This window comes from Aethalodelphis obliquidens, unplaced genomic scaffold, assembly GCF_003676395.1.
Source record: "Aethalodelphis obliquidens isolate GAN/ISIS:26980383/991018 unplaced genomic scaffold, ASM367639v1 scaffold4, whole genome shotgun sequence".
NCBI classification, from domain to species: domain Eukaryota; kingdom Metazoa; phylum Chordata; class Mammalia; order Artiodactyla; family Delphinidae; genus Aethalodelphis; species Aethalodelphis obliquidens.
Window position 1 is genome coordinate 33,942,514 of NW_020837948.1, and position 72,089 is coordinate 34,014,602.

The window sequence follows — 72,089 nt, forward strand, 5'->3', positions numbered from 1 at the left end:
TGTCCATAAAAGCAGCAGAGTGACCATTCCTCCTTGTTATCCAGGCAGATTCTGTTCAAAGCCAAAAAGATTAGAACAGCGCAAATGGTAGAAAATAGCTTTTTTTCTCTGAAAAATACAAGAGCAGTTTAAAGTGAATAGAAATTAGTGGATCAGTGAACTGGAAGGAAACGTTATTGCCTCTGAAATAGCCTTGCTCCCACTCAACTTAGCATAACAATATTCGGTTTGCTATTATGCAGCACGACTTCCAGCCTGCTTCCCAGCCCAAACCAGGAAGAGTTCCCCTCTCTACCGTTAGATTGGTGGGAATTAAATACACAATGTGACCAAACATAGTTAAACCTTTTAGAGAGGACATTTTTTTAATCCAAGCAATTATTTCTGCTATTAACAGGTGTAAAATGTCTTCTAACAAGAAAGTGCAAAACAGCAAATATGCTTAGGAAATATGCAGCACAAGTTGCATATAAATAAGACATTCTAGGAGTCTATCTGCTTCAATTTTATAAAGCAGATGTCTGCTGTCCTAAGCAAACAGTTCAAGTTGTTTCCAAAATATGGAGGCAAAAAGAAATAGAGGTACCATTTACACACTCATTAGTAAGAGAGGAAATGCATCTGCTTTGGAAAATTGCTGCTCACTAAAAAGCAAGTTTCCCTAGCAACGGGTACATCACAAAACTCTTAGACCACTTCTAAGCTATGAGAGAAATTATAGGAAAATATATAAAAAGATTTTTATCAAATATATTTTATCTTTTCCATGGGAACATTTCCCCTAAATTTAGAACTACCTAGGGAACTTAAAACTTGCCATGCATTAAAAAAAAAAAAAAAAAAGATGTATCTAGAATCACCCCTCCTTTGTTAAGGGCAAATCTAAGGGCAAAGAGAAGGAAAGCCATTCTATATCATCAGATAAGAGAGAAAGAAAGAGAGAGAGAGAGAGAGAGAGAAGTAAGAACAGGGAAATGGATAGGGAGAAGATTCACTACCAATGGCACCATCTCAGTATGGGGTAAGTTTGGTTTGGTGACCTCTGACTCCATTCTTTTCTTTGTCATTAGCCAAAGGATTGTTACAATCAAAGAATTTCTAATTGGATGATAACAGAGTTGATAGGTAGAGGCTTTAATCCCATAATTCTGTTTATAGTTACTTCATTTCACTTCCTCCCCCAACCTTACCCACAGCTGCCAGAGGTGACAGCAACACAGGAGGTGGGCATCTCTTTTGTCATTCCTCCATTTAAAGCGTTCATTACTCAAAAAGGCATTTAGAATTCTCTCAAAGTTCATAAAAATCCAATAGGGAATATCTTAATTTTTCCAGAAAAAAAAAAAAGCTGTAAGTCTTTTTGCCATGAGTATTGAACTGTGTCTAAAAATAAAGTGGAACATCTAAATTTGTCAGCATTTCTGGGTTGTTCTGATACGTATGTGCTGTTTTAACTGAAATATTACTTGGGAACATAGCATATTTATTTTCTCTCAGTGAATTGTTCCCTTGTGATACCATATTTGAATGTATTTAATTGCTGATACCTGTTTTAACACCATTAACAACAGCTTGTTTGAAATGTCTTTTAATTGTACCAAGTAACTGTTAATACAGCTTATCTCTTTCTAAAGAATCATTTTCAGTCCTGGATATGATGGAGCTAAAATAGTAGGAGCAGTTTTCAACTCACCACTTTCACGGTACTCTGAGATAGAAACAAAGAAACAAAGAAACAAGTACATAGATGTAAATTCAAATGCACCATCCTACGAAAACCAAGAGGGTAGCAACAGAGAAAAAAATGGAGTTGAGATCTTCGCAGTACCTATTCTGTGCCAAGCGTTGTACCTACATTCTCACTTTGGTCCTCACATCAACACCCTAAGGTATTATTGAAGGCATGCTTCAGATGAGGGTTTTGAAACTCAGAGATGAAGTAATTTGGGCACTATCACATATGAGTAATAGGAGAACTGAGATTCAAATCCAAGTTTGCCTAAAACCAAAGCTTGTGCTCTTTCTGCCCCTCTAGTAGGAGGAGTTGTATTGGTCAGCTGTTCATTTTTTTCACTTGGAGTTCTCCTCGGCAGGGGTCACAGATTGTTGAGGTTTTGTTCTCTTCAGACAAAACAGTTTTATCTAGAAATGTGAATTAACAGCCAAATTTAAAGCAAGAAGATCTCATATAAAGATTTGGGGCTTCTCCTTAAAAATAAAAGCATCAAAAGATACAACAGCGTCAGGAATCCCTCATGGCAACTGACAACTAGAGCTGAGGAATGGCTGTGCTCTTTCTTCAGGGTTGTCTCCAGGACACCCCAGCCTGTCACACAGTTAAGTGCCTGGCTCCGATGAGCATCTGAGTTTGCCATCTCTGGATGAATGGTATCAAGTAGAGTCACCTAACATTCACTGAACATTATCTACAAGCAAGGCCAGTGCCTTACAACTTGGAAACAAGTGCAGGGGGTAATGGCTGGGAGCTGTAAGACAGAATGAAGGAAATGGGACTGAAGTGAATTCATTGAGACTTGGTCATATTCTAACCAAGGGAGAGAATGGGTCAAGATGTTTGAAAAGTAGTCATAAAAAAATTAAAAACCTGTCCTCAGCTGAGTAATGATCTTCCATGAATTTAACTAAGATGATTAAGAAGAACAGGGATCCAAGAATCCAAAAGCTAGAATTCTCATCTTCATTCAGTTACCAACTCACTTTTCAATCTGTAAGTAGCCCTAAGCCTAGATTGGCTTCAGGTCCCATATCTGTGCATGGAGATAACTGGACTATTATGTGAGCAGGAGCTATGTAGATAAATAAAGGAATAAAGGAAGACAGTGGTGGGGGACTCGGTCTAACCATAGGACACTAAAGTAAAGGGCAGCTGCTGTTCTACTCCAGACCATTGTCTCCTAGGAGAATCTGGGCTTAGGGTTGTCAGATCATCCCACTTTGCCAGAGTAGCCAGAAATACGTGTGAGTCTGTATGTCTTTGTTTTAAGTTGAAATGTCTGACTTTTAAAAATATTATTGACTAATTCAAAATTTTAAAAACACCACGTAAGCCAACCCTGGACAGTGAAGCAAAATATCTCTGGACTACACTGGCCCTCAGGCCCTCAGTTTTCTGCCATTCTATTTAGCATCAGGATTCTGTGATTTAAGTACTGAGGAGATATGATCATCTTTGAGAAGAAGAGAGGGATGTAGATGGGTATATTTTCAGTGGAAAAGCTCAAAAAGATTAGCATTCGCTAAATGGCCCATTTTGCCATCCTCCTCTGAATTTCGCATTTCGTGAACATGAAGCAAGACACGTGGGCAGATGCACTGTGTGAGCATCACTCAACGGAGGCTGTGTGAGGAGAAGCTGCTGGAGAGGAGAAAAGGGAGCAGAAGGTGGAATTACTCTCCAGGGAAGGATGAGAATTACACCCATTTTGAGGAAAGCCAAAAAAGGAAGTAGGTAAGAACATTTTAAAAACATGTACTATGTGCTCGGTGCTTCTGATATCTCATTTAGCCCCTAAATCTTTTAAGGTAGATGCTGGTATTACCCATCATTATAGCGACAACAATGTACTGTGCGTTTTTCATGTACCAAGCACAGTACAAAGTGACTTAATTTATGTCTTGTCTCACCAGTGCTGTGAGAGAGATTCTTTTATGGCCAATATACAGATGAGAAAATTAAGACAAGAGAGACTCAGCAATTTGGCCCCAAATCCTCAAGTAATTAATTAGCAGTGTTGAGGTAGGAGATAGATGGGCCCCTGGGCTGGACAGCTGGAGTCTGTCAAGTGGAGTAAAACTGAAGCTGTGTTCTCACCCAGACACTCCAAGACAAAGCTAGTGGCAGAAGCTGAGCTCTGCTCAAGTAAAGAGATAAGACGACCACTCCTGAGGTCAAGGAAAACTTGCCTGTCTGCCCATGCGCAGGAAGGCTCCCTGGGGGTCAAAAAGGGAGAGGGCGCCACCCCATAATAAGTGTGGACATGCACCCACAGGCCTCTGCGGTGGGATCCATCTTAGCAAAAATTTGCGCAAGCGTGTTGGGGAGGATCCTAGAACAGGCCACATGTGGGAAAAAAGAAACAAACAATTGGCCAAAGTAAACAAAGACCCGGAAGGACCGTCCTATGTAAGTGATTTAAATCACCTCTTTCCTGCGCTCCTCATTCAGGACGCCCACACTCCTCTCCGGGTGTGTGTCTCTGCCTAGCTTCAGTCTTAAACTGTTTCTCTGTGTGCTCTCCCATACATTGTGCTGTGTCTTTAATAATAATCTTTGTACCTGTTTTTACAGTTTTTGCCTCCTTGAAACATTCTTGCTTTCAAATGGGGGAAAGAGCCAGGGCCACTTTGCTTCTAGCCTCCAGCCCCTGGTGGTCTAGTGACTAGGATTCCTGCTTTTTATCCAGGCTACCCAGGTTCAATTCCTGGGCAGGGAACTAAGATCTCTCTTCAGGACCACTCACAGCTGTCTCTCTGAGATCAGTGGGATTCAAACTGAGGTCTCTGTCTACACAGCACTCACTCATCACACTTTTCTTCTCTAAAAAGTCAGGGGACTGTTTCAAGATCCCATTACCAGAAAGCAAGAGTACAGTGGAGATTCCATCACGACTTGGAGTCCTCAGAGCCTCTGGTTTCTTGTCCTACTTTCTACCCCCCAGTAGCACCTTGCCAGACTACCTATCCCCAGGGGATGATGCACTTGAAAACTGTCCCCCTGAATTTTTCTTGAATTCACAAACTTCTATCCTTTAGTTTTCAGTTATCCTTCTATGCTTTATGTTTCTGAAACATAGTGTACATAATCCCTGGCTCACTCAGAGAGTGAAAGCAACACTGGGCTAAGATAATTAGATAATGTTTAATCATCATTATTTTTCCTACCCCAATGAGGCAAAAATATTGGAGAGTGTGAATGACACAGTACTTAATTTTAAAAACCAAACCAATGTCGAACATCTGAAAAAACGTGCTAGTGCATTGAATATATTTTCTATTCAATCTGCCACTTGCTTCCAGTGTGAGAAAAATATTAGACATTATTTCTGAATACATACAAATGCAAAAACAAGCTAGGTATAGAAATTGTTTTGATCTAGGTAGATCACACACCAACACAAACACCAACGAGCACATACTATGTGCCAGGCACTATTCTAGGCACTTTACTTGTATTATCTCATTTCATCCTCACCACAGCCCAACTTTCCAGATGCACACTCTGAGGTACAAAAAGGCTAAACAACATGCTCAAAATGACACAGTTAGTTAAGAGGTGGATCCAGCTTTTAAGCTCAGGCATGTGCCCCCAACACCTTAACAGCCTCTCAAAATTGTCAAGTGACAGAAAGCATGGTCTAATTTGGCCAGGTACATCATGATTCCAAGAGGGTGCTTGGAATTGCACATTTAATAAAGTGTTAAGTAAATGGATACACTCACAAACCAAGATAGGTACTTACTTATATGAGGCAGAATCACACAGTGTCTGCTTAATAAATGTCTGATGAATGAATATTGTATCTTTTAAAATTAATTAATTTATTTATTCAACAAATGTTTATGTGGTGCACCAGGCTCTGTTCTAGGCAATGGAGATATAGCACTGAGCAAAAGAGACGAATCCCTACCTTCATGGAGTTTACATTCTGATAGAAATAGAAAATAAACAGAATAAGTTAGATATTTAATATGTTAGATATACAAAAAAACTGAGAGAAAAAAATAAAGCAAAGAAAGTGTACTGGGACAGTTGGAAGCAGTTTTGCAGTTTTAGATATCCCTGATATCTAAAAGGGAGGGTATCCCTGATATAAAGGGTCAGTGCTTTTATTTTTTTATTTTTTAATTGAACTATAGTTGATTTACAATGTTGTGTTAGTTTCTGGTATACAGTGGAGTGATTCAGATATATATACATATTCTTTTTCATATTCTTTTCCATTATGGTTTACTAGAGGATATTGAATATAGTTCCCTGTGCTATACAGTAGGACCTTGTTGTTTATTTTATATATAGTATTTAATAGTTTGGATCTGCTAATCCCAAACTCCTAATTTATCCCTCCCCAACCCCCTTTCCCCTTTGGTAGCCATAAGTCTCTTTTCCACGTCTGTGAGGCTGTTTCTGTTTTGTAAAAAAGTTCATTTGTATCATATTTTAGATTCCACATATAAGTATTATCATATGGTATTTGTCTTTCTCTTTCCGACTTACTTCACTTGGTATGATAATCTCTAGGTCCATCCACGTTACTGCAAATAGCATTAATTAATTCTTTTTTACAGCTGAGTAGTATTCCATTGTATATATACATATATATATATATATATATATATATATATATACACCACATCTTCTTTATCCATTCATCTGTCAGTGGACATTTAGGTTGCTTCCATATACTGGCTATCGTAAATAATGTTGCTATGATCATCGGTGTGCATGTACGCTTTCAAATTAGTGTTTTCTCCAGATATATGCCCAGGAGTGGGATTGCTGGATAATACGGTAACTCTATTTTTAGTTTTTTAAGGAATATCCATACTTTTTTCCATAGTGGCTGCAACAATTTACATTCCCACCAACAGTGTGGAAGGGTTCCTTTTTCTTCACACCCTCTCCAGCACTTGTTATTTGTAGACATTTTTTGTTGTTGTTGAGGGAAACTTTATTTATTTATTTATTTTTAACATCTTTATTGGAGTATGATTGCTTTATGATGGTGGGTTAGTTTCTGCTGTAAAGAAAAGTGAATCAGCTATACCTATACATATATCCCCATATCTCCTCCCTCTTGCATCTCCCTCCCAGCCTCCCTATCCCACCCCTCTAGGTGGTCACAAAGCACCGAGCTGATCTCGCTGTGCTATGTGGCTGCTTCACACTATGTATTTTACATTTGATAGTGTATATATGTCCATGCCACTCTCTCACTTCGTCCCAGCTTACCCTTCCCCCTCCCCATTTCCTCAAGTCCATTCTCTACGTCTGCATCTTTATTCCTGTCCTGCCCGTAGATTCTTCATGACCATTTTTGTGTTTGTTTTTTTAGATTCCATATATATGTGTTAGCATACGGTATTTGTTTTTCTCTTTCTGACTTACTTCACTCTGTATGACAGACTCTAGGTCCATCTACCCCACTACAGATAACTCAATTTCGTTTCTTTTTATGGCTGAGTAATATTCCATTGTATGTATGTGCCACATCTTCTTTATCCATTCATCTGTCAATGGACACTTAGGTTGCTTCCATGTCCTGGCTATTGTAAATAGAGCTGCAGTGAACATTGTGGTGCATGACTATTTTTGAATTATGGTTTTCTCAGGGTATATGCCCAGTAGTGGGATTGCTGGGGCATATGGTAGTTCTATTTTTAGTTTTTTAAGGAACCTCCATACTGTTCTCCATAGTGGCTGTAACAATTTACATTCCCACCAACAGTGCAAGAGGGTTCCCTTCTCTCCACACCCTCTCCAGCAATAATTGTTTGTAGATTTTTTTTTTTTTTTTTTTTTTTTTTGCGGTACACGGGCCTCTCACTGTTGTGGCCTCTCCCGTTGCGGAGCACAGCCTCCAGACGCGCAGGCTCAGCGGCCATGGCTCACGGGCCCAGCCGCTCCGCGGCATGTGGGATCTTCCCAGACTGGGGCACGAACCTGTGTCCACTGCATCGGCAGGCGAACTCTCAACCACTGCGCCACCAGGGAAGCCCTGTTTGTAGATTTTTTGATGATGGTCATTCTGACCGGTGTTAGGTGATACCTCATGGTAGTTTTGACTTGCATTTCTCTAATAATTAGTGATGTTGAGCATCTTTTCATGGGCCTCTTGGCCATCTGTATGTCTTCTTTGGAGAAATGTCTATTTAGGTCTTCTACCCATTTTTAACTGTTTTTTTTTTTTTGTTATTGTTATTGAGTTGTATGAGCTGTATATTTTGGAAATTAATCCCTCGTCTGTAGCATAATTTGCAAATATTTTCTCTCAGTCCATAGGTTGTCTTTTCGTTTTGCTTATGGTTTCCTTTGCTGTGCAAAAGCTTGTAAGTTTGATTAGGTCCCAGTTGTTTACTTTTGCTTTTATTTCTATTGCCTTGGGAGACTAAGAGTCAGTGCTTTTAAAATACTGACCATGGGGCTTCCCTGGTGGTGTAGTGGTTGAGAGTCTGCCTGTCAATGCAGGGGACACGGGTTCGTGCCCCGGTCCGGGAAGATCCCACATGCCGCGGAGCAACTAGGCCCATGAGCCATGGCCACTGAGCCTGCGCGTCCGGAGCCTGTGCTCCGCAACGGGAGAGGCCACAACAGTGAGAGGCCCGCGTACAGCAAAAAAAAAAAAAAAAATACTGACCTTGGTAAATATTTTTAAGCTTACTATTAAACATTTAAATTTTTAGTTCCCCTATGTGTGTGGTAAATTCAGCCTAATAACATATTCGATTAATAATGTTGGGTATTTTTTATGTTATGTATAAGAGATGTGATTTTTCTAGACTCTTCCAGAATAAATTGTAGAAAATTATAAAGCATGACAGAAAAATAGGATAACTTACAAATTACTAAAGACAGGTCCAGATCATTATGTTTTGCTTATTTATATCTATGTCTGATATATCAAAACTGGATGTATCTCCAAATCAACTCTAAATAAATAAGTAAAATGCCATCTGGAGCCTTCTTGAAAATAATCCACTCTTGCACATCCCTGCTGTCCTAGTGCGACCCCTATGTAGTCTGAGTAGCATATGAGGGAGAGACTGTGTGCCATGGTCTGTAACCCACACACAACCCTCCCTAGTGTCAGCAAAGCAAATCAGGACGCAAAGTGCTTATGACCACCAAGCAGATAAAGCAGTTTTGATTTTTTTCATCTCTCTCTCTCTCTCAAATGTGAAGACTCACTAATGAAAAAACATCTAGTACTAAATTGAAATAATTTCACAATATCAAGGCCTTTGAAAGTGGATATTATGGAACTTGGGGTTAAAACTGAGGCTGTGATTATCACTCAAGACAAAATCATCTGTAGCTAATTCTATATGAATGATGAGAAAAAGCCCTATGCACCTTCTCAGGGTTCACCAGCCTTATCAGTACTTAGTACTGCGAAACTGCCCATTGGGCTTGGCAAACATGTTTAAAGGGGTTTTCTTTTTCCATTTTTATTATCATTTTATTTGTCCAGAGAAACTTTTATCAAGCTTTCAGTCTGTGAATTTGTCTTCATTTCTTCATTGCTTTCTACAATATGTGTCCACTTCAAAATAAATAAATATTTGAAATTATTTTGTTTTTTAAAACCTACTAAGCATTAATGGTTTCTCCCTTTGTCATACATTTCAGTTATCTTTGTGATTTTAAGTTCATTTTCACACACAATATATGGTTGTATTCTAATAACTGAAATGTGCAATTTAGATATTTAAAAATATATCCCAAACTTAATTATCTGACCAGTAAGCCTTCTAAATCCATTTGAATAAAGATTGTATATTTACCATTTAGGAAATCTACAAAATTCTCAATTTATTATTAGGCACATGGAGAACTACCCAAATGCATTAGAAGTGAGACCATTCAAGTACTTAGCCCTCACCACTTCAGCTCTACTCAAGATATTTCAGTCCAGTTTCTAATAGCTAAATGTCACAGTTCCATGCCAAACACATCAAGGACTTTCCTGGCACCAGTGTGCCTACTTTAGAATGAGCGATATTTCAGAGTCATCAGAATTTATCATCCACTAAATTCAACTTAATAAGGCTGCATCATCCTCAGTGTTTCAGCTTCATGCACAATTTATTATCATTTCATATGAAAAGCTAAAAGCTCAGAACACACATATACTATCTTATTCCTAAAAAGAAAGCCCTTTTCTTGAGCAGTTTTAGACACTGGATAGCAATTCAGACTGTAATTGAGTGTCTTCTCAGATCATCTGACAGAGTTCACATTGAAAAAGAGATTAAAGACAAAATGTCAGGGTATTCCAATTGTGAGGAAATCCCTGCATTCTCCTTCAGCCTTCAGCCCTTCAGCACTGACAAGATGAGAAGCCTCAAACAAGGACTCCCAGGGACTTTCTGAAAGCAGACACAGTCTCTAGCTGTCCTCAGGAGCTCCTTGTATACCTCGGAGCAAGGGAAGACATGATCACCTTATGTGATTTCAAACTGAGTCTGGAAATGCACCTAATCTGCATGTGTGTCTTTTCTTAACTTTTTTTTATTACTTTCTTCTGTTTTACAAGAAGGAAAAACAACAGACACCACACACAAAAATTGAGAAATTCTTTATTTAAAGAAATAAAGTAGTGTGTATCTCTTATTCCCATATTCCTGATTTTTCCCTCCCCTATTCCCTCTCCCCTTTGGTAACCATAAGTTTGTTTTCTACGTCTGTGAGTCTGTTTTTGTTTTGTATATAGATACATAAATAGATAAGTAACAAGGATTTACTGGATAGCACAGGGAATTATACCCAATATCTTGTAATAACCTATAATGGAATATATTCTGCAAAAAACAATGAATAACTATGTTACATACCTGAAACTAACACAATATTATAAATCAACTATACTCCAATAAAAAAGAAAAGAGAAAAGAAAAGAAAGAAGTAAACTATAAGTAGGGACTGTCAAAAAACCTATATTGGAAACATTAACAAGGATGTAACATCTTTTGTTGGCCTCTAGGTAAAATGGCACATCCAAGGTTATTTTAAATTCAGGATAATGGCTACCTTGAGACTTCATAGGAAGGTGCTAGTTAGATGTAGGTAATTCAGATACAAAACTCCTATACTTAAAAAACAGGAACTTTGGGACTTCCCTGGTGGTGCAGTGGTTAAGAATCCGCCTGCCAATGCAGGGGGCGTGGGTTCGATCCCTGGTTGGGGAACTAAGATCCCACATGCCATGGCGCAACTATGCCCATGCACCACAACTCCTGAGTCTGCACTCTAGAGCCCATGAGCCACAAATACTGAGCCCGTGTGCCACAACTACTGAAGTCCACATGCCTCTCTGCAACGAGAAGTCATTGCAATGAGAAGCCCACGCACCACAATTAAGAGTAGCCCCCTGCTGACTCGCCGCAACTAGAGGAAGCCTGTGCGCAGCAACAAAGACCCAACGCAGCCAGAAATAAAAAATAAATAAATAAATTTATTTAAATAAATAAATAATTAATTAATTTAAAAAATTTAAAACAGGAACTTTAAGGATGGGGGAGGGGAGCTGAATCTTCTCCATACTGACCTAATTCATTAGGTCGGTCACTTGTTACCAACTAGATATGCAGGTTGTGTGCTCATCTTAAAAAAGGGCTATGTTTCCATTGGAAAAGCAACCACAAGAGTGTCATTTTCCCGACAGTACCAGTGTACAAACAGGTATCTATAGCGGGCAAGGCAGCGGGCGCCACAGCACACCAGAGGTTTCCAGCAGTGCTGACACGCTATCGCGGTACTCTCCCTAGTCTTACACATTGAACAATAACTCAAACCCATCACAAGATCACTTGTCATTCCTCCTCGGTTAAATGGGTCTTTATTTTTAGAGAACAATGGGAATTAAAGGAAACTGGAGGCCTTACATCACAGAACTATAAATAGTTGCTGTTAAATGCAGCCTCATGTTTTTGTTTTTCAGTTTTAAAATGAAGTTGATATTTGAGAGGGGTTATTCATCTGCTGAACAGTTTATGATGCCCCGGTGATGTCATCTTATCTAGGTGATTAAAGACCTATTTAGTTTTTCAATCAGACAAATCACTAGCTCTCAACAGGAATTTTAATCAGAAGGATTGCTTGCTGTGCTGAGACTGTCCCCAGCGAACACAATGTTACTGACCTTTCCTCCACAGGAAATTTAAATTTGCATCATTTGGCTGGTTAGGATTTCTGCCATTTCCCTGTGGATCAAGATTGGAGATGAACTTTCAGGTTCAGTCATACATTAAAAACACAAACGTAAGCTGTGGAAAGCCAGAAGCAGAATGATGTCTTTCCCCTGATGCAAAGGTCACTGCTGTTTTTTTCTCATTCATTCCAGCTGACCACAGGCTTCTACACTTACTGCCCCCATTTAGGGAACTCAAATTGGAAAACAGCCATACTTATAGGCCCTCAGCATGTTCACTGCATTAAGATTATCTACTACATTTAACTTTGCTCTCTCATTTGTATGTTAAAGGAAAAATTATTTTCCTTGTGACAAACTAGACCTAACAGGACATTTTTTTAAAGTTTGTAAATGAGGTTATATTTATTAGAATAATTCTGTTTTGGTCTAGAAAGTTCCTGCCTTGTACCACCAAGGGAAAAAAGAAAAAAGTCCCAGGTAAACATTCCCTGGAGAAAATTGCTACTCTCAAAATAAGCAATTTCAGGGCGCAAACTCATAAATCTGCTGTGACATCAAGTTTCTAAGTAAAACTTGTTCAGGGAATCACACAGGAAACACATCCCCGACCCCAACAAGAGTCAATAAGAAGTAACTTAGGAAAGCTAGTTACCATGATCTCCAGTTTTAAATTTGCAATTGTTTTTGTATTTCCAAAAGTGAATTCATAGATTTATATAATTACAAAACACTGCAATCTCTTAGGATCCTATACAACATTCACTTAATGATTTAGGACTAAGAGAGAAAAGGTTAAAAAGTCTTACCCTAGAATTATACTAAAAATGAAGCCGATTTAATAACCAAAAAAAGGACTCAGGACTAAAGCTTTATTATACCTTACTTAAAAGTAATGTTGTTTGAAACCAAGATAAGCCTACATTTATTTCTACCTCAACACTTAGCCTCTAAATAAATTTTCAATTTAATCTGTTTAGCCACACTATGATAACTGATTCCAAGAGAACATGCATTTAATTATCACTACATATCAGAAAACATTAAGAAAATATTTAAGAAGTGTAACCCATCATAACTAACCCATTAGTCTAAGCTTGCAAGCAATTTAGAAATGCCTTTTAAAAGTTTATCTAGGGCTTCCCTGGTGGCGCAGTGGTTGAGAGTCCGCCTGCCAATGCAGGGGACATGGGTTCGTTCCCCGGTCCAGGAAGATCCCACATGCCGCGGAGTGGCTGGGCCCGTGAGCCATGGCCGCTGAGCCTGCGCGTCCGGAGCCTGTGCTCCGCAATGGGAGAGGCCACAACAGTGACAGGCCTGCGTACCGCAAAAAAAAAAAGTTTATCTATAAATTATGTAATTCCATTAATTTTGCAATCTGTATAAAAGATGCTTTGTGGTTTAGTCATGGAAGGGCAGGGTTTTTTTGTTTGTCCTTAAAGAAATTTAAATTAGTGGGCTAGAGACTGTTTCATCTTAATAAACAGGTTTGATTATGCATTGTTTTTACGAATTGCCTTCACCATTAAAATGAAGCATACAAATGATAAAAAAATCATTTCAGCAATCAGCTACGAGCAAATGCACAACTGCTTGACACTCTTCCTGGGAACTTGATTCAGATTTGACATCAGCCATAACACTTCTATTGCACAATATCAAATATAAAAGACATCTTGATAGGATAACTTCTTCATAACAGAAGAAAATGCCCCAAACTGTTCCTTTTAAATTTATTTTATTTATTTATTTTTGGCTGTGTTGGGTCTTCGTTGCTGCGCGCGGGCTTTCTCTAGTTGTGGCAATTGGGGGCTACTCTTTGTTGCGGTGCGAGGACTTCTCATTGCAGTGGCTTCTCTTGTTGCAAAGCATGGGCTCTAGGCGCGCAGGCTTCAGTAGTGGTGGCTCGTGGGCTCTACAGCGCAAGCTCAGTAGTTGTGGTGCATGGGCTTAGCTGCTCAGAGGCATGTGAGATATCTTCCCGGACAAGGGCTGGAACCCGGGTGCCCTGCATTGGCAGGCGGGTTCTTAACCACTGCGCCACCAGGGAAGCCACCCCAAACTGTTTTTAAACTGAGTTTTCATGGTCTGTGACATGCCATGGCATTACTTTAATTATAAAAAAAAAGAAAATCAATAAAAGTCAATAAAAATGAATGACGCAAACATCCTTAATTACATTCCAAAGGCGAATAGATGTCTTTTTTTTTTATCATAAGTTGGAAAAAAAATGAGTAACTATTGCACCATACACTGTGCTAAGTGATTACCTGGCTTACATCCTGCACAATAAATTTTTAAAAACTGAGTCCCAAAGATAGCTCAAGGTCATAGAGCTTCAAGTGTGAGAGCCAGGGTTCAAGCCCAGAATACAAATCCAAGTTCTGTCTGATTTCAAGGCCCACGTTCTTTCCATTGCATATTCTGCTGTTTGGTTTCAGATTGACCTGGCTCCTTACAGTTGTACAGCTTTCAATGCGATGACCAACTTTAACAGCACTGTATAGATGAACTGCATGCAGAACAAAGATAACTGCTTCCCCAAATTCACCTTGCTCTTTCCCGGGAGGTTTCCTCGGACCGCCCTACCCTGGGAATTCTGGGTAGGACACTCTGGTCCCTCTCTAAGCGATTACAAGAAGTGCCCAAGCTAAACAGTGCATGCAAAGAGATTTTAAAGTCATTCCATCATAATTATCCTAATCAACAAAAACCAACTACAGCTCATTCAAACTTCAGAGAAGAAAAGCTTGAGTGAGAGTTAAATAAATTGAAGTGTAAGGTCAGGCTTTTATAAGGCGTTCCAGATTCTATCACCTTGCTCTAATTCTTGCATATTTCAGCAGTCACGTTTTTTGTGACTTCACAGAAATAACAAGACATTTTAAAACTCCCAGGATAGTTACAAAGTACTGTTAACATACACTGTTCATCCACATATAGCCCAGGGCACTGAGAACATTGGGATAAACTTGGAAGTCTGCAATTGAAAAGTTATTTTTAAATATAAACCAGGTGATAATTAAAAAACGGGGGGAAGGTGAGTGTAACTGAACCAACTTAGATTTTTTTCTCAGTTTCCATACTGTTTGCATTGCTCCTTTCATTTCTGACACTATCAATGTCATAAGGGTTTGAACAAATCTAGCGCAATTATTCGGAAACCCTCACATATAGGCTGACTTGAACATCCTAAGGCCTTATATTCACATACTTCTTCAAACATTGAGTGAAATTATTTACTTGCAAAGATTCTTTATCTCTTTTTAGAAAAATAATTTCAAAGTTTCTTGACTAGTACATCAATAATAGCATATGACTATTATCAAGTTGTCAAACCGATGATAAAACTATCATGACAACCCAACTCCATGATACCGTTATATGTACACAAAGCAAAGAGAATGGAATATTTAACTAAAAGAAAATTCATATTCTGAACATTAACTGTTATCCTTAAGAGCCACCTACTACCTAATTTGGTTCCAAGTCAAGGCATTGTGTGTACACAGTAGATTCTCAATATATAACTTACATAAACCTAAACACTCAATCTAGGAAATGGTCAGAGGAAATAAATATACTAACCCTGTAACAGTGACTGACTTCAAAACAAAACACTGATAGAATGAGTATGAGGCATGGCAAGTATGAGGCAAATACTGAGAAGGGGCAACAAGACTTCCCAGGTACACTGAAGGCAGACTGTGGATGGGAAGTTATTCATTAAACAGCCCACATAAAGAGGCGTGTTAGCACAAAGTTTTCATGGAAGAACCAACTACACAGAGGGTTGTTATAAACTCTGACTGTGTGTCTAAATTTGTATGAATGGAATACTAAAAGCCTTTAGGTACAAAATGTTTTGAGAATCTCTGTAATTTCTAAAAGGTCCAATCACACACTCAACAGAGCCCTCCTCCACCCCCATTTTCCATTGCTTCAGCTGTTTTTTATTAAAACTAGCAGCTACAGAGGAATAGTGAATGCAGATTTAAGCTAAACAGGCTATTTTGCCTTTTCCATTTGCAACCAAATAAAATTTTATTTTTAAATTTTTTGCCAGTTTGTCCATTTTTCAGATATATCACCAAGCCTCAAAGGTAAAATTGATATCATTTTGAGTCTTTGCCACAGAATGAAGAATTCTACAGTTGTGCATTAAAAGACAAATTTGCTTTTACGTCAGAAAGTATGAAAAAGTAAGCTGCACCAGTCATAAGAGATTTTTGGGAAAAAGATCCAAAGATGGCTAAGATACTTCTATACGAAAAATTAAGACAAGCTGAAGTCTCAACAATCCTCGTCAAAGTCAGTTTGCACAGTGGCTAGATGACAAATAAGGGCATTGTTAGTAACTCAGGAAAACTCCAGCAGAAATAACTGAAAATTTCCCCTCTGGGTTCTCAGCTTACCGTAGGCAAACTAAAACAACCCTAAAAACAGAAATACACCCTAGAAACAGGAACAGGCATTGGGATGACAGCCAAACAAGTCTAATGGAGAGATGTAAATATGCAGGTTATGGTACACGCAAACATTTTCCCCGTTATAAGGAGAGTAAAGAAACAATGAAAATGGATCTCCTTTCTTATTAAGTAAAAGTAACACGTATGCTTTACAGGAAGTTAACTGGGCTGTAGCTAACTGTAGCAAAGTTAACTGTAGCAAATACAGTAGTCCCGCTTATCCGCAGCATACGTTTCAAGATCACCAGTGGATGCCTGAAAACTTCGATAGTACCGGATCCTATATGTACTATATTTTTTCCTATACATACATACATACCTATGATAAAGTTTAATTTACAAACTAGGCATAAAAAGAGATTACCAATAACAACTAATAATAAAACAGAACAATTATAACAATATACGTAACAAAAGTTATGTGAATGGGGTCTCCCTCTCAAAATATCTTATTGTACAAATTTAATGCCTTTCCATCTTAACTAAGCACTTATCACGCAACTGTGACCATAACTTTTGCAGTGTGAGGTGTGACAGCAAAACCAGCAAGTTTCTTTCTCCTTCTTACAATTTCACGAATAGAAGATTCATTCTTGCTGTAGACCTTAGCAACCTGAGCATATGATTTTTTTTCTTTATTGAGAACTTTCACCTTTTCACTTAAAGGAAGCACTTTATGGCCTCTCTTTGGTATATCTGAATTGCCAGCACTGCTACTTTTCCACTTTGGGACCATTATGAAGTAAAATAAATTACCTGAACACAGTGATACGTCCACAGTCGATCCAGTAACCAAGATGGCGGCTGAGCGACTAACGGGTACGTCAGATCTAGACAGCATGAGATTTCATCACGCTACTCAGAATAGCTGTGCAATCTTAAACATTTGAATTATTTCTGGAATTTTCCATTTAATATTTTTGGATCTCATATAACCTCACACCAGTAAGAATGGCCATCATCAAAAAGTCTACAAACAATAAATGATGGAGAGGGTGTGGAGAAAAGGGAACCCTCTTGCACTGTTGGTGGGAATGTAAATTGTTACAGCCACTATGGAGAACAGTATGGAGGTTCCTTAAAAAACTAAAAATAGAACTACCATATGATGCAGCAATCCCACTACTGGGCATATACCCTAAGAAAACCATAATTCAAAAGGACACATGTACCCCAATGTTCATTGCAGCACTATTTACAATAGCCAGGACATGGAAGCAACCTAAATGTCCATTGACAGATGAATGGATAAAGAAGATGTAGCACATATAAACAATGGAATATTACTTGGCCATAAAAAGGAACGACATTGGGTCATTGGTAGAGATGTGGATGGACCTAGAGTCTGTCATACAGAGTGAAATAAGCCAGAAAGAGAAAAACAAATATCATATATTAACACATATGTGTGGAATCTAGAAAAATGGTACAGATGAACCTATTTGTAAAGCAGGAACAGAGGCATAGACATAAAGAATGGACATGAGGACACGGTGGGGAGGGGAGGGTGGGATGAACTTGGGAGACTAGGTTTGAGATAAATACACTACCATGTGTAAAACAGATAGCTAGTGGGAACCTGCTGTATAGCACAGGGAACTCAGCTCAGTGCTCTGTGACGACCTAGATGGGTGGGATAGGGAGGGTGGGAGGGAGATGCAAGAGGGAGGGGATATGGGGATATATGTATACATATAGCTGATTCACTTCATTGTACAGCAGAAACTAACACAATATCGTAAAGCAATTTTACTCCAATAAAAATAATTATAAAAATAGTATTTTCGGACCTCAGTTGACCTCGGGTAACTGAAAATGCGGGAAGGGAAACCGTGGCTGAGGGGGTGACGACTGTAGTTGTTTCTGGGGTACGTTACACTGTACAGTTTGATGAGAGCAGGACGGTGGTAAAGATGGAGAGAATAGTGTAGGTTACCTGGAGGAAGCGCTATGGACCACACCTAACTCCGTGCCTTGAGCTGGAGCAGCCTGGGCGTAGAGAGGGTGGGGGTCAACTCTGGTTCTTAGAAGTTGCAGCAGCAACAGGGGAAAGAGGGCAAGGAGTTGGAGAGGGAGATGAGTGGGAGGAAGAAGTCACCTTCTAGACACTTTCTGTCATTGTTGCCAAAGTTCCTGACAACAAAATGTATCAGAACACAGTCTCTGACTCTACTCTTTTTTTTTTTTTCAGGATAGGATAGGACACTAATCATATGAGTAATTTAGCTGTCAGCAGAAGAGAAATCGACCACTGGGGAGACATATTCTGTAAGGGTGTCACACGCCAAAGAATGAGATTAGGAATTCTGCCAATCTTCTTTAAAAAAAGCTCTTCAAATTATCAGAGATGGCTGCCTGAAAGAACTGTGGGATGAGAAGTCAAAAGTTCTGCAGGGCAAAGCAGTATCATGCTCTTAAAAGACATGACTAAACAGCCATCACCAAGAACATGATCTCACTCGAGGCACTAATAATGGATTCTGAAAGTAGGATGTTCAGCGAATATTTCACCACATGGTTCGGAAGTCCCTAACCAAAAATATAACATGTGCACAAGAAAAGGTTCACAAACTTCAGAAACCTATCAAGACAAGTGGGTTCTCTTCTACTATCTTTTCTTTCCCAAACTGTATCAAGACCTCAAATTAGGAACTAGAAAGCAAATCCAAGAAATTGAGGAACTTACTGCACTGGATAGAAAATTACTAGCAAAAAAATGTAGAATAAGAATCAAAATAAAACTGTCCACAAATATTTTTAAATGGTTCTTATTTTTTAATCTTCCTAAATCTCAAGGCCATGTTCAAACATTTAATAAGATAAAATTCTAAGAAAATATTTTGACCTCAACAAGAAGAATTTTCAGGATATAATGGATGTGGCTATTCAGCGATTTTCAAACTCATGGTCATGAGTTAAAAAAAAAAGTTTAAAAAAAACTGAGTTGATATTTCCAATATAATGTATACTTATTCATCTATTTCATGCATTTACTATTATACAAACTATTACTATTATATGGCAAACTACATACATGAGGTATACAACAAATAAAAAGGTTTTAAGGATAAAATTTTAAATATTTTAAAAGCAGTCTAATATTTTCTTCCCTCACCCAGGTGGATCATGTTTGCACTGCTTGGGATGTTCACAGTTCAGAAAACACAAATTTACTTTATTAATTGCATGTGAGGGGCAACATATATTCACCCATAACTTACACTCACACACACGTTTGAGATTTTGCAATATTTTATCCAAAAACCTTGAATTTAAATGTAGTGCTTTTATATCACTATATAGAACCTTTTTAAAGCAGTTATGGGGTGAATGAAGATACGGCAAATCAGGGTTTCAAAGACATTTTATTACTGCCGATGGCTGCACTTTACTCAGCAACTACTATGTGACAGGCATTTTATATTACATGTATTATATCTAATTCTCACTATATTCTCAACTATAAAGTAAAAATTATTCTTCCTATTTTATTTAAAAAAATGAAATTAAGGTTCATGATCAACCACATCCTGCAAATAAGTGGTAGAGCCAGGGTGGGTATCTTTAAAACCACAAAATCAAGATGATCACAATTACAGGACATTATGTGAAGGGCCAAGCATTTTAACTGTTTAGTATTTTCTTTGTTTACAGCTGGCTCCTTAAAGCAAAGAGAGGGGAACTGAGAAATAAGCTGTTAACTATTAAAAATTCTTTAGGTTAAAAAAAATAACCGCTCCCAGACATTTCCACCTACTTCTCTTCCCCTCTCCTTCAGCAAACAGTACTTTTAAGTCCTAGAAAGACACGTGCAGGAGAGATTTCTGGGAGTGGTTACAGCAGGTACGTTTCTACTGATGCAGTTGCCCAAAACCTTAGAGCTGTGAGTATTGTTTCCCAAAACAACATCCTTTAATCTTAAAAGACAATTTTTTTAAATTTGTTTTTATTTATTTATTTTTGGCCACGCAGCTTGTGGGATCTTAGTTCCTTGATCAGGGATTGAGCCTGCACCCTCAACAATGAAAGTGCAGAGTCCTAACCACTGGGCTGACAGGGAATTCCCTTAAAAGAGAATTTATTAAGGATAAGTTCTGGAGCTTGCAGAGCAGGGCATTCATTCTGTTTTGCACTGAAGAATAAGAGCAGGAGAGAGAAAGCCAGCTAGATTCCCTACCCACTCTTCTTACCAGGCTGATTGTGCAGTAGGAGCATCTTGGACTTCCACTCAGGACACAGAGTTTCCAGCTATGTTCCCAAACAGGGCCTGAAACTGGCTACTTGGTACCAAAATGCTTATTCCTCGTCCAGGCACAGATGCAGCTAATATCTATGAAGCCTCCGGGCTGCCAAAGTCAAAAAAAGATGAGAGGGTCCATGAGCCTGGAGAAGCTACTTTACAGTAAAAAATTGGTTGAATTAGGAGAAATGCTAACCGTAAAATGTTGTTTGCCAGTTTAAGAACCATGACTGGAAATTTCACTGCTAAGTTCTTCACCAGAAAACATGGGTTAAACTACAGTTGTGATTCAGCATGATTTCCTTTGCTGGAGATTTTTAAAAAGATATATGACTGCTGTCCATTCAGCCATTCTCTTCTGCCTGGGAAGTCCTCACCTCTCCTACCCACCTGGCAGATTTCTCTTCACTCTCCACACCCAAGCATGGCTTCCCTAGTGAAGCTTTCCCCACACGTAAGCTAGAATTAGGAACTTTCTCATCTGTGTGCTCAAAAAAATCTTAAATCTGTATTTAATTAGAACCACTCATTTTAAAATGCAACTATTTGTTCTTGACTATGGTTTCTGTGTTTACTCACCTTGTATTCCCATCACTTATTACTGTGCCTGGCACATAATACATCACAACAAATATTTGGTGGATGAAGAAATAAAGGTTGAATCATGAATCTGAAGGAGCACTAATTCCTACAGATAAGTTATAATAGATTCGTCTCAATCGTTCTATTTCAAACAAGGATTTGTTTGCTTTTATACACCTTATATAAAATCCATCATAGTTCTTTGAACATTCTCTTTGTAGCCTTATAAGATCACTATATCTGGTTGTCAATATACAAAGGAACCTTCTCTCATTACTAGTCACACCACAAGTCTAGCCTAACACAAATGAGATAGCTCTTACAACTTTTCTATTCACAAATTAGGAACCATTATCATCTGCAGCATTTCCTATAATTTCTAAACAGAGTAACCCGGCCCAGTGGGGAAAGTCATGTTTTCAATTGTTTATTCTCTGGCATCTCTAGTCAAAAGGTTCCTCAAAAAAAAAGGAAAATTTTAAAGAAAATCTGAAGGAAAAATTCACAATCCCACCTATTTACTTTGAAGGCTTGATCTAGCAAGCATTTAAGAAATGAATTTCTGGTGAAAAAAAAAGTAGTTAGGCAATGTTATACCAAATGTAATGTGTGCTCTTGCCCTTAAAAAAAGAGTCAGTCTGTCACGTTTAGAGAATATCTTTCTGAACGATGAGTGGATTACCTTATGTGGCCTGCCAGAAAACAGTATTCACTCCTATAAATACCTAATCCCTTAAACATTTCCCCCATAACTGCATCAATTTCTCATTAGATGAGCATGTCACTAAACATATATGTGAAACATCAGAATAACAAAACTCAAACTTTATAAACATTAGAAAGTAAAATACAGAAATCTACCAAAAATGCAGGGTTCCAGGTGGTCATTTCAAAAACAATCTGTATTAGGAAACTTCGTGAGCAAAACACTTACCATATAGTAGTTTCATTTCTTACACAAACTACATCAAGAATACACATTTTTAAATGTACTTCAGACCCTAAATAATTAAAGCAAACCTCTCAGTCACCGCCCCCCCCCCCAACGCCAGGATAAAGGGCCATGCAAGAGAAAACAAATCACTAAAATATCCATTTATTCTCTCATAGGTCTCACCTCCCCTGTCCCCAACTCCAATATTTCAGTTCTTTAACTACCCCACCACCTTAACTCTTCTCTTCTAGAAAGTGGGTCAGTCCATCTTAGCAGGCCACCTAGAAGAAAGGTGGAGGTAACCACTGAACATTACTGGCATGCCCTGACCCTTCTCAGATTCAATTATTTTAAGATTTTGCCTTCCCCATATTTTTCATCTCCCCAAACTTCCCCATCAAGTCACTTTTTTTCACTTTCTACACAGACAGCAATGTTAAGTGAGCACATTCAGTATATAGGCCAAGCTACTGACAGAAAAATGAATAAGTTCCTTCTCAGATTTCAGTCCCGTAGGATTTAAGCTCCTCTCTTAAATTAATATTTATTCTACAAAACACTCACTTGGCATACATCTTATGCTACCTTGCCCTACCTCTCCCAATAACAGGCATGTCCTTGAAGGTGAAATCCATCTTAATCCCTTTTGTCCCCAGAATGCCTGCATATTCTCAGTAGGCACCTTCTGAATTCTCCTCTGTTCTCTGGTTAGAAGACTGGGCCCAGAATGGCCTCCTCAAAAAACGTTCAGACCATTTTTAAATTCACACTATAACCCACTGCAGAGGGTGTGGTGGGCAAACAGGTTTTATCTTCACTGTAATGTTGATCAACTCACTAGCAGCTGCCTAAAGTGCTGGGTTAAGAAAGATAATAAGGTCACATATGGACTCAGAGAGAGAATGTACACTGATACTAATAATGGATTAGTGATGTCTGCCACATGCACAGGTAGGGAGCATGGTGGTATGCATGCTCAGTATTTGCCACCTCCACTCTAAACCCTGAGCCAAAATCTGAATTTCATTAAGTTCAAGAACTTCTTACTGCTTAAGTTCCTTTCCCTAACTGAAGCATTAGACCAGGCACAGAGGGTTCAAGGTCTTCCAAATATATATTTCCACATATAAGCCTTTTACGTAAAAGTTTGGTGAAGAATACTCTTCCCGGTGAATTAGACTTAAAGGTCAACATCATGGACCCAGTGTTCCCCTCCCTCTTTGCACCGGCACACAGTAAGAACCCTTTCTCGAGAGCTTTCGGTAGCAACTTTTAAAGTGCCGTTAAACTTTTCCACAAAAGCAAAAGCATCGAAGCTCTTTATTCCAGAAGCAACCCCAGCCAGGATCACTTAAGGATTCCACTGTCTGTGCAGCAACTCTTTCATTCCAGTAGATGTTGCGTTCTTCTGTTTAAAGAGTTCCCTTTTCTCATCCTGTGTTCTCCGATAAATCTGTACATCAAAGACAACCCCAAGATCGGGGTGACAACATGTAGGAGATCTGGTTTCAGATCTTTCCTCTGAAATAATTTAACAAAACCTACACAAAGTCATTTTACCGTGGCAAGAATACAAATTCAACATTTTCCCCCCAACTAAAGAAGTGACCTGTGAGCCCAGCAAACTCAAAATAACGTATCAAACCCATTCTTATTTTGATTTCTTTCTAGTAGTGTTCTCATCAGCCAGAAAAATCCTGAATTTTTTTCTAATGTAATGTATCACAAGAACCATTTCATAATTCTAAAGCACACTGCAAAGTAGAATGTGCATCCTTAAGGGCTGACAACCTCCACTTCTAGCTTTATAATCATATTTATTATATTTCCAAGGCAATCTTCCTCATCAATTTCCGCTACCCTAATCCAATTCCATTGTGTAAAAAGGCAATTCTACTTAATACTTGCTGTCCTCTCTGCATTATAGTGACGTACATCCTTGCTCTCTCTCCACTCCAACTCTTCTAGAGCATTTACGCCATTTATGCTTGACAGACTTGTCTTCTCCCTTCCATGACTGAGAACAAACCACTTAGGCCACAGTCATTTCAAAGTTCCCTTAAAAAAATTTTAACGGCTATAATGGAATAAAAGCCCTTCCAAGACAAAAGTATGTAAGAATGAGAAAATTAGTAAACATAGGTTGCTTTTCCCAAGATCTCAAGTAATATTTTCTTCAGTGAAAGGCCGATTTGCCTTTAAAAGTTCACTTAGAATCTTCTAAAAGCTCCCACACCTCAAATATTGAAATCATTTAAATAAACATCTCAGGGAAGGAAAAGACACAGCGAGCCACACTTGGGCATTAAAGGGCACAAGGGGCGATGGAGAGGACTCAATGGGTCTCAACAGTAGCCTAGCTGAGCCAGAGGCAGGAAGACATGGGGATCTGAACAGGTTTACATTTTAATCCATCGCCATAGAGTCTTTTCTTCCCTGACTGCCGATGCTGGGAGCCCTGGAACCAGAAGTACGAATGCAGCAAAAGTCGAGGAGCAAAAGAAGCTCACCTGAGACTGAGGCAAGGACTGAACTCTACTGCTACTTTAATGCAGCAGCTGAGCCTAAGAATTAAAGAATTAAGAATTAAGAATTAAAGAATTAAAGTTATATGATACTGCAATGTATTTTAAGATAATATCAGCAGGTATATGACGGCCAAATGTATGCCCTGTTTAGCACAGAATATCAAATTGAATGAAAATGGAGGGGAAAAGAATTTAAAAATAGAAACCATATTAAAAGGCTAAAGAAAATGTGATTTTTTTCCCCCCAGCTTAGAGATCCTCCCTAACCTTTCTTCTTGATAGGATACCACTACCTACTACTGGAGCATAAGCACCAAGTGTAGGGAAAGCAAGACTGAGCTAGTGAAGGGGCTCTGCCAACACATTCTGAAAACCACTGACCCTGAGTTTCGAAACTTTCTTTCTAGGAAACCAAACTTTAAATTATATATATTTACTAATCACATAATAGAAAATATATCTCAAACTTTTAACCCCCCCCTCACTTTTGCTGCAGAGTTTCACACCTGTCTTTAAAAACAAAATGGAATAGCTACATATTTTTATTTAGCTTAAGAAATTATGTAGGCGCATGGGCAGAGACAGATCTCAGTCACACAGTTGTGTGACTCAACACATACCATTGCCATGAATACATCCTTCACCTTGAAATGTGAACGAGCACCAAATGCAAAATTATTATTTTATTTTCTTTAACAAAAATGGAATCTAAAAATAACTGCTTCGGTGAATCCTTGAACAGTAACTGGCCTGTTGATGATGGACCTCGTTAAAGCACAACACAACAATGTGTGTTTATATCACCCTTTTATTTCATAGTTAGAAATAATACAGTTCCACAGGGTAAGTCATCAATAAATAATGGTGTTTAATCATTAAACGTAAAAATCCCAACTCTTTGGCATCTGACAGGATTCTATTTCTTGTCAAACTAATGACTGTATAGATATAGTTAATCTTAGTGATCATTCGTCAATACAATATGTTACAAAGGTGCAATTTACTTTAAAATGTAAAATAGCTGAAAATTTCCAGCCCACCAAGAAATCTGATCAACTCAGTAAGATATGGGCCAACTTCCCTGAAGCTCTTTCACATGATTTGCCTCAGTGGAAGTACAATCAACGTTGATTAAGAGTTCCTAGGGTTTCCTAATACTTATTCTGCTCTAAATAGTTTGTCATTCATTCTGGCCAAAGAAAAGTCACATCTGCACCAGGAATGACCCACTCATTTAATTAAAAGGTGTTCTTATTTAATAAGCAAGATTGCTAACACCTTAGAAACTCACAGCCCCCAAAATAAAATTTAAAATAAGGAGGTCTATGCTGCCAGAAATGCCAATTCAGTAATAAATTGCACCTTCAAGAGTCAAAAAAGAAAAAAAGAAATAGAAACTTTTACAAAAGGTACATTACATACATTTTTTTTTTTCAAAATATGTTCAAGAATAGTTGAGCTGTATTTGTTACTAAAGCCAGGGCATTATTTCTTTAGCAACAAATTAAACCAGTGCAATTGACATAAATTGTTAAGTAATCCAGGATTAACCCATTAAAACTGTAGAAGCACTTTAGGCTCCTGCACTAATCCTAGAAAGTGGAATTTCAATGAGTGCCTGTGCTGCACAGAACTAAAACTGAAATGACCCGATGCCATGCTGAATGGTATCACTTCATACTTAGTTTAAGCATTTGAGAGTAGAAATCATGAGTTCCTCTATGAGAGTTCCATTCACTTACAGAACATTCAGATGCAATCAGTATTATGCCTATAATCCACAATTTAAAGAATCCTTTCCATTTTAAACTTCCAGATGAATTTTAAATTAGAAAATAAGCACTAAGGAAACTTTTTCAACTTATGAAAACTTCATATTTGAAACTTTCCTGTAAAGTTTCCCCCCACCCATTGTAAAATAAATACTTTGTATCCCAAATTTAATTTTATTAAGACACACTTTAATAACGCTATAAAGAAATATTTTACAGCCATAGAGATCAATAACTTTCCATGCGGAAATAAAAAATTCACTGCTCAATAATATTATTGAAGCAAGTGAAGAAAGATTATTCTCTTGTCAATTTGAAATGTTAATTTTTTTCAGTGCAAAACCAGTTATAAAATATTTAAACTCAATATTTAAAAATAAAACGTGGTCCAATTTAGCAATCTTCAAGTTCTAAATTTCATAAAACAAATCATTACATATATTTTATAGTAAAGTACAGAGATTAAAGAAGTACTTGAGTACTTAAGATATAAATTTCTAATGAATCATACCAAGTCAGCAACAACCAAGCAGATAACATTTCCAATTTGAGTATCAGAATTTTAAAGACGATATTACTGTACCAAAGCCTTTTTTTCCCAGCTAAAAAGCGATACAAACTAATGGTCAACATTCTGTTTTCCTTGCAGTTGCGTGCTCTAGAATGATTTCACCTCAAGTACCTGTGATTTCATTCCTGTATTCAAAATTTGATCCAATTTTTATGTTCCAGGAACACTTAGCTGATTTAACCATCTATAATGTAAAGAGTCCTGTACAGAGTACAACAGTGGAATTTTCTAGCCAAGTGTAGGCTGACCTAAACTGGTTTACATCCTCTGCAAGTCACTCATGTATTATTCCTAGCAAACACACGGTCCCCTCTGAGGGTCAGGTGTTGAAGCTGGTACTGTAGCACTTCTGTGTCAGCTGGCTCCTTGATGTTCATTTTATCTAGATTGAGGTAGTCCAGAGATTTGGAGTGAGCCCTCTTACCTTTAAGAAGACAGAGAGGCAGAGGCCCATGGAGGGCCTTATAAGGTTCATAAGGTAAAGATTTAGTGCACTTGTCTCCTGAGCTGGGCATCCGCCTTCGCCTCCTGCCATTGACAGCTGGAATCTCGTACGGCTGGTAGTACCTACTTCTGGTTTTATACAAACGAGAGGAACGGGCAAGTCCTGCATCCAGCTGTTTGGAGCGCAAGGAAGGCACAGCTTCTCCCTTACTCTCTTCACCTCCTGTGCACTTCTGGGCTAACTTCAGGAGTTCCTCACCAGTCGTGAAGCCAACCAAATAGTTAGAGTCCATGTGGAGGATCTGGTAGCCTGACACAGTCCGGCGCATCGGCGAGCACGGAGTGCTGGAACAGCGGGGCTTCTCCACCTCTGCCTTTCCCGGGGAGCTCACCTCGGCCACGGGCAAGGGCAGGGTGGTCAGGGTACTTCTGGACTCTCCATTAACATCTACTTCCATTTTAGGCACCAGTCTGCACACTCCTAAAAGCAGACAGACTCAGATTAGAAGAGTGTAACGATCAGAGCCTCGGGCCAAGCTGGGTGGTTTGAGAAGGCTCAGGGAGCAAGAAGTAACACCGGCCGGAAAAACAACCAATGTACATCTGACAGATTTTTATCTATGTCTATTAAATGTTCCACAGCAAGCATGAAATGACTACTACTTCTCTGCCTTCAAGAACTCAAAGGCAGGTTAAATTAAAGTCTGAAGGACTACTGAAAGGTTCATATGGAGAAGCGTTAACAGAAAACAACAGCAATACTTCTCTAAATGCAGTGCTCCTTTCAATCACACAAAGTTTATTCCTTGATGCGATTATTAAGCAAATCCAATACAGAGCTCAACATAATGAAGCAAATAAAAATAATCATACACAATTTCACAAGAATCCACAAAACATTTCCAACATAAAAATTAACTTTAAAATTAACTCTTCAGCACAGCAAAGGAAACCATAAACAAGACCAAAAGACAACACTCAGAATGGGAGAAAATATTTGCAAATGAAGCAACTGACAAAGGATTAATCTCCAAAATTTATAAGCAGCTCATGCAGCTCAATAACAAAAAAACAAACAACCCAATCCAAAAATGGGCAGAAGACCTAAATAGACATTTTTTCAAAGAAGATATAGAGACTGCCAACAAACACATGAAAGAATGCTCAACTTCATTAATCATTAGAGAAATGCAAATCAAAACTACAATGAGATATCATGTCACACCGATCAGAATGGCCATCATCAAAAAATCTAGAAACAATAAATGCTGGAGAGGGTGTGGAGAAAAGGCAACCCTCTTGCACTGTTGGTGGGAATGTAAATTGATACAGCCACTGTGGAGAACAGTATGGAGGTTCCTTAGAAAACTACAAATAGAACTACCATATGACCCAGCAATCCCACTACTGGGCATATACCCTGAGAAAACCATAATTCAAAAAGAGTCATGTACCAAAATGTTCATTGCAGCTCTATTTACAATAGCCAGGAGATGGAAACAACCTAAGTGTCCATTGACAGATGAATGGATAAAGAAGATGTGGCACATATATACAATGGAATATTACTCAGCCATAAAAAGAAACGAAATTGAGCTATTTGTAATGAGGTGGATAGACCTAGAGTCTGTCATACAGAGTGAAGTAAGTCAGAAAGAGAAAGACAAATACCCTATGCTAACACATATATATGGAATTTAAGAAAAAAAAAATGTCATGAAGAGCCTAGGGGTAAGACAGGAATAAAGACACAGACCTACTAGAGAATGGACTTGAGGATATGGGGAGCGGGAAGGGTAAGCTGTGACAAAGCGACAGAGAGGCATGGACATATACACACTATCAAACGAAAGGTAGATAGCTAGTGGGAAGCTGCCACATAGCACAGGGAGATTAGCTCCGTGCTTTGTGACCGCCTGGAGGGGTGGGATAGGGAGGGTGGGAGAGAGGGAGACGCAAGAGGGAAGAGATATGGGAACATATGTATATGTATAACTGATTCACTCTGTTATAAAGCAGAAGCTGACAGACCATTGTAAAGCAATAAAACTCCAATAAAGATGTAAAAAAAAATTTTTTAATTAAAAAAAAAATTAACTCTTCAACTGTGTTTAAGGGGCATACAATAAAAGATAAAAGCTGATCAATTTCTCCAAAGAATCCAATTTAGACCTAAAAAAATTTTTAAGGTATGGAGGAGTCTTAAGGGAAGGTTCCCACAAACCTTGTAAATGTTCTTTATTCCATATCTCCAATCAATTATTTAAAGAAAACCATTTTGTAGTTTAAAAGTTAATCCTAAATCCAGTAAATCAGGCCATTTTTAATATTAAACATATATAAAAATCAAATGTTATTTGACTATTTAATCCTAAAATGTACCACAGATTTAACAGTTATTTTATTCTGCAACACCTAAGACACTGCACTTTTGAATAGTCTGGTAAATGGCAGAACAATTCACAACGAATACTAATATTATTCATCACAATGATCACATTACATATTTGGAAAACCCCAGCAACCAGAAGTACCACAGACAATGGCCAGGTTCCTAGGAACTTGCAGATGGAATTTTGGAAAATAAAATCCAAGGGAAACTGAGTGACAATGTCACTTCTGATAAACTTTACCTCTACTTGATCTTCAATTAGAAGTAGGTAGCACAGCTTTAAATGTCTCAGATCACTAATTAAAACGATGTCAACTAATAACATGTCCAAAAATGTGATTTTAAGATTAAATATTTACTGAATTAGGCTATTATATTAAATAACTCTCACGAATCCCTTTGTAAAACAAATAACCTTTTCCTAATTGAATCATTTTCTAAAATTTGGGTATTCATTCAAAATCTAAGCAATCAGAAAGCTAAAAAAAAAAGTCCCAACCTTATTCCTTCATTTGCATGCTGTATTTTCTTTTCCTTCATTAGAAAATAAATAAACCAAGACTATGAAGAAGTTACCAGATGCCATCCTGTCCTCACTATGGTCCACACATCTCTAGTACAACTGAAAACTAATATCAAGAATGATTCCTGAGGGCTTCCCTGGTGGCGCAGTGGTTGAGCGTCCGCCTGCCAATGCAGGGGATGTGGGTTCGTGCCCCGGTCCGGGAGGATCCCACATGCCACGGAGCGGCTGGGCCCGTGAGCCATGGCCGCTGAGCCTGCGCGCCCGGAGCCTGTGCTCCGCAACGGGAGAGGCCACAACAGTGAGAGGCCCGTGTACCGCAAAAAAAAAAAAAAAAAAGAATGATTCCTGAGATAAAGTAAATGTCAAAGGGATCCATATAGTTTTGCTTATTACTTACTTTTTACTCTAAATCTTAGACTATTTCCAATTTTAATTTAACCAAAATACCTTCATCCCTCAACACTTCTAGCTTTAAATTAATTGGTTTTATTCTATTTTATTAATGTAAAAATAAATTTATATTTAATTGTATAATTTATTTCTCTGTTGAGAGGATGGGAATAGGAGGTGACTACCATGCATACGTTGATATGCATGCAAAAAACCTGAAGATTTCTCATCTAATAAACTTTAGAGGGCCATATGAAACCTCATCAGATTTTATGCTGAACAAACAAATGTTTACTCTAAGCCAAATGACAAATTAATCCTTCCTTTCCCACTAATTCTGCAGTCCAGAAAGAGCACAAGAGGACAGATCCAAGGCCTCCAACATACCTAACCTGACAGGCAGCTACAGGCGGGAAGTGTTTCTCTGATACTTCATTCTGAAAGAGAAGGAGAGGAGGGTCAGTGAAACCTAAATAATCAGGGCTGTGGAGGAGATGGGGACCACCCAAGGGGAGTTACCTAGGTGGTGACACTCAAGCCATCAGTCCACATTAAGTGACAAACCAGTCTAGGTTTCTTCCAAATCTGGCAGTCCATGACAGTCCATGGATTTCCACCAGTCACCTTACTGCATTCCCTGGTATATTATAAACTTCCTAAAATTCATGAATTCACACTTCACCCATTCTGAATTGGGTGATAATTCAAAAAGAGGCTAAGCTGGAAGTCATCTTATTTGCCCCTTAGTATAAAAATTGCTAAGCGAGCTAACAGCGTGCAAAGTCACAGGAAAGAAGAGTGGGCACAGGCTTCTCTGGTCAATGCAATCATCAAAAGTTTGCTCCCTCACTAAGTCAATCCTGCTCCATCAAGGCAGGCCAAGAGGAATACTTAGAAGCTCTAGGGGTTGAGGATAATGAATGGCAGGATACAAAGGTTTGAGAGAAAAAGAAATTATATACCAGCTTAAAAATAAGTACCTAGAAAATTAGAAAAGTGAAGAAAGTGAGTGAGACAATGTATAAAGGTCAAGATTTGGTGTGACAAGAAAAAGACACTTCTGTTAGATGAGTAACTATGACTGGTTAAGTTTCCAGCAGCCAAAACACCATAAAAAATATCACCTGGCTTGGGCAAAACTATCCAACAGGCTCTTCAGACATCTAACCTGATAGACAATGATTTAACCTAGATTGTTCAGCAGAAAATGTAGTTTAAGAACTCTGGAAATGTCAACCAAGCAGCCTACCATACTTTAAGAAAACTTACCATATGTAAGACACCTACTACACTTTACTAATGTAAACAACACACTCCCTGTAGAAAACACTACTTAACCAGAAAGTTAAAGAAATAAGCATTTCTAATATCCTCTAACAAAAATATTTAACCTAGGAACTAAGTAAGGATCAATGCTCTATGTAACACTTCTGAATGAGAGTCCTGCTGTACTGGAACATGAAAAAGCTCATTTTAGATATTACACACATAACAGCTGCTACCTGCTGAACCTCTGATGAGTAATTCTAAGGGCTGGAAAACTGCAGTTTTTAGTTATAAAACATCAGTACTCCTGTTCCAAACGATTGCATATTCTCAAAACTAACAGTTCTTTGAGGTGCTTTCATGGTCTCTGTAGCATACTGTCCTATATACAAGAACATCTTCAGATCTTGACACTCATGTAGGAATATGAATGGTGCAAACAGGACTCAGCAAATTGCACAGATTTAAAAAAATGATCCTTTTTACTTATATTTTGCCTTTCTAAAGAACATCTACTGTGTGGCACTAAGAAAGCTATGTGGAAGCTGGCTGATTGGCAAGTAAATATTTTATTTTTAGCTGGGTAGAGTGCTGACTAAGCAGCATAACCTTCCACTCCTCAATGTGACCGAAAACAAAACTTTTTATGCTATTAAATTGCCGAAAATTTCCTGAGTAGATTTAAATATTGGAGCAAGATCCTGAGAGCAGTTACACAATCAACGTTTACTTATCTTTTTAATGGGCAGCAGTAGTGTAGGTACTGTCCCATCTGAAGAGGGGGAAGTACTCTCTAAAAAAATGGGGGTGACGTGAAAGACAATAAAGACCGAAAGGTCTCAAAGTCAGCATATATGAATGTCCAATAATTTTCACTGCAAAATTTCTTATTAAAGGCATTCATCAGGGAACTCGGCTATCGTGACTACATTGGATGTAGCCTGTGTTAGCAGTATATTCTTTGTATTTTACCATGAAAACTCTGCTTATGGGTTTGTTATTTTTAACAACATTCATGACTAAGCATTTTGTTTTATATTCTAAAATAAAACTTGTATCAAAAAAACATACTGCCAAGATAAACAATTACAAAGCACTCTCTGTAAATATTGCAGGTATATATGCAACAGGCACCACGCCCACTGCATCCTTAAGAATAAATGTGAACCGAGAAATCAAGGCCCACTGCTAACTTCTGCACCACAGAGCACTACAAATTGGAGACCAACAACAGAGACCCTTACTGTTTCCATTAATGCCTTTCATATGCAGTTTAAAGCAAAAATAAAAACTGGAAACAGAAAATATGATACCAGAAGCAGCAATATTCTGTGGAATAGAGTCTAGAACAGAAAATGCAACAAGCATAAAAAAGTCAACTTGTAGTTGAACACTGCTTTTATAACTGAGTTTCATAAACAAGTACCAGAAACAACTGTAATTTTTTTAAATGACACCTAAGGGTCTTCAATATCAAATTCCCTCACAATCCAATCAGCAACAGTGGCACTCAAGTATATTTATACAGCATACGGAAGACCTGGCAATGTTCACAGGCACCACTCTGTTTCTTTGAAATATATGAGGACTCAAAACTAGACAACGCTAAACAAGGAAACACTTCAATATTTACCAGGAAAATGTACACAGTGTACATTTTTAAAACATTGGGTACAGCATGCAATTGTGAAGTTTAGCTGAAACTAAAGCAAAAAGTCCAAACCACAACACACATGTAGGGGAACCTGATGCATCAAGACCAGCACGTTCAAAAGAATGTGACCATGGAATCTACTCAGCTCTGAACACCCTCCAAGAGGCCAAACTTCCTATACATTTGGCACCAGGAGCAACATTTTGAAAATATAACCTAGATGCCTCAGCTCCTTAGACCAGCTCTGAAAATAGCTGATAAGTTTCACAACTACTATACAAAGAATTATTTTGAGAAGTACTGCATTCTGGGAGTGTTTTTTTTTTAATCAGGCTTATCAAAAAAAGTCACCCTCAGTAATCAAAAAACTGCTCCAGTATGCTTGAACTGTTTTTAGCAACACATAGCAACAAAATTTAAGACAAAACAGATGTAATGTAACTGTCTAAATATACAGAACAAAAATATCATGTGAACAAAATCTTTTTCAAGAGGTACCTGAAACGAACCATTCAGAACAGAGTCATTCCTTGGGAAATGGAGTCCTTCCTAAGCATGACCATTATCAGTCCAGTGATATCTAGATCTATCTAGTTTTAGTGCCAGAGTCATCTAGGAGTTCACTTTCCCGGAACATCCAATTACAGAGAAGAGGACATGTAAGCCGTGAAGGCAAGGGCCTACCCAGGGCCAGGTGTGCAGTTCCAGGTCTCCTGGCTTCAAGTCCAGTTCTCCTTCAATGTCATCATGCTGTGCCTCTAGCACATGGTTCCCAAAGCTGTCTACACACTGACACATCCAAGGAGCTTCAATAAATACTGATGTCTGTGCTCTATCCCAGATCTGTGATTTAAATCATCTGGGGCGTAGCCTGGGCTCTGACATGTTTAAAACATACCGCAAGTGCTTCTAATATGCAGACATGTTTGGGAACTCGTCTTATAGACATAGAACTTAACAGATAGAAGAATTTCACTCCTGTAAGTTCCTGCCTTCTTTTCCTTAATCAGTAATTATAGTCACATTAGTGAGTATCGTTTTTGGCTGCTTCCAACTGCTAACAACCTATCCCTAAGGCCTTCTAATTTACTGTTTCTAATCCACTGCTGTGCTTAAAAAACATCTGCTAATCAAACTTGTTAAAACTGGATATAAAATATAAATAAATTTATGCACTGAATGAGAATTGGGCTTCTTCATCTGCACATACTTTGGTATAGTTACAGTTATTTTAGCTTCTTAGAAGCCTCTGTCAGGTACAGCCACTTTGGATCACAGTTGGGCAATTTCTTATAAAGTTAAATAAATGCTTATTAAACAACCCCACCCACCTTACCTGTAGGTATTTACCTAAGAAACATGAAAATATATGTTCACACAAAGACCTGAACATGAATGTTTATGACAGTTTCATTCATAACCACAAAAAAACCTGGAAACAATCCAAACATCCACCAACAGGGTAACGGACAAAGAGACTGTGGTTCATGAATAAAATGGAATACCACTCAGCAATGAAAAGGAACAAACCAGGATTACACTAAGTGAAAGAAGCAGACAGAAAATGTTATATACTCTGTGATTCCATTTATATGACATTCTGGAAAAGGTAAAACTGCTGGGACAGAAATCAATCGATGGCTGCCAAGGGCTGAGGCTGGGAGGAGAGGGCATACAACAAAGGAGCACAAGGGAATTTTGTGGGGGGGATGAAAATATTCTATACATTGACACTACACAAATGGCTACATTTGTCAAAAGTCATCAAACTATACACCTTAAAAGGGTGAATTTTACTGTATATAAATTATACTTCAATAAACCTGACTTTAAAAATAAGCCTGTCGGGCTTCCCTGGTGGCGAAGTGGTTGAGAGTCCACCTGCCGATGCAGGGGACACGGGTTCATGCCCCGGTCCGGGAAGATCCCACATGCCGCGTAGCGGCTGGGCCCGTGAGTCATGGCCACTGAGCCTGCGCGTCCGGAGCCTGTGCTCCGCAACGGGAGAGGCCACAACAGTGAGAGGCCCACGTACCCCCCCAAAAAATAAAATAAAATAAATAAGCCTGTCACACCAAGTTTTTGATGCTCCTCCAAATTTTAAAATTCTTTAAAATCCTTCTGTGGACTTCCTTGGCAGTCCAGTGGTTAAGACTCCATGCTTCCAATGCAGGGAGCACGGGTTCAATCCCTGGTCAGGGAACTACGATCCCACATACCATGCAGAGTGGCCAAAAAAAAAAATCCTTCTTATACTGTTTAATCCCAGAATCCAAAGGAATCTAACGGTTGTCCAGTCTGTTTGAACACCTTCAATGACAGGTAACTCACCACCTCTCAAGTTGGTTCATTTCCCCTTTTGCAGCTCTGCTAGAATGTCTTTTCATTTACATATATAAGTACATCTATAACTATGCATATGTACATATGTACACATATATGTATGCTATATGGAGAGAGAGATACACACACATTTCTGTAGCTTCTACTCATTGTTCCTTGTTTTGTGCTTTACTTCAATTGAATGAGTTAATGACCCAGCCACATCATTTCTTATTTAATAGCCTCTAAAAGTACTTTGTACCTATAGTTCTCAAACTTCTTGCTCTTTTCCTCAAAACTGAAAACTTTAGTTATGCTTCCATTCTTCAGTGTCTTAAATTACATTCCATAAATTTGACAGGTTATATCTATTAAATGAAACAACATTTTGTTTGTTTGTTTGTTTTTCCCCCCATCATTCTTTTGAATCATTCTACTGCTGACTTCTAATTTGGAGATTACTATGAAACGGCTTTTTCAAAAGATTATAACCACTCTACGTGGTCCAAAGCCAGGACCTACAAAGATATTGAGCAAGTAGAATAACATACCAAAGCATGAACTCACACTAATATAAATTTTTAAATGCTAAAAAGGTCATTATTAAATTTTTTCCCCTTCAAAGACTTGGAGCCACATGGACAACTGTGTCAGCCAGGTACACAGACACACTGAAAAAAGACAACAACAGCATTGCCTATTTTTAACAGTTTAAATTCATGGTGTGATAAAAGGAATGTCACACTTGCTGTAAACTGAGAAACGACTAAGTGAAAATGATATTCCTTTCAGTTACCTGTTTGCCATTCTATATGTATAATACACAACCAATCCTTCTGCAAATTACTTCACCAATTTTTGGAGATTAACATTTTTACTAAAATTTCCCTGAAATTAGAGCAACTATCTCTTTACTATATTTCAAAATATTATTCCATAAGACCTCCTTTATCTTACAAGAATAAAAAAAGGAAAATCTACTCAAAAAGTCAAACATTTCAATTATAATAATGTTAGCATTCAGTAATAATAATTTCAGTTCTCACTATTAAAAATTTCATAATTATACTATATATATTTATAATAATATACTGACATTTCATATTCATCTGGTTTATATAGTACTTAAATCACATTATAGTATTATGTTCATACAACTGGTTAACAAACAGAAAAAGCAAAATATAACTCACCAGCCTAAATCCCAGAAGATGTCACTGTACAATTTCCAATGAGTCCCAAGGGAACACAGGCATAATAATTTTTCTGCTCTACTCCAGATACTAAACATGAAATATAAAAATAAACCTTTAATTTAACAAGTAACACAACTTATAAAGCAGTTATGTCAATTCTAACTGCAAAGCATGATGAAGCAGGAGATACTAACACCAGGTACAGGTTACATAGGATACAATATTAATTAATTAAAGTAATTTTGAGTTTGTTCAGCTAAATGCAACCTCAAACATTTTATCATGCTTGTTTCTCTGTGTTCTGTTGCTTAACCTCTACCTGGAGACTAATAGTAGCCACCAGGGCTAAATGAAGAGCCAAGAAAACTTAGGGGTTTAAATGTTGGTTCCACCATCCAAATCCTATTCATGTGTTCAAAAGATTCGCAGTATCCTATGGAAAATATAATGCTGAGACTGGGGTCAAAGGAAAAGGTCCTAGACCTTTCCTTGCTAAGAACTCTGCCTCTTGACCTGGCATAAGTAGCAATTTTTAAAATGAGGACAATTCCATCCTTCCTCCCTCATAAAGTTGTTATGTGGATCAAATGAGAAGTAGGTGAACGTTGTTTTGCATGCTGCAAACCCCTTTACGAATGTGTGATGTTATTATTATGCAATTAATTTTTGATGTCTACTCTTTTTAGCCATAAAATAGCAACAATCCTCCCTAAGACTGCTCTGAGGCAAATGATTGAAAGGCTCATGGAAAAACATTTTTTTAAAAAAGAACAACTCAAAAACACTTCTTTATAGTTATTACATTGCTTACGGTTTCTAACATCTCTTCTGTGCCTTTCACCTCTTACTTGGGGACAAATGTATAAGAAAATCTATCTTTATCTTGTACCTCCCCAATTAACTGGGTTAATTTCTTAAGACCAAGAAAACTCAAAGTTTCTTCCACCTGTAAAGGTTTCTTTGGTTGGTGGGTTTTCTGTTGTGCTTAACTTGTTGGGGGCAGATGGTGGCTCAAATGAGTTGAATAGATTCATTTTACCTATGTAAGTGCACAAAGCCTGAAGTGGCAACAGTTCAACTCATTCCCAAAAAGATTTGTTATTCATTATTTTTCTAACCAGCACATAAGAGTTTTATCCAAAGGAAATGGATTATTACTGAATTAATAAAGGTACATGCTTCCTCCACTTGGGACCCTGGAAGGAGCTAACACACCCAGAACTATCATTCTTAGAAACCAACATGATTATCGACCTTTGAAACTTCTTTAGATTTAGTTTCGACACCTTTCCTTTCATTTTTTGTCACAAACTATTTTCAAATTGGGTAACCAAGAAACCTAGATAATTAAGTCTGTTCCACCAATGAAGCCTCTGGTTTTAACATAAAATGAATTACAGTGTAACAAAAATTGTTACCTAACAATAATTTTTATTTAACATAATTTACCCCCAAAGAATCTCCCCAATCCTAATGTTATAAAGTTCAAATTGATTTCTTATTCAAGTAAATGGATTTTTAATGGGGAAGGGAAATTTTTAAAACCTTTTTTTTTTTAGTTTTAGCACCTTCTACAAGCCAAAACCTATATGCAATTTATAACATTTAATCTTAACAACTATATAGTCCCATCAGGAAAATATTACCCCGTTTTAAAGTATTTAATCAAGTAATACTATTTGAAAGTCAGAGCAAAACTCCAAACCCCAATTTGTCTGTTTCCAAAGCCCACTGACATCACTTTACACACACATGGCTCTGTTTAGTGATAAGCCCAGGTGTGTAGCTTTTTACACAATAATCATGTTCCTGAAAAATGTATATTAATTTTTGTAAGTGGGATCCTATCTTAAATGTATGGAGGGTTATTTTATTTAAAAGCTCTATTGCCCCATTTGTGAAACAGCTGGAGGAAGGTAGTTTTAATTACTAACTCTAGGGTTATTTCCAGCGTGAAAAATGTCGAAATTCTAAGGCACATACAGGAGAGTCTTATACAAAACCATTCTAAATCATAGACCCTTTCTCCTCAGACCTTATAAGATTTTTTTAAATCAAAAATTCTAAGCCAGGAAAAAATGTATCAGCCAATATTTGCTAGTTATATGGTTGGATGCCAGATACAGAAAGGTATCTCCACTTGATTTTTCAGGGCTACATCTATCGCAAAGTGAGATAGATTTCATTTAGACTTTTAGAAATCTAGACTGAAAACCCAGAAAAAGGAACATTAGAAAAAATTTAAAAAACTGTTTGATTTTAAATAAATAGTTTTATAAAGCAGTCTAAAATCTCAAACTATCATATAATTTGCACCATGTTTCTGGTGATATGTCCTTCTTTTCAAGCTTTTAAATGCATTGGAAAAATATCTTTTCCAATATTTTTTCAATACTAAAAGGAAAATCAACCTAAAACTTCATTCTGGATTTGAAAGCAGAGGAGCTTTAAAGTAATTATCCAACTCTTGCACTAGAGCTGATGTGGAAGTCTAGGAAATGGTTGTAATTTCATAGTAAACAAAGTGTGGTAACTAATTATCCCTATTATGCCAGTGCCAAGCCAAAAACAGAAATACAAACAGAGTCCAAAGGAGCAACACAGGGTGAAACCAAGGTGTAGGAACTCTGTTCCATTTTTTACTCATTTATGAGTCAGCTTACTGTTTGGTGTGTAATTGCACGTTATCCATGCACAGGTGCTAAGAGGATGATGATGATAAGGATGGTGAAAAAGAGAAAAAATTTTAAAATAAAAGGAACGAGGTCAGAAACTAGTATAAGAATATAGCTTCTTTAAGAGACTTCCTATAAAGGAACGTAGTAAAAATTATAATAAGGATTTTATTCTCATCTCCCATTAGAAAGAACTAAAAGACTGTAATTCAAAAGTCCCCAAAATATATACCCTCCAAATAACACTTTTAGGATACTGTAAAATCTATAAATATCTAGCACTTGCAATTGATTTTGGCCAATGTTTTGAACATGAAGCTTTGGCAAAGTATCAATGGATCTTCTCTCAAAAACAGCCAAAGGGAAAAGAGCTCATGTGAAATTCTTACAAGATGGACTAAATACTGCATAAAAAACAAAAGGAAGTAAAACTAACACAACAATGTAAAGCAACTATACTCCAATAAAAATTAATTAAAAACAAAAAGCAAAAAAAACAAAGGGAAGTAAACAGAGCAAAGGCTAGAGTACATAATGCTTCCAGCTATAAGCAGCTGAAACAAGCAGAAAAGTCCTGTGACATAATCCTGTAAGCAATGAAAATAGGAAAAATTAAGCCTGGTCAAGAGCTACCCATAGGCCTCTGGACAGGGAAGCCATGGGTGACTAAGCAAAAGACACCCAACATCTGACTGCAAATGAAGTTTCTACAAACAGAAAAGTCTGCAAACATTAACTAGCAAGTGTGTCAAATTTTCTCAGGCAAGGTGACAGATACCATCACAGGAAAATAAAGAAGAATGTCCTTCAAAAGTCGGGTGATCATATGTCTCAGTTTAGAGCCAGTGAGTGCCCTGGCATAATTATTTACAGCACCCCCTTTATCTCTCAAACCTGTCCCAGTTTGCTAATTGTATTATCATCCTACTCAAAAGTAATATGTAACAATGGAAAGGCAATGAATTTAAAAAGAAAGAAAGAAAGACCCTTCTGCTTGCATAGTGGCTTTCTTTACAGTTCTGAGTAGTACTTCTTTGGGTGTATCCACTCAGTCATTCAATTATTCATTTACTCATTCAACAATATTTCTTGGGTCTTACTGTGTCCCAGCATTGTACAGGTACTGGTGCAAATATAAAAAGTGAAGCCTGAGACCAGACAAGAGGGGAAGACAGACAGACATGGAAATACATAAATCTAACACATATAACAGTAAACTTGAATGGCACTGGGAACCTAACGGGAGTGATTTTCCCCCAAATATAGAAGCTCCATATGGAAATTTTCAAGCCCACACAAAATCCCTACACACAAAAAAGCCACAAATCTCTGGCTTCATCATAGATCCATTAACAAAATAGCAATATGAAAAATATTAACAAAATATCACTTCCAAAAATCATAAGGTTATAAATATGAAGGCAAGCATATAGCCCTCAAGAATTTTGGTAAATAAATCTCACAAATCATTAAAGGTTATATTACAAAAAGAAAGATAAACTTCAGGCAAAGAAAATTGGTAGAGAAGTTACAGGTTCTAATTCTAGTTCCCAAAACAGGAAGGAAAAAAAAAAAAATGGAAGCAGGTAGTTTCCTCAGAGTGGCTATTTGAGGAGAGACACATAGTGGAAAAGGACTTGGCAAAAAATAGCAATTTTTAAAAGTTCCATTCAGACTAATGAAAATATTTTGCTACCAACAGTTTCAGAGATTACTCTAATAATAAAAAAAAAAAAGAGGACTAAAACATCTCTCAAGGGCTTCCCTGGTGGCACAGTGTTTGAGAGTCCATCTGCCGAGGCTGGGGACACGGGTTCGTGCCCCGGTCTGGGAAGATCCCACATGCCGCGGAGTGGCTGGGCCCGTGGGCCATGGCCGCTGAGCCTGCGCGTCCGGAGCCTGTGCCTTGCGACGGGAGAGGCCACAACAGTGACAGGCCCGCGTACCGCAAAAAAAAAAAAAACCCAAAAAAACAAAAAAAAACTCTCAAGTAAGAGAACACTGAGCAGAAATAAAATGGTTTAACTGCCAAAGTACAACATTCACAATGAAAGTAAAATGCTTAGCTATACTTATGTGCTCGTATTAAAGGTTACTTTAAAATCATCTTACTTTTCCACTTGCAACTCATAAAAACTAAATCTTCAATAATTTTTAAGAAGAGTTAAGTAGGGTGTGACTTTTCTGAAACCATCCTTGACCTTACAAACAAATCATTAACCACACCAACCTGGAAAGACAACCCATAATTGGTTCAGAAGAAAAAAATGTGTTTCTCTTTCTAATATCAGTTCTTTTAATAGTAAATTCCTTAAAGGGCAGCATTCATTTTCTTTCTACTTCTACTAGTAGAAATTAAAGAAATTACCAGTGGCTTATCATTATGTGAAATCATCCTTCTACTTTTAGAAAAAAATTCAGTTTCACTACAAATATGACTGACAGTAACTGGAACTGCACGTCTACATGCAGTCTTTACAAGAAATTTGCCCTTTAGGAAACATAACTGAAATGGGGCAGGTGTACACAGTGGAATCGGCTAACGTTCCAGATGAAAGCTTAAAACCAAGAACTTATTTTGATACGCTGGTGACGAAATCAGAGCTCTCCCCCAGAGGATATAAATCAGCAAAAAAAAAAAAGATTTAATCCTGTATATAAGGTTTTATTACTCCCACCACACTAAATACTTTTAAGGGTTAATGTGCCCACTAGCTCTCCAAAGTATACAAAATTATACAGAGAAAGTAAACAAAGTCACTGACCATTATGTAAGGTCAATAAATACCCTCTGTCTTATACCCTGGAAGAGATACTACTAAACAGTCTAATTTACAATTAAATAGCCTAAAATGTTGACAGAAGCATATTCTAAACACCAGTTCTTATCAAATCAAGAGGTTTCCGGGATCATTAATCCTTATATTTCATGCTGGTCATTTTATTAAGTTTATAATGCATACACAGTTACATAATAAAAACATTGAGAAATCTGTGAAACATTCATTAAGTATAATTGTGTAAGCGTAAATCATGGTCTTGAATTAAGAAAGTACCAAAAGCTTCACAATAATAACCAATACTGTATTTTGAAATGACTGGGAAAATAAACTTTGGGAAGAGGTCATTTCTATCTCCTTAGTGTCTAATCTGCTCTACAGGGTTAAAAAAAAATAAATAAAGCAACTTACTAGTGAATTGTAGCGTGGCTTATCTGAGAAAAACAATGTAAAATGAAGAGTCTAGAAACGTCGGAAATGTTGTGCAAGAGCTGTTCTTTTGGCTAGGAGTAGCGAGCACGCTATAAAATGCTACTGCCTCCATTCTTCCTCTTTCCTCGAATGATTAAAAAGTTCCCAGTCCCAGTGTTAACCTGTGCGCCACAGCCATACACACTCAGCATCTTGGCTCGACACAGATCAGTAACCAACCCGAGTGCAAACTGGCGTGGCTGGAGAAGCAGAGACACCCTAAGGATGTGGAACATTTACAAGGAGAAAGGGACAGGGCCATCATTCCCTTCGTGTTCCCATCTCCTTTCTGGCAGAGATTTGCAGATTCCACCACTAGAGTTTGGCAGCTTCACAATGGGGCCGCCTTCTCAAGGTCTGACTGCCGCCCGCCCGGAAACCCCTTTCCTCCGCTTCCCACCTGGCCCAAAGTTCACCCGCGACAGGTGGGGCGAGGGCGGCGATGCCCAAGGACATCTGCCGCTTTCGCTTCTGGCCAGCACCCGGCCCGAATCCACACGCGCGCCCCCGGCCACGGCCGGTCTGCCCGCCCCCGCCAAACCGGCAGACGCGCAGCGGGCGCTGGCTGCGGGTTCCCGGACGGCCTCGCCCCCCAGACTGCTGCGCGGACGAGGAGGGCAGGCGAGATAAGGCTGCCACGGATTGCCCCGAGGTGCTATCTGGCCCGGGCAGTCGCACCCGGCGCGCAGCCCGGGCAGGCAGCCAGAGGCGCAGCAGGCCCGGGAAGGACCTACTTCTCAATGGGGCCCCCAGGCCCGCTGCCCCGCGATGAGGCCACGGCGGCGGATGAGCCAGCGTGCGCGCCAACGCGCGCCGACTTCCGCACCGCCGCACCGCGGGAGACGCGCAATGGGTCGTCGAGTCCCGCACCTCCCCGGCGAGCGCACGCCGCGCGCACACGGGGGCGCACGCCCCTGCACCCTCACTCACACGCGCTTCACACTCACGGCGTCTCCGACCCCACCCTGGGCCAAGAAACTGCGGGCTCCCGGCACCCCGCCAGGGCCCCACCCAGTCCACCAGACTCTACCCCCCTGCTCGGGCGCCGGGGGACCAGACCGCCGAGGCCAAGGGCCGCTGAGGCCGCCCGCCGTCCATCCCGGAGGCCCGCCCAGTCAGGGTTCCTCAGCACCGCGCGGGCACCGCGCGCCCGGCCCCGAGACGAGGCAGGGAGGAAGGGGCGGCGCCACGACTGGGGCTGGCACCGAGGATCGATGACTGGGGCAACCCCCCTAACCCACGCACCCACCCACCCATCATCATCACCACCACCACCACCACCTTTTCTGCAGCACAAAAGGTTGCAGAAGGAACCGCCGTCCCCGTGCAACCTACCAGTGGCCCACAGCTCCGCCGCCTCCGCCGTGCTTGGGGTCGCGGAGACTGAGACAAGGGCTCGGGAGGCGCAGGGCTGCGGCGTCGAGATCCGGGCTGAGGCCGCCAGCCGAGCCAGCCGGGTACCCTCTCCGCTCCCACCGCTCTCGGCGCCAGCTACGGCCCGGCGTAGTCCCCGCCTCCTTCTCCTCCTCCTCCGCCGCCGCCGCCGCCGCACGCCTTCCCGCCCTCCTCCCTCTGGCTGCAGAGGCGCAGCCCGTCAGCGCTGAGCCCGCCTCCTGCGCCCAGCTCACACACCCTGAGGAAGGGCGGACCCGAGAGAGAAAGGCGCTCGGGAGCTGGAAGAAGGGGGCTGGGGAGAGGCGGGGGAGCTGCCGGCTGCGGTGGTTGAGGGGGAGGGGGAGGAGGAGTCGTAACCCCCCCTGCCCAGTCCAAACCCGCGCCCGACAATTCAAGTGCTCCCACTCCAGGCCTGGCAACACTCAAGTTGCCCCAGTTATGTGTTGTGGCGATGTTTGTCATTGGTGAGTCTCCGCGTTAAGGACGCAGCACTGAGCTGAAGTAGAGAAGACTAGAAGCCCATGAAATTACAAATTATAGGGTCAATCTTAGAAAAATGCTAAATATCTAGTGAATGTGGGGAGGAGGGTAGAATTCAGATTCTGATTTGATTAGCCCCTTTTTGAATCCTCAGACTTGATCTTTTCCATTCTTGTAAGAAATTCTTTCCTTTGATCATTCTTTCCTTTTCTCGATTTATGTACGTCTCTGCCAAACCGGTTATCAAACTCAGAGATAAGAATAATTGCGGACATTTATTTAGCCCTCACTGTGGGCCAGGCCTTTTTACATGCATTTTCTAATTTACACTCCTCAACAATTCTGTAAGAGAGTGACCAATTATGATTCGCGTTTTAAAGATGCAGAAAATTTAAGTAATTTCCTCGAGGTCACACACACGGAGTTAGTGGCTGAGGTGGGTTTGAACCCAGCCAGAGGAACCCCAGAATTGTTTATAAATGATAATTTGTGTTCCAGTCTCAATCCAAGAGAGTTTGTTGTTCTTCCTTTTTTTTTTTTTTAAGAAAATGCTTTATCTGAACATAAAAGGCATAATCTTGGTGTAAATTAATACAAATGTAAACAAATATTGATTCACACTTGTTCCAAAATCTATATATGCCCCTGAAACTATAAAGACAAATCTGAACACCCTTATTTCAACAGTGATGTCTGGAGGCTCCTCAGCTAGAAGACATTTTATACTACTTCATGTGCCCTAAAATACGTATGGGAAGATTATAAAACAATTTTAGGAAAACATAAATTATTTCTAACAGATATGTGTAACTTCTCAAATATAGAACCTGGCACGATGTAGTATATGTTAAATGAATAAATGAATGGACTTTTTTTTCGTCAGTACTTTAGGAGAACACTGAAAGTTATTTCAGACTATAATCTGTTTGACACAGTAGTATATTGTTCTGATGATCAGTTCTCATAAAACCACCTCCAAAACATGGTATATTTTATATTCAGAAACTTACTTTCATTCTGTTCTGTCTGAAATCTTGTAACCTTTTCAGAAGAATGCCTTGTACTTGCCCTTTGCTCTGAAAGGTTGTCAATGTTCTTTAGCCAAAAGCAGTAAAGTTCTGATTTGCCTTTAAATTTATGAGGCTCAAGGCTAGCTCTCTTGAGGGGCATTGTGTCCAAATTGCCTCCCTCCCTGGGTGGTGCTTTGTTCTCCCATCCTACCCCTGACTCATCACCCAATCAAAACTTCAGTCAGTTCTTGAGTGTCACAAACACCCAATAAACCAATTCACCAGGTAGTTAATGGCTGATAATAGCTTTATGTGTGGCCCCTCCTGATGTGTCTATGCCACCTAAAGACTCTGCCTGGGTACTGTCTTAATTCAGATCAGTTGTGGCTTGCAAGGACGTGGCTGAAGAGCGGAATCGGGGTGGGGGTAATGCAGAAGCCCAGAACAGAGCTCTTCCGTGTTCTGTGAAGATCTTTCAGTCTACAAAGAAAAATGGCATGCTTATAAAGAATTAGGCGCAAATGTACCATAGATAGACCTTGTGATCTGAAAGGCCTTCTGAACCTGGGGAGTCAAGACACTCCATCTCAAATGCCCCTTTTGAAAGTTACATCTTTGCCTCAAGGCTCCTTCCCAGAAAAATCACTTTAAAATGATGGCTGTCTGGAATTCCCTACCGGTCCAGTGGTCAGGACTCCACGGATTCGATCCCTAGTCGGGGAACTAAGATCCCACAAAGCGCAGGGCGCAGCCAAAAAAAAAACAAACAAAAAAAAGTGATGGTTGTCTGGGAAAGATTATACATTGCTTTAAAGAGCATCACCTAGCAAATAGTCAGTTTGAGAGAACAGGATACGTAGATTTGATAACAATATAGCGGGTATAAAACAGAAACTACAAAGCCAGGTGTGCAAGAAATGCCACATCACCACTTTTCTTTAAATCCACTTGTTTCAGGCAGGGGCTAACAGGGAAAATAGAGATCATTTCAAATTTTTACAAAGACAATTGATGCAAGGAATTGATAACACAGGCCACGGAAGGACTCAGAAGCTAAGCAGGGGTTGACAAGGTAATCCAGAAATTAGCAAGTGCAGCTCCTAACTGGAGAAACAAAGGAAAGAGGCAGGGTTACTGGAGCCCAGGGGTCAACCTGATGGAAGCTGTAGCCACAGAGGAAGAGAGAGCTACTGCCAAGGAAGCCTTGGTTATGTAAATGCTCTGTATCCTGGTTGTGCTATTGGACTATAGCGTACTATTGAATATAGTATACTATATTGAACTATAGTTGTATAGTATAGAATACTATATAGTATTCTACTGTAAATTACCAATGGGGAAATCTGGGTAAAGGGTATATGGATCTCTCTGTATTACTTCCTATAACAGCATGTGCACATACAATAACATGTTCTTAAAAACTGAAGGAGTTTAAAAGCAACACATCTGCATATTTAGAACATATCTAGAACATATTTAGAAGCATAGCCTGGAAGAGAACAATATTAGTTGCCCCTAGGGAGGAAAAGTTGATGGCTGGGGAACAGAGGTAAGAGGTCAACCTTTTACTATATATTCCTTTGTATATTTTGAATTTTCAACCATGCAAAGTTAATGCCTAGTCAAAAAATAAAATTTTAAATACCAGTTTTTAAATTCCTCAACCAATCAAAGCTTGATGCTTTCCAATTGTTAACAGTCTTGATTACACTATTACTTTCTATTCAGAAATTATATAAAGTGGCTTTTTTACCTTTCTAATCATTAACCTAGTACACTATTGCAATTTCTTGTTATTCCTGAACACTTAGCCAAAATCCTTATCTTTTTTAATTAAGAAGATTCACTTCTGTATACTCAATCTTTTCCAGAATAAAAAGAGTTTATGGAAAAATCTTTTTTCCTATTTGTTACTATTGCTGTGAATATCTGCACATTTATGGGTCAACTGACCCATACCTACCTTGTCATTGAATTACTTTACAAGATACGATGTGATAAAATCACGATAGCCTGGACTTTGAAATCATGCAGTCCAGGATTTCTAGCCACGTGACCTTGTTCAAATTATTTAACCTACCAAACCATATTTGCTTCCTCATCTAGAAAACAAACATAATAATACCCATTTTTCCAGATTGCTTTGAGTATTAATATCACCTATATACAGTACCTAAGACATGGTAGTGACTCAGAGCTAAAATTATTGAAAGCAAAAAGCTTAGATGCAAAAAACAGAGGTCCACCAAAATAAGGGTGGGAATATTTTATGGACACATATCTCAGAAAACAAGGGCAGGAAACAAAGTACAGCCAACCTTGTGGAACCTTGAAAGTTAGCAGGACCTTAGAAGTCTTTTCTCTCTGTCAGAGTCTTCATGGTCTGTGTCTCTGTTATATTCAGCTTCTCCTCCAAGAACAATATTGGGGAATAGAAGCTCCTACAACAAGGAAGTACCGGGTGCTATGGAAGTCTGTGGAAGGGGCACCTAATCTCACCTTGATGAAGCCACTTTTTAAGTAACACCATGATGATATTCATCTTATAGAGAGAGGACATCTTTAGAATATTTGAGACATGAGGTAATGTCACATTTTTCTGTTATAATGTGGCAGATACATATTGTTTTCTGTAGATGATCCTCATGCTTCTATTTATAGTCATTGCTGGCTCTTTCATAGAAATTTTTTCACTGGTACCTATAAACATATGGTTTCCTTGAGCACAATATTTAAAACCACGGTTCTCTGACATCTCCAGCAAGTGCATATCCACCTTTCTTGTTCTGCTTGCCTTGAAAGTATTTATGGCATAACCCATTCATTTAATTGATCTTCTTTAGCATCTGTTTCCACCTCTAAAATGTAAGCTTTATGAAGGTAGATATTTTTATTCCTTTTATTTACTGCCCTATTTCCTAGCCCCTTAAATGTTCCTGGCACATATTAAGCACCTGGTAAATATTTGTTGAGTGGAAAAAAAGAATTCCTCCATTTCTCATTCATCATAAAGAGACCTCCTCATTGTTGTTTAGATATTTATATCTTAGTCTTTCAGAAATCTTATAATGTATTACGTTAATTCTAGATTTAATTCTCAAATTTCCTTTCAGAGATGTTCCTCTGAAGTCTTCAACTTTTTTTCATTTATTTGTTAACTCAGGCTATCCAATGAAAAACCACTTCTACATCTTTGGACTACCAATTATACTTTTTTCCAATTTAATGACTGTGCAGTTATTAGGTCTTTGAGGCTCAACTCCAAACCCAGGCTTCTTCACTCTGCTCTGCGATGCCTGGCCTCTGCAGACATTTCTGCTTTGCCTGGTGAGCTCTGCCAGGACTTTCTGATGAAGTTCTCTTGATATTGTTCTAGATCAAATATGTCATTGAAAATATATGATTGAAGATGATTTCATTTTCTGGATTATACTCTTTGGAGGAGGGGGATGGAAACTAGGGCAAAACAAATCCCTGTGAGGGGTGGCAATAGAGTTTTACTAAAAGGTGAGGGGTGCACATTGAAGGTAAAGAAAAAGAAGGCAGGAGAGCAAGACAGACATGGTAAATGGATGTCACCCAGGGTGTTGGTGGTGTATATGCCTAGTTACCTAGCAAAATGGTTCCCTCTGCAGGCAAATACTTTGTGATTATATGATGCTAAACATGTATAATAATTGTATCACAGTTTTCTTGGGGATCAGTCAAGAATGCACAGCACACAGACTCATCCCTCAACTTCACTCCTCCATCCCTATTCTAATATACATCACCAGAATGATGACATTCAGGACCATAATTCATCAGCACATGTCTTTCTCCTGATGTATTGTGTTTCATACCATCTCTTTGAAAGCGACACAGAATTCCTAGTGAGCAAAAACCCATAAATAATATTACAATTAAAAATAAAAGATTACTTACAAGGTAAAAAAAAAAAAAAAGACAGACATGGTGTGTGCCCTTAAATGGCCCTTTGTGAGGGGCTGAATTTGTCTTTTTTTCTTCTCTTGGACTAGGGAAACAGACATATTTGGGATATAATATTAAAAGGTTTTTAAAATATTATTTCTGTTGTAATTAATTTTCTTTAATTACTCCCAATTCTTCAGGGAAAACTGTTTCACCCATACAGCCTTGACTGCTGGTGCTCTGGGGGAATTAGACTATACAGTAATAAAACAAGGTGTGGAATTTTCACATCACAGCCACATGTAGTGCAGCCCAGTACCCTAGCATGGAGCAGGGAGCTCTAGACGGCAGTAGCCAAAAGTGAAACTGGGAGCGGTGAAGAGGATGTAGTGTGGAAGAGTGTTTACCAAATTGAGGCCCCAGGGGTGGATGTAAATTGAACCTTCTCCTTTGCAAATCTCATAAAGAGAAAGCAGAGTCTATAAAATGGGAGATTTCCACATAGATCACACTGGGTAGACACAAAATACCCCTACTCACAGCATGAAAACCACCATTGTGACTTCCCTGGTGGTCCAGTGGTTAAGACTTGGCCCTTCCACTGCATGGGGCTCGGGTTCAGTCCCTGGTCGGAGGAAGTAAGAGCCTGCATGTGGCACGGCACGGCCAAAAAAAAAAATCACCCTTAATAAAAGCAACCTGATTCCCACATTTGCATCCCCCCTTCTTATCTTAGGTGCTTTCTTTCATTACAAGTAAACTTCCAATGTCAGGGAATTGTCAGATGTGGAGCCACCTAACCAAATAAGACAACAAATCCATCTGAGCCCATTTTAACAGGTTAATTCCTATTAAATCGGTAGAGCAACACTGGTAATATGTTGATCTACATGAGCATCCACCTTACTTGAGGATGACACCGACAGAGCAGTTCCATAAGACATTGAGCTGGTGTACATCAAATCAAACTTATGAATATATAGGTGATATTTCCTTGATATTTCTGTATTTTCATATTGCTTCAATAGGCACATGTGTTAGATGTGTTTCTGAAATGCTGAAGGTAAAGAATACATTTTTAAGATGCACCTTTTACCGTAAGTTTGCAGTTGCCATTTAGAAGTTTCCACAATAACACATAACTCTTAACATTCACTACCCAAAGTATTCCGCCCTTGTTGATAACTGGCGTGTGTTAAGTTCTTAGGTCAAACTATAATTTAGTCAAAAGGACGGTCAAATCACAGAACTTTCATATACCCATTTCAATAATAGTACAAACGTTAATGTTGTTAATGTGTGCCACACAGGTGATTAACCATTTCTTAGACTTCTTTTAACTCTAAGAAATTTTTATATTGAAGTAATCATTCTACCTCAGTATTCAGCAGAATTCATGAATAGAAAATTCCCAGAGACAGAATCGTATAGATCTCAATGTTCACTAATCTCAGTGTCACTCTATTATTTATGAAAGAGATTGTCTTATTCCAAGACTGGACTCTCCTCTGTTGTACATGACAAAGGCTTTGAAATGTTGTTGTGAGGTATGTAGTTTTGAAGGATAAACGGGTGCTCTAAAAGTATTGTGCAGTTTCTTTTCTCTCAGACTATGCTACTGTTTGTGATTTTCCAACTATCAAGATCAACTCACCCACTTCCTGGAAGAATTCACTACCCGAAGTCATACAAGATGAATTTGGAGTAGAAAGTCCACCTAATCACTTCTGAAGGGAAATATTTCTTCCTGGTAGAGAAAACCAATTTGACATTAGAAGCCTACTTATTTAGGACTTGGGTGAGAACTGCACATACCATAATAGGTTTGGGCAGATTATCAAGGTCCCCTTGTTGGCCCATTTGAACCTCTGTCCTGGGGAACCCTGAAGACAAGAGCCCTAAATTGTTCCCAAGCCTAGATTCCATTTCTTCAAGCTATACTTTCTGTTCTTTGAACATCTAACTACTTACTTGAAAAAGACCCCTGGCTGTCTTCCAGAGAGATCCTCTCTGTATTAACCTCTTTTACATCTGACAGTTTCTGGTCTTTTAAGGAAGTGGTACATACACCCCCATCAACTTAGTGAGTTTAATCAACGTATTATCATGTTAAGTACCATTAGCAAACGGTTGGATGACTGTGACTTCCTTATGAGGTGCTGTGATTTTTGTACTATCACTTTATTGATTTTTTTTTTTTTTTTTTTTTGCGGTACGCGGGCCTCTCACTGTTGTGGCCTCTCCCGTTGCGGAGCACAGGCTCTGGACGTGCAGGCTCAGCGGCCATGGCTCACGGGCCCAGCCGCTCCGCGGTATGTGGGATCTTCCTGGACCAGGGCACGAACCCGTGTCCCCTGCATCGGCAGGCAGACTCTCCACCACTGCGCCACCAGGGAAGCCCTATTGGTTATTTTTGAAACTGAAACCCATTCCTAGTGACTCATCAGCTAGAAACCATAAATCTGCACTTTGGTTCCTATGTTCCTCAGTAACAGCATCTGAAACACTACATTTTTAACCAGATCATAGTTACCAGGCAAATGAAGGCCTTTGTTTCTCAGTGCCAAATCATTAGAGTCAGATAGAAAGAGTTTGTTCTTAAAATCACAGTATATGTGCTTAAGGTTAGTCCTTGAGTCAAACCTCGGGTATGTTTGTGTATGTGTGTGATATCTGTGAGAGAATGAGAGAGAGTACATTCCTACATTCCTGGAGGAGTTGCTGATCATCTTTTCTTCCCTAAAACCTAGCTTACCTTTATCATATCTCTGTAGTCACATTTTTCCCCTTGTTTTTCTATTGCTGCATATCCTGGACTAGCAACATTCTTTGTTCCCACATCCTGGGAACATACCTGTGACATATAATCAGTATCTTTGTGGCCCGGAATTTCTGCTTCCTCAAATCCCCTAGCTCCCAGGACATTCAGCATAGGACAGCTGAGCGTGGAACAGTTGCTCACCAATCCTTGAGGTCTTGTAAAAGTCAGGGGCCATAGGGTTTTTTTTCTTTTATCACCAACATCATTCCGTGCTGGTACATAGTGGGTGCTCAGTAAATGTTGAGGAAAGGAAAGAAGGAAGGAAGAAAGGAAGGACGGAACATTTTGAAAATGATTTGGCAAAAAACAAACAAAAAACTGGGCACTTATGCTTTAAGGCGTCGTATAAGGAGGCTGGTGGCAAGGAAATCCCAATACTTACACAATCAGAAACAAGCCTTTGCCATTTTATACGTTTGTGGATAAGGAGAGGGCTGGGAATACTAACACCCATGAGGGTGGTGATGATAAAGATGATGGTGAAGATGACGACGACAATGATAATTCTTACTTAAAACACTGATTTTTAGCTGGGGGACCAAAAAATGAGAAGAGAACAAAAATTTCGATTGGCTATAAAATGTTGCTTACAATCATTTACAGGAACTGCTACCTAACTAAGCCAGGTTACTTTGCAATATGATAATGATGATAAACACTATTAAATGGATATGATTACTTTTATTATAATTTTCTCCCATTAGAATATTATTCTATATATACTTCTTCATAGTTATCACACAGCATAACGATACGTTCATTCAGAATGTTATATGCTTATGACTTTAAAATAATCAGAAAATATGGCATCTATCCAAGGAAAAATATATTTTCCCTGGTCTTGTTGAATAAGTTGTTTCACTCTCATATTAATTATTCATGTCCTCAAACCAGGTTGGACTATCTTTATAATCAGCCTTGGTAAAGAAGGCTATTTTGTTTCAATTAACAGGCAAATTGATAGCTCAGAAAAATAACAATTTCTTATGAACAATATATCACCTTCATATTGCTTAACTTTTCCATTTTCTATATCATTATCTTTCCCTGTTTCCTTCTGGGAGAGTGCCTCCATCAAATTTTCCAATCTATTAATCAATTCCTCAGCTGTATCAATTCTACATTTTACTTCATCTATTGTATTCTGTATTTCAACTACTGCATTTTTTACACATATTTCCACTGTTCTTTTTTTTTTTTTACATTTCCTTATGTTTCATATTGCTCATGTCTTTCCTTATCTGTTTTGCTATATTTTAAATGCTTATTTTGAGTCTTTGTCCCATCAGTTATAAAACTTTTTTTTTTTGATGGACTCTGCCATCTACTTTGCTGTTTTCTTTTGAAAGAGCTGTGCTCCCCAGCTATCCTCTTATTTTAACTTGTCAGTTAGTATTCCTCTTGGGATATTCATTGCTCTGTCCAGCAATATATATGGGGGAAAGCTAAAAGTCAAACTTCAATCTGTCTCAGACCTGATGTTTGTGGGGTAGAATGGAGGTGTGAGCCTGAAGGTGGAGCAGCTTGGGTACCAGAAAACCATCCTAGTGTGTATCACCCATCCTGGAAGTTTGGGTGAGGGGGCGGGGAAGAGACATGACTATCCAAGGCTTATCAATCATCACAAGTTTTTGATGCTCCTAATCAGAATTTGTGCTGCCCAGATTTTATGCCTGAGGGCAGTTGCATTTACGTGGATTCTGGCACCACTGATAGCCCCAAGGCAAAGTAGAGAAAAATGATATCCAGAGCAAAATGCCCTAGACTAGGACCATCATCCCCTCACACAACAGCCCTCCATTTTCCCAGGAATTTCTGAGAGTTTCATGTCTCTCTTGTTGTTTCTATTTCAGCTGGAGTTGATCTTGGGGGAGTGACTTTGTGGTACTTAATAATATAATGTCTTGACTGGAAGAGGTGATTAAAACCTGCCTTACTCAAACTCTGTAGAAAATCATTTTTTAGTGCTCCACGTACTTCATGGAAATTGTTAAAATTTTGTATAGCCCACAGTGGTAAGATGCCTACTGCAACGTGCTGATAATTGCAATGTGGAACTTTTAGGTATGTAAATTGTGTTCCATGATTAAATATATTAAGGATGTGAGATTGGACATGGTAAATCAATACATACCACCAAAAAATGTTGCTGTGTGTTTATCTCTTCTATCTGAGCCACGTGATTATGTTGTTTTTCCAATTTACATGGAGAAAACACTTTAAGATAGCATCGTAGGGCTTCCCTGATGGCGCAGTGGTTGAGACTCCGCCTGCCGATGCAGGGAACGCGGGTTCGCGCCCTGGTCCGGGAGGATCCCACATGCCGCGGAGCGACTAGGCCCGTGAGCCGTGGCCGCTGGTCCTGCGCGTCCGGAGCCTGTGCTCCGCAACAGGAGAGGCCACAACAGTGACAGACCCGCGTACCGCAAAAAAAAAAAAAAAAAAAAAAAAAAGATAGCATCATACCTGTTTGTAAGCCATCACCACCAATGGGATGGACATTTCACCACCCCAACACTTGGCAGAGAAAGAGAGCGAAAGGACATCTATCTGCTCTTCCTGTGCCTTGGCACGGACACCAGCCACTGCTGCTCAAAGCTCATTGGCTACATGTAATCGAATTTCCATGTCTGCCTACAGGGGGGCTGGAAAATGTTTTCTACATTCCTGGAAGGAGAGCAGAACGGGATACAAGTGACCACCAGTAATGTCTCTCACATGTCCTAAATGCCATGTCAATTATATTAATAATATAAGCTCGATTTCCAAGATGACATGCTGCTCAGATTCTCCTCTTATCTTCTTATTCTCTCTTTTTCCACTGGATTTACTTCTTCCATATCCCTTATAAATGTGTTTACCAGGGTTCGGCTACCTTTCTTATATGTGCTATCTTTCTTGTAGATTTAAGAATCATGCATCATGGTGTCTCTCATAGTTCCTTAACTGTAGAATTTTAATAAATTTTGAATGATCAATGAACTAAATGAAACATCAGCTCAAGGCTAAACAGTGATTTTAGAAGTTACATATTTGGCATGCATGTTTAGTAATCTTTCACACCGAATAGTAGAAATCTTCAGGCTTCCACCTCCTCTTTCTCATATTTCTTCCCTCTCCAACTATTTTCACCTTAACACCTTAACTTTAATAGTTTTTTAAAAAGTATTAACTCTACAATGAGCTCTGTCCTTTGATAAACCAGAGTTTGTAAGTAGTAACAGCATGAGGATATTCAAATTATGAAAACCTAGGTAAGAAAAGATAGTATTACTTTTTTTTTAAAATGTCTTTATTGGAATATAATTGCTCTACAATGGTGTGTTCGTTTCTGCTTTATAACAAAGTGAATCAGCCATACATACACATATATCCCCATATCTCCTCCCTCTTGTGTCTCCCTCCCACCCTCCCTATCCCACCCCTCTAGGTGGTCACAAAGCACCGAGCTGATCTCCCTGTGCTATGTGGCTGCTTCCCACTAGCTATCAATTTTACATTTGGTAGTGTATATATGTCCATGCCACTCTCTCACTTCGTCTCAGCTTACCCTTCCCCCTCTCGGTGTCCTCAGGTCCATTCTCTACGTCTGCATCTTTATTCCTGTCCTGCCCCTAGGTTCTTCAGAACCATTTTCTTTTTTTGATTCCATGTATATGTGTTAGCATACAGTATTTGATTTTCTCTTTCTGACTTACTTCACTCTGTATGACAGACTCTAGGTCCATCCACCTCACTACAAATAACTCAATTTCGTTTCTTTTTATGGTTGAGTGATATTCCATTGTATATATGTGCCACATCTTCTTTATCCATTCATCTGTCGATGGATACTTAGGTTGCTTCCTAGTCCTGGCTACTGTAAATAGAGCTGCAATGAACATTGTGGTGCATGACTATTTTTGAATTATGGTTTTCTCAGGGTATATGCCCAGTAGTGGGATTGCTGAGTCATATGGTAGTTCTATTTGTAGTTTTTTAAGGAACCTCCATACTGTTCTCCATAGTGGCTGTATCAATTTATATTCCCACCAACAGTGCAAGAGGCTTCCCTTTTCTCCACACCGTCTGCAGCATTTATTGTTTGTAGTTTTTTGATGATGGCCATTCTGACCAGTGTGAGGTGATACCTCATTGTAGTTTTGATTTGCATTTCTCTAATGATTAATGATGTTGAGCATCCTTTCATGTGTTTGTTGGCAATCTGTATATCTTCTTTGGAGAAATGTCTATTTAGGTCTTCTGCCCATTTTTGGATTGGGTTGTTTGTTTTTTTGATATTGAGCTGCATGAGCTGCTTGTAAATTTTGGAGATTAATCCTTTGTCAGTTGCTTTGTTTGCAAATATTTTCTCCCATTCTGAGGGTTGTCTTTTTGTATTGTTTATGGTTTCCTTTGCTGTGCAAAAGCTTTTCAGTTTCATTAGGTCCCATTTGTTTATTTTTGTTTTTATTTCCATTTCTCTAGGAGGTGGGTCAAAAAGGATCTTGCTGTGATTTATGTCATAGAGTGTTCTGCCTATGTTTTCCTCTAAGAGTTTTAGAGTGTCTGACCTTACATTTAGGTCTTTAATCCATTTTGAGTTTATTTTTGTGTATGGTGTTAGGGAGTGTTCTAATTTCATTCTTTCACATGTAGCTGTCCAGTTTTCCCAGCACCACTTATTGAAGAGGCTGTCTTCTCTCCATTGTATATCCTTGCCTCCTTTATCAAAAATAAGGTGACTATATGTGCATGGGTTTATCTCTGGGCTTTCTATATAGTATTACTTTTTCTTTCCTGATATTAAACCACTGAATGACTATTTTCATTTTTAGTTGTTTCCAATTAGTGTTGCACAAATAATGCTAACTTCAATGCCAAAAAATTTTGGAAATAGCATTTATTTTATTTAGCATCTTGAACTAGGAGCTATTTAAGACTGGTGTTTTTCATAAATAGTAGCAACTCTTAGGGCTATAGGACCAAAACAAAGTTACTTTTTAAATATTGGAAGACATTTTCACTAAAAGTCTTCTACATGAATATGAAAGTAATTTGAGAAACAAGATTGCTCATTGATTCATTTGTTTTCATTGATTCATTTTTTTAAAATCTTTACTGAACACCAACTGTGCATTAGATATCTTATTAATAAATTGACTTTGTGATCTCTGACATCCAGATACCAATGAATAGTTTCCAAAGAATCTATTTAATCCCTAGATGGATGTAAATTTTTACATCTCTGTATGTTATATGTCTGTGTGAATCTATATATACATACATGTATGTATACATATGTGCATATGTGTCTCTATATATTTTTAGAGACTAAGGCAGATGATTGTGGCTCTCTTCTTGCTGTTTTGTCATTGGGTTTCACCGGCCAGAAAATTTTTATTCTTGCCTTTATGTTTGTTTTTTGTTTAGTCTAAATATGTATCAAAGGGAAACTGATTCTATATGAAATTAGAGATAACATTTTTACTCTATGCCAAACATTTTCATAGAAAAAATTTACATAAATCAGATTCATTTTCAAGTAACATATATTGAGTGCTTACTGTAAGTGCCTACGATAGTGCTAAATGCTTTTATATCTTTTATGTTTTATAAAGAGCCAGAAAACAGTACCTGATATACAACAAATACTTTATGTCTGCTATTATACATTTTTACAGATTTACTCAAGTATAATTAAAATACAAACTGCACTTATTTAAAAAGTACAATTTGACAAGTGTTACTACATGTACACACTTGTGAAGGCATCCCAAGAATCAGGATAATGAAGATATCCATCAACTCCAAAAGTTGCCTTGTGCCTCTGTCATCCCTTTCTCCCACACCTCTCTGCACTACCACCCGACCCCCCATCCAGGCAACCAGTGATCTGCTTCTTGTCATTAGATTTGTTTTTATATCCTATAAGGCTATGCACATGAAATGAAAGTATGATTTTGGGGGGGGGGGCTTGCTTTCTTACCCTCGTAATTATCATAATCATGTGGAGATTCATTCATACAGCTGCATGTATCTACAGTTGGTTGTACTTTAATGCTGAATTGTATTCCGTGGTATGGATATATCATAATTTGTTTATCTATTCACCTATTTATAGACTTTACAAATAAAGCTGCTATGAACACTCATGTTCAAGTGTTTGTTGCATATGCTTTCATTTATCTTGAGTGGATATCTAGGAGTGAAATGACCAGGTCATATGATAGACATATGTTTAATTTTTAAGGAAGTTGTCAAACTCTTTTCCCAAAGTGATCATACCATTTTACATTTCCACCAGCAGTGTATGAGGGTTCCAGTTGTTTTGCTTCCTTGACAACACTTAGTATAATCAGTACTTTTAATTTTACTCATTCTAACAAAGGTGTAGTGGTATCTCATTGTGGGTTTAATTTACAATTCCCTAATGATTAATGATGTTATATATTTTTCACATGCTTATTTAATATCTATATATCTCTTTGGTGAAGTATATATTAAATATATTGAAATATTTTGCAAATCTTGGTGGAGATTAAAGGAGTGTTCTTTATACTACTTTTTGTTTTGCAATATTTTAAAAAAGTCTGAAATTATGTCTGAATAAAAAGGTAAAAAAGAAAAAAATTATAACTATGGTCACAATAATTATTACAAATGTTAACAAATCATCTTTATATATATGTATATATGTAAAATATTAAATAATACTTTAAACCCCAAAATGATGTATGAAGAAACAGAAACACAGAAAACTTCTCATCCATATAAGTGGGCTGAGTCAAAAAAGTGCAATTTCAATCTTGACTTGCATAATTAGAGTCCTATTTGTTCAATGCAAGTACAAACAAGAAGTGAAAACCATACAAATCACTGTAGAAGACAAAAGCCAAAGAACCATATTCCTTATATTAAAAGACAAAGAACACAGAACATGGCACCAAAACAAAAATAAACAAAACAAGATAATAGACAGAACAACACTACAGTTAAACAAAGATTTTCTTGAGACATGGGAAAATATCCACAACATAATGTTAAGTAAAATGTGTAAGATGTAAAATGTATTCAGACTTCGTGTTAAACACACACATATATATTCAATAGAGAAAAAAAAGGAATAGAAGGAAACACATCAAAGTAATTGTTTTTGGGTGGTAGAATTCTGCATAATTTTTATTTTCTTAATTATAATTTATGTTTTTCCAAAATTGTCTGTAGTGAGCATGAATTACTTTTATACCAAAATATGTGTTGTATTTTTTAAAAAGAAAAATATAGCTTTGCAAATCCCCCTGTCTCTTGAGCTAAATCTGATTAAATGGTGCATGAAATGACATCAAGACCTTCTGCCTAACATTTTTCATGAAAAATGTAAGTCTGCCCCTCCGGCAACATTGCTGAGGTAACAAGTTTTATCACTTAAGTTGTTTTACCTGGAACACTATCCCTCACATCAATTTTAGTTTCATCTTGGGTATATAAAAGGTCATATCAAGACGTTATAGGAATAAACATTAATGTCAGTCAGTTTTGATTAAAGTGGAGAACTTTCTCCCATTTCAGAGAACCTAGAAGAGGGGGAGTTTTTCCTTAGTATTTGCAATTGTTGTTTGTACTATTAAATAGCTTGGGATCACCTCCAGCAGCATCCCATTATATTTCATGTATTCACAAAGGCCACACAAGCACAGATTAAGAGCATGGATCATGGAGACATGATCTGGACTTCAGTCCTGGCCCTTGAACAAGTTAAATATCTTTGTGTCCTAGTTCCCTCATCTTTGAAATGGGGATGAAAGTAATAGTACCTACCTTACAGTTATGTTGAGAATTTAATGAAGTAATATTTGTAATCTGCTCTGAACAGTGCCTGGTACATAGTGAGTGCTATAGAAGTCTTAATTAAATAGATAACATTTACTGTAATTAAATTATAGGCTGTGGCACTTTGATCTTCTTCCAGCCTTTTGTTCCCTACAGCAACATGAAATAATATTTCTGAACCTTGTCACATACGAAATTGTGAAATACACTGCATTTCACCATTGGGCTGCTGCTCCCTTTGACCTCTTAATCTTCCAGATACAGTAATCTCCAATCCTTTCTTGATCCTCCATCATCTCATCAAAAACTACCTCTCCCGATGAATCCTGCTTCCTGGCATCCCTGCTCTCTACTTTCCAGAATCTAGCTGGGGAGAATCTCCACACTAACTTATTTACATGTTGTTCCTTTGCGCAGGGCCTTTCTGGAGACGATGCCTTAGTCCTACGTGACCAGAATGGTGTGACACAGAACACGGGTCAGAGGGATGTTAGCAAGTGTGCTGAGAGATAAGGTGTTCTGAGCTCCTATAAGGTCAGTAAACACACTGAGTTTAGCAAAATTAACCTATGCAATGTTGAAGACTCTATAATATGCTAATATGTATGTCCTAGTATTGGGGACAATGTGTGCAGAATTTCCCAAACATTTGTCCTGATAGAAACTTTTACTTTCTCTCTGTATCCCTGGCAGAGTTGGCAGAACACCATGGAAAAATGCTGCCTTTGCTGAAAGGAGGGATGTCCTGTGTGAAAACACCCGCCTTGTGGGAGAGAAATGTTTCTGAAGGCACCATTCAAATGACACCATTTTACTTTGGTGGCCAGAACTGCTTCATCCCCAAAATCCCAGAAGTAATTCAATCCCCCTCATCCTGCTCCAGGCCGTCATGCAAGTACTCAATCTACAAATGCTTGGGGAGGGCCCACTCACACCAGGAGCTGTTCTGGATGAGCACTCCTGCCTTTTGTTTCCTCGCTCGTGACTACACATCTTACCCAACAGCTCACAAGGACTATGTGCTGAAGATTGGAAAATATGAATCAGACTTTCAGGAGAGAGACTTGCCCCTCCTTTGGGACCCTAAAGAGCAGAGCCAGCCTCTGGGTGTGGATGGATGTTGAGGGAACTAAGGAGTAGTGTGAGTTCTGCTTGCTCCACTCTTCACTGTGTGCTATTTTGGCATCCTTGGCAACCTTCTTTTAATCTTTAGTATAAGAGCTGTACAACTGGGAGTCCAACAAGCTACAAGGGCTGATCATAAGAACAATGTTGAAAATAGAAAATATTTACCATATTAAGCCCTTCATATATGTTAAATCTATTTTTACTCTACTTGGAGGGCTAAGTATTTTCTTGTACCTGGTTGAAATCTCAGGCAGGTGCCATAATAATTTTTAGAATTTTAACAATAACATGAATCCTCTAATCCCTTCTAGGCACAAGAATGTTCTCATTTTAATAATTAAAATGTTCAGTGCAACTAAACTTTCTTCCGAGGTAGTGTTTCTTCCCTGTCCTAGTGGGGGCAACTCCTCACGCCCTCACTTCAGAGTTGGAATGAGGATGGGAGAAGTAAGGGATGGAAAAGCTCTACTTAGCTGTCACAGACATAACCTCTGGGGCTCTTCTGTGTTTGTGGATCCCCAGGGCTGATTCTTTCCCTAGTGGAGCTCCTCAAAGGCACTGCTACTGGGGCCTTCACACTGTGATGCTGACAATGTCTGGCCCCAGCTGGTCAACATGATTCCTCCCTCATGACCTGGGCAGCTACCTGGCAGTCCAACTCCTTTGTGGTGTTAAAGTAATTAAATAAGGACGCCATTACACCAGGTGGCTCTAATGCCTTGGTAGTCTACAAACTGAAACCTAAGCCAGAGTCAATTCTGTAAATGCACTTGTGTGGAGAAAACAAAATTTAAGAATAACCAATCACAAACAACCAACTAGGTTCTCCCAAATAAGGCAACCACTTAAGCTATAGCCAATAAAATAATTTCCTTGCTTTGCTTCCTTCCATGTCTGCTCTATAAAAGCCTTTCCCCTGGCTCCTGTTAGAAGAGGCTCCTCAGCACTTTGTTGACCTGAAACAAATTTACTGCCAAATATTTCTCCAGCAAAGATGAATTCATTGGGGATCAGCAGAGAACTGCAATTGGGGTCTACAACCATGACAAGCCACATGCAAGTCCCCACCTGGCAAGGGAAGGAGAACTCTTCTATAGAGAGGAAAGGGAAGATGAGAGGGCTATAGTAAACATAGAGTCCATGGCTTTTCATTGGCTGTGTCCTTGTCAGGAAAGAAGAGGAGCTTTCTTCTTCCTGTTGGGCTCTGTTACTATCACAGGGCATGAGAGCTCCCCTTTCTGGTCTCCCAGCTCTATTTAATTGAGGTTTCTGTTTATTAACTTTTTACAACTTCCAGTTTGGCACTGCCTGATTCCAACTGTTTGCTCATCTAAACCCTTGAAAATTTTAATGTGCCTCACTTTATAACAGAGGCTATCACATTGTCCTTCCAGATAGGGATTCCTCAGAGTGCACATCTGGTCCATGAGACACGCCTGTGCTTTTATGCCAGTCGGCTACAGCAGTGTACCTTGCTTCCAGTGCAGCTCTCTTCTCTCAGCTTTGTCACCTCAGGCTTGAGCAGCCACAGCCTCTCAGCCAGTTTTTATGTGCCTCAACTCCAGGGGACTCATGTCAGCCCTGCCAGTGATTCTCTTGAAGATCCCTTTCTCATTTAGGCGAGAAAGAATGTTTCCCACTCTTCACTCTGGTGATGTGATGGATATGTGCAGTCCTCCAACAACTTTCTCCAAATAAATTATCTTTAAAAACAATTCTTTCTTTCAACCTATCCAAGCTTTCTTATATGCTTGAGGTAGGTGCTAAGCTGAGCTTTGCAGTTGTTGACATCACCTTTCCAGGTTCTTCATCAATGGTCTATTGAATACCTTGCCATAAAATGTAGAGCTACTTTAAACCCATTGTTTTGTTCTGCACCTTTGGGTATTCAGTGAACACTGAGGTAGAACGTCACTTTAACATCCTGGTACACAATCAGTCTGATTTTAAATGTTAACAGTTCTTTGGTTATTCACTAGAGTCTAGTGACTAGAATATAGGCCTCATGAAGGCAAGGATAATCTGTTCTTTTTTAAAATGTTATATCCCCAGAGCCTGGAACAATGCCTGACATTAGAAGCTCAACAACATTTTCTTAAATGCATATATTATTTTACAGATAAGAAAACTGAGTCTTAGAAAAGGTAAGTAACTTGCCCAAGCTTATTCAGCTAGAAAACCATGGAGCTATGATTTGAATAACTAGTGATGGAAAGCAACTAATGATAATCAGATGCATTTTACTTAAGCTTCTCCTTTAAAAAAAAGCTTTTGTGTATATTTCTGTGACCTTATATAGCATTATTTGCACAGAGGTTTTAAATTTGTCTTAGTTTCATAGAAATCTTCTAGAATTTTGTTACTTTGTGTTTCAGATACTCGTGCTGGCTCATCAACCTGATTACATGACAACCTAACCTTGGAAGGCCACACTGCCATCTGGTGTTGGATATATGAATTGCAAGTTCAATGTCTGTACTGTACATCTTTACATCCATTAACTCATTTAATTTTCACAACAACCCTACAAAACAGGTACTATTTGCATACCTATTTTATGGATGACTTATAGTGGCAGGACCAGGACTTGATACCAGGCTAATTAGCTCCAAACATTACTCCTTATAGTCTACTGTTTCTCTAATACAGGAATATTCAAGACTTTCAGATTTAGGAACCCACCACTGAGTAAGCCACATAAACTTTTTCATTGGCTGTGTCCTTGTCAGGAAAGAAGAGGAGCTTTCTTCTTCCTGTTGGGCTCTGTTACTATCACAGGGCATGAGAGCTCCCCTTTCTGGTCTCCCAGCTCTATTTAATTGAGGTTTCTGTTTATTAACTTTTTACAACTTCCAGTTGTATGTAAGAGGGCAGATTTGATTAAAACATGAATCACGTACAAGCCTATATAAAGAGTTATCAATATCTATTTTCTTTTGTCCTTCCAAGATCACGGTATTGGCAGGTTTGGCTTCTTCCAACTCCTCTGTCCTTGGCTTATAGATGGCCATATTCTCACTGTATCCAGAGAGGGTTTCCCCTAGGTTTATGTCTTAATCTCCTCTCCTTATAAGGACCTCTGTCATATTGGATTAGGGCCCACCCATATGACCTCATTTTACCTTACCTCTTTGAAGACCCTGTCTCCAAATATACTCACATTCTTAGGCACTGAGGGTTAGGACTTCAACATATGAATTTGAGGGGGACACAATTCAGCCCATAACAATTATATTCCATTTTAAGGGAATATTATCAACCAACTCACTCTATTTCAGTAATGCTAAATGTCTTAGGACCTCTGCTTCCTTGCTTTTCTACAACCTGCTTATTGTCATTTTATGAGGTTATCAATATCTCCACCAGCCTTCTAGGTGATAAACGCTAGGAGGATGAAACTCCAAATCATTTTATTATTTACTCACATAAGTTTTCTTCCTCATTTCTAAGTATTTTGATGCTAATCCAAGTGAGAAAAATTTTAGTCTGCTATTTCACCAACTATATGAAGCCTACTCTTTAACATTTATTATCTCTAGTTCAATAAGCACTGTGCAAGAATTCACATGTGATAATGTGATAGAATAATGAACCACATGGAAACCTTTGCCTCATTACTTTATGGTTATTTCCACTAAAGTTAATACTTCACTATCTGAATGGCTTGGAAGAGAACAACTCTCCTTTGCTGAATCAGGGAATCTGATTATTACACATCATTAATCTAATGTCAAAGCACATTCTTAAAAAATGAGGTCAATAATTCTTAGTGAGATCAACTTTTAATGCTGTAACCATAATTTTCATAATGCTTATATCTTTAAAATGCCTTGAAATTTACAGAACATTTTTGCATAGTTTTTTTTTAATCCTCATAATTATGATTTGAAGTATTCTCATTTTCATTTACAGATGAGGAAACTGAGGTTCAGAAAAGTTTTTGTGACACGTCCAGGGACATAGTTAATAAATAGCTGAGCTCAGACTATAACTCTGATTCTAGTCCAGAGTTAGCCTGTTTTAAAGGCTTTCCTAATATTTATACTAATGTCAATTTCTAAATGATCTCTCTTTCCCAAAAGATGCCTTCATGAGAAAAGGATTTCATGGTCAAATACATTTGGGGAACACTGTCTATTAAATTCCCCATTGGAAGAATCACAGACGTGTTATTTTTAAAGGCTGCGAGGGCTCCTGTAATAATGAAGCCCATTTAAGTTTGTTTAATCTAAGCTTATTCCCAGATTTAATTAATCGTTGAACTTTTTTCCCCAAGTAATTGCTACTAACATCCAGAGGACCTGCATTAATAACTGTTCTAAATGAACTGCGTTTCATCAACCACTCAAAAAGGCCTGGGTGCTACCAATACTATTACATGTGAACAGGCCGTATTTTGGATGAGAGTTTAGTAAAACTAGAGGAAGAAAGTGGCCAGAAAGAACAAAAAGAAGTGTTTGCTTTTGTTTTTTGGTTCTTAGTCAAAAGAATTTGCTACACTATAAATGCCATGAAACGAAGATCCATTTCTAAACTTTTTTTGTGAGACATATAGTGCAATCCACTATCAAAAACATGTGTTTAAAGGAGAAAAATTGCATTAATTTCTCAAGTCAGTTTTACTAACCATAAACAATTGTTTATCAGAAAATAGAACAAATTTAGCTTATTTTTCTACTTATCAAGTGGCATAGCACTGAGGTATTCTGATGGAGAAAGATCATTTGAAAAACTGCTATATGTTTAAGGGGCTTTAAGGGTCTTGTCATCATCACCACTCAATGATGTGATCAATGCCCCATACAAAATTTTCTTAAAGCGCCACATTGTTGTCAATGATATACTAGAGGGTCTTCAAATATATTAGAAAATAAATTATCTTGCAATTGGAGAGAGGAACAATTATTTTCTATGGTACTTTTTTGACTTAAAAAATCAATCTCTTTCCTTTTTGACTCCCTTTTCTATTCACTCTCGTTCACCTACCTTAATCGATCCAAATTCCTTATTTCAGAACTCTACAGTAAAGGAATTTAAAAAGTCAGGCAGAGTGGGTAGAAATTGATAGGGTTATATATATCCTCTTCAGTACATCAAAAGTGCTGGGACCTCTGATCAATCACAAATACAATCCACCGCACAGATACATATTAATTGGCAGATTCTGCTCACCTCTCCCGCTACCAGAGTGGAACAGAAAGCTTAAATCTAAAACTTTTCAGTCAGTTCTCTCAGATGAGTATTCCATGCTGGGCACTAGACTCTATTCTTAGCTCCATTAATCTTCCATGAATGATAACTCTGCTTGTGATAAAAGGTCAAAAACAATTTTGAACAATTCAGTTTTTCTCTAAACATTTAGTTCTTGCCTGCATGAGTGCCTACATGTACACACACACACACACACACACACACACACACACACACACAGACACAAAATTTATTAAATTATTTCTTTCAAAAAATGGTGTTTTCATTGGTAAGAGAATGTGAAAACCCAGCAGCCAGAGAGAAAAACCTGAGAACAACTGGGGGACTACCAAATTATAGTGAACTTGGATATAATCCTTGAGCTTGCTCCCTATTACTCTCATATATAAAGACTAGGAATTTCACCTTGCTCTGATGTTAAGCACCCTTAAATTGCTGTCATAGTGGAGATTTTTACTAAAGGTCAACTTGTATCATTCAAGCAAATGAATGCTAACAACAGTTCAGGCTGAAATTTCTTAAATGGCCATTCACTTTCTTTCTTACATTAGCCGAAGAGATATCTCTTCACCTGTTCTGTGGTACTGAGGAAATAATACTATCTTACCTAGGTGGTGTGCTTTACAATTTACCAAGCATGTTCCCAAGTATCATCTTATTGTTGTTCATCACAAAAAGCCTAGTAAAGCAGGAAAAGTAGACATCATTCTCAGTTTTACCTATGATGCCACCAAGGCTAGAGGAGGGTAACAAATTTGCCCAGAGTCACGTACCAGCAGAGGACAGGGCTAAGATAGACATGCTGCCCAGACCGTCATCCAGTTCTCTTCCCATAACCACACTACAAAGAGTTGAAATGGAGGCTAAATAAAAGACAAAACTGAGCTATGTTTCTTGAATGAGGACTTCTAGAATCAAGTCTAGCTACCAGAATTTCTGTGCACTAACTAAAATACTTCTTTTAATTTAGAAAATTCATTTTTAATCGTTGCATCATGAATTACAAAAACCAAATTATATTCCCCGAGAACTATGGCCACTGAGCAAGGTTAGAAAGTTAAAGTAATAAGCACTGAGAGAGATAATTACTGAGAGCTGATTCTGTGAGACAAAAATGCACAGGAGTTGTGGCACTGCAATTCATTTTCTGACTCACTGTTTCCTCTGGCAAACTCTCTGGACGTCAGCTTCCTTATCTGTCAAGTAAGAATACATGCTCTGCTAACCTCCTAGGGCTCTCTGAAGAACTCGGCAAACTAATTTATGATGAAGTTGAAAAGAATGTCTCTCTACAAATGAAAGTCCTGTGGTTGAATTGCCCGACTAGAACTTCAGCTCTTTAAGCCATGGGAATAATACAGAGGCTTAGCATTTTTAATTGCGCATTTTATTTATGGTAAAATGCACGGTCAGAAAAATGTAATTAATTTTATGTTTCTTTCTGATGTTCTAATGACTACTCCCATTTACTCTGTTTTTGTTTGTACTTTTCTTTTTTAAAAAAGTGAGATGTATACTCAAGGAAATATTTAATGGTTCATCTGTAGTTTGAGGAGAGTGAAGCAAAAATAAAAAATTGGGCAGGTTTCAATTCAAACAGATTTTGTAGTAAACTAGTCTCTTTAAAATGAAAGCAGAAAAGCTCGGAATCTGTTCTGTGCAGTTTTGGCAATCAACTTTTTGGTAATATAAGTAGGACGATGAAGCAAGAAAACCATTTTCCCATTCATACTAGTTTAATGTCATTACCTAAAAGCTGGCAAGACTCTGGAAAGGTACAATAACTTTGCATGCGTGTTACAAAAGACAGTGAGAGAACTTGTTTTTATTATAATACCACTTGCGAAGCTTTAATTAGGTACAAAAAGCACTGTTCAACCTTCAGATGCCTACCCTAGAAAGCTTTGAGGGCGTGGACACTTTAATAAAACTTAGAATTGATTCGATACATTGAAAGTTTCAAAATGAGAGACATTTTAAGGATGGAAAATAATGGAATTAAATTTATTAAGGAGGTTATGGAACAGGATATTAACATCAGGGGGTCTACTTTTTTTTTTAAGCCATATTTATACTTAAAATTTTACTTATTTACTTTTATTTTACTTTATTTACTTTGCAGAGTATTTTGATTTTTGGAATAAATATTATTCCTTAATCTGAATTTGGGTACTGGGACTCAGGAAGATTAAAAAATAAACTGCTTATCACACTGATGGCAATAAATAGAATTACCAGTTGAATTGTACCAAAGCCCACACCCTTTCTACTATCCCACATTGTATCCTTTTATAACTTTTGTCCCCATAATTCCACCTCTTGTAATCTACTGCAAGGAAATAATTCACCAGAAAACAAGCTGAGAGGAAAGAAAAAGAAGAAATTTAAGTGCTCTACAATAGGGACTTTAAACAAATTATGGTAGTTCAGCTAGTAGACTGTTAATACATACTGTAAAAATGATGGGAGTTCCCAATAATGAAAGTTGAACTCATGCAATTTAACTACAACTGCTTCCCAAACCACTCTAAAATGACAAGAAAGGAAGAATAAAAAACAATAAATCATAAAGAGAGTATGAATGAAAAGAACATCAGATGAGAGGTGTCAACAGATTTTTGGAAAGTAGAAAGCACACAATTCATGTTACTGGATTTAGAGAGCAGAGGCAACTGCCACCGAAGGCACCGCAGATGGAAACACCAAAGAAAAGCAAACCAGCTGCTCCAAGAAACCAAGAAACCTCGAGGGCTTGGGGCATACGGTATATGGGAGGCAAGGATGGGATGGGGCTTGGGGGAAAGGCAGCAGACACCAATGGTTTTCTACTCAATATCTATTTCTCACCCAGCCCCTGACATGCTCACCCTTCCTCCTTCCTGGAAGAATGCTAAGTCCTTCTCTTAGTGTGACGGTGTGGCCATGGGACTCAGAGGAAGACATGGGCATAGAATCTGAAAAACATGGGAGCTAACACAGGAAAGTAGTGGAAGCAGGCTTAGAGAGTAATCAGCCCAGACTGGAACAGAAAGACAGCAGACTTTGTTAATGTGAGAGTTCTGTAATGCCCTCAAGGGCAGCCTGGGGGCACAAAAAATTATTCAGAGAGCACTTTGATTTTTAAAATGTTCCATTTAGTAAAGTTACAAATTCAAAATTCCTAAGCACTTAAGTTGACTTTAACATATTATTCTATTTGTAAATCTAGCAAATTTTAATTACTTTTGAAGGATCCTTTTATTAATATTCAGTCCCATTTACTAGCTTGATCCATAACACCTGTTTAAGTATTTAAAATATTTAAATGTCTGACAAATGTTCCAAGGTGCTCACAGAATTCTTATAAATCTAATAAATTAAGTTTGATTTCAGCTTAAAATCAAATCAAATCAATTACACATCTTAAAATTGGAATCGCAAGCTGATCTAACTCCAATTGACCAAGTTTTCTTAAATATTATACTTACATAAAATACAAAAATGCAGAGATTCTCTAACAACAAAAAAAATTGTTATTTTAAGTTTGAGTCCCTTAAATATTCCTCTACTTAATTCTAAATCTTCCCAAAGTTAAAAGATAAATGACTCTTTGCCGCTACGAAAAAAATTGTTACCCACCACCAAAATCTTAACATTACCATCCCATGTCATTTTTGTGGCCACCCTTTCAGCTTGTTCAAAGTTTATGTTAAAACAAAACAAAACAACCCCAAAGTTTCTTTAGGTTCAGAGAAGACTTTGGCTTGGGCCAGGACTGGATTCTTGCCTTCAACACTGATGGGATTTACTGAGTACCATTTTATAGTTGTTGTATTAAGCACTCTGTGCCTAAAGAAGATGTAGGTTTTTAAGTAGTCTGCCATCTCTTAGACTGGAAATGTACATACCTTTCTGTCTACTCATAGACATCTTTAAGTCTGTCACCTCCATCTAACTGACCATGTGACTTGACTGGATTTTGTATTTCTCTGGCTCTTCTTAAAGTATAAATATCTCCCTGCCTAGCTTTAAAACCTGAACTTTATAAATCATTCATTCATTTCAAATTTTTCCTGACTGGTAGGACCACACAACTCTTAGGAATAGTATGATAACATTGGATTGATTTCTGCATATCTGCCATTGCTTTTTTCTAACTTGGTGGGCCCAACTGCTGAAGTTATTCTACTGACAAGATACAGGAAGGATATATACAGGGGAAGAAAGTGGAACTAATTGGTTTTCTATTATGTTGAAAATAACATTAAAATCTGCTCTACATATCCACTGGAGAAACTGAAGAACTAGCAATATAGTAACTGAATGAAAACCGATAAAACAATTAATTCCAAGAAGAAACCAAAATTGCACAAGACAGGAAACAATCACAATATACTATTTGGTTCAGCAATAAGCAATATTTACATAGCCACGAACACTGTAAACACTGATTAATGATTTAAAAATATTTTAATTTTCGAGGGTAGGAAGGAAAAGTAGAGTTTAGAAAGTTAAATTCTTACTGTAACAAGAAGTCAATAGATAATATCTAAAATTGGTAAATCAAAACACAGATGTATAAGATTATTATATAGAAATACGGAGGCAAATATATGAAGAAAAAGCTAGAAAACTTGTAGGGAGAAAATGAGACTTTAAGAAATGAGAGTAGGGATAAGGGTGGATAAAGGTCAAGGAAAAGAAGAGGCAGGGAACTGAAGCTCTTTTGTTACATTTTAGTAACATTTGACCTAATGTGCTGTATTATTTAATAAATATATTTTTTAAAATTTTAAATAAAATACCAGTTTATTTCCTAGGAATAAAGAACCTGGGAAAACCAAAATTCTATGTTTATGGCACAATGATTAAAACTATGTAAAGATGTAATAACTGGAAGAGACAATGGAAAAATGAAAAGTTTTATTAGGGTAATGGGATAATAAATGACTTAAAAATATTTAAACTTCATGTTATATTAGCTTAACATCACTTTATTCTGAAAAGCTTTTACAACTTGCAGAATAACATTTTAGAGTATACACTTTATTTGGGATCCTATTAGGATGACAACCATTCCTGTCTCCAGTAGTTTATACTCGTGTTTTGAAATTCTTGAAGCCTCCTAAATTAAAGGCTCCCAACCAAGACCAGCCCAGGAATATTTATGAAGTCATCATCGTCTGCCTCTCCTAGCTTCCCCTCTAAATGCCTCTTCCTACTCCAACCTTATTTTGTTCC

At 38.3% G+C, this 72,089-nt stretch overlaps 1 protein-coding gene across 5 annotated transcripts; it reads right to left on the reverse strand.

The window, feature by feature from the left end:
• Positions 1-19,029: 19,029 nt before the first annotated feature.
• On the reverse strand, positions 19,030-44,625 carry MACIR (macrophage immunometabolism regulator). 5 transcript variants are annotated; one of them, XM_027100448.1, is made up of 5 exons: positions 44,436-44,608; positions 37,172-37,261; positions 31,124-31,173; positions 27,409-27,909; positions 19,030-20,703 (listed from the first exon to the last, which is right to left on the reverse strand). In XM_027100448.1, exons 4-5 carry the CDS (start codon positions 27,884-27,886, stop codon positions 20,681-20,683), a joined length of 501 nt encoding a protein of 166 aa, XP_026956249.1. In that variant the 5' UTR covers positions 27,887-27,909; positions 31,124-31,173; positions 37,172-37,261; positions 44,436-44,608; the 3' UTR covers positions 19,030-20,680. The 5 variants fall into 5 exon arrangements, with proteins under 5 accessions (XP_026956249.1, XP_026956240.1, XP_026956231.1 ...); XM_027100430.1 differs by lacking the exon at positions 19,030-20,703 and having other exon boundaries at positions 25,432-27,909; positions 44,436-44,605; XM_027100434.1 differs by lacking the exons at positions 19,030-20,703; positions 44,436-44,608 and adding an exon at positions 43,041-43,303 and having other exon boundaries at positions 25,432-27,909.
• Positions 44,626-72,089: the final 27,464 nt, after the last annotated feature.

Coding starts and splice junctions, on each gene's coding strand:
- MACIR (XM_027100439.1), bottom strand. CDS start 27,886: ATGGAAGTAGATGTTAATGGAGAGTCCAGAAGTACCCTGACCACCCTG.